Here is a 72089-nt window from a genome sequence, read left to right on the forward strand (position 1 = left end):
TCAACTATATAATGCATCTGATTCAGTTTGTTTCATATTATGATATACTTAACATGTAGATATGTATTAAGTCCTACATGCTTCAATACTTATTGTAATAATATTCTGTACGTCACAGAATGTTGTCATTATCTCCAATAATCGATAATTACATGTCAAAGTGACATACACAAACGAAAATAAAAAATGCACGTGTAAATTTGACTATTATGGCTAGTTATATCTTTGGAACCCGACCAACAGTTTTCAAGTAGACTATAATTGTGGAAATGTTTACTGCTTCGAAAGTACATTTAATACTTGTATTATTTTACATCATTATATAAATTATCTGATGTTTCCTGGAGGTCATGCAATCTAATAACATGTGATTTACTGTAATTGTTGCGTGGCATGCTGAGCACTATGACTTCAAACAAATAGCAAAAAAAAAAGAATCGAATTGTAATAGAAGGACAACGTCCTTTCGGCGCCTTTCTCTACAGCTTTGACACAGTTTTACATTTAAAGGATCAATAGAATTTAATTTGTTGCCTACGCATAAATTCCAATTATTTTGCAAATATGACATTGAAAACTTGTCATAAGCGGTTATAATGTGTAAAATTAAGCTTAAAATCAACAGCCATTAAGCCGCTTTGGCAGCGCGGCCTATCTTTTCATTACCTGGTATTTTCACATGTCCCGGGACCCAGCCTACTATGTGATGTTATTTTGAGGTAATATTATATAATAATTCTGATAATTTGCTAATTGAAATAGTGTTTGCATTGCGTAGGCTTTGTCGACCAGATAGAACATAGTAATACACCCTACAGAAGCCGGTATCTACCGTAGCAGCACCTTTTGCAACTATGGCTTCGGTCCACTCTTATCGTATTTCGAACCATGAATATAAAAGTCATAACGCACACTCCGTGATGCAAATATATTTTGCATAGAGCATTGCCACTTCCTGGTTCCCGAGTATTAAATCAAACAGAATGTCACTTGTGCTGTCAATATAACGCATATTATTGATAGAAATGATTAACATTGGGTATATTAATTCAGGGTAATTCTCTTTACGCTGGAGATTGTAGTAGAGTTGTTTCTATCCTTAAATACTTGTTATCATGTTTTAAATAGCACTATTTATTTACATTCTGTTACCTGTGGTTTTGCTTATATCTTAAACTGATAACGGCAATTAATCAAACATCATTATTACTTATTAAAGTGTCACACCACTGGTTTACTAAAATAGAATATATGCCCTGGCTGTTAGGGGCTTGTTAGACACTATATAATCTGTGATAATATGAAAGAAACTAAAGCGCTATGCTTAAAGATATCAAGGTAAGTTATTGCGGGATTCTTGTGTGTCTTTATCTTAGCCGTTAAGTTGTAAGCTGGGGTTCGGAGAACATCACAATAAACGTGGTAAACTATAAATAACTAATGAGTGCCAGGTTTGTTTTGTTTAAGTGTATAGAAGACTAATATTTTAATTATTCCGTCATCAACATAACAACGCAACGCACTTTTAATTACGTCACTCTCCCTCGTTTATCTGTTCCACATGGGTAAACACTTTCCGCCATCATGTTTGGCTAGTAATAGTTATTATAGAATGGACAGGCCTAACAATAGAGACACTACTTATTACCCGTATGCGTCCAATCTTACCTGCGGAGAGGTCAATATGTCTGGGATATAATAGGAAAAGGTAAGTCATTGACTTATTATCGTTGTATTAGATCAATATCAATAGGTAATACAAATTTCAAACACTCACTTTTAATGTGATAGTATTCACATCGATGCTTTACCTTTTAAATGTACCGTCACACTATACAGGTTTGTAAGTATATAAACCTACCAGACGCCCTTCATATTGTACGGCTAACAGGAGCCAGGCACAGGTAACATATGACTAGTGTTAACTATCTGTCCAGAGGTGGTTTGTACAGTATAATATTATGACATGTACTATATTGCGAACCTTTCATTCTTTGTGTAATTCACGCTTCGCATATATGTACATGCTTATGTCAAATGACGTATGATCCTTGCATGATTATGCAACATTAATGAGTATGCACATTTCCTACAGATTCTCCTGAATAAAGATAACATTATGGGCCTACTCAGATTGTTTTCACGGCATATCGACATTTTTAAGCCATATGTTTTTTCAAGACTTCTAAACCTCAGAGCATTTCATTTTATATATTAATATCGTATTAATATAAGATTTAACAAAGTTGTTCGACACAAACTGAATGATAAATGCCTGCTCCAGTATTAAATAACATAAAAAAATGTGAAAACAACCTATACTTATATTACTTTGTGCGAGTTCTTAACTGAAAGGACATTAACACCAATCTGTTTTGAACAATGATGTAAATATATCATAGTCGCTGTTTTCTATCTACATCCCAAATGAAAGATGATTTAATTACCGTTCTAAATGTTAAGAATGTGTTTGGCTAAACTTTGATTTAATAACAAGGCTTGATGTGTTGGAACAGTCATTTATCGTCTTCGTTATCCGCACATTAGCATAAAACGTTCATGTCACATGTTTTTTTTGTGTTCAATATTAGTAAATGACATTTCTATTAACTTCGTTGTCATGACCTAACCACATTTTATCAATGTAATATTTCAACAATGTCTTACTTAATACCCCCCCCCCCCCCCCCCCCCACACACACACACACATATATAATAGAATACATTTATGTCAGAAGCATCCATAAAAGAATGAGGATATACAGTTTACAAACGTATATATATATATATATAATGACATTCTGCTGTATGGTGCAGTGTAATTAATATTTTGCATTCTGTATTTTTTTCCAAATTGTATAGGTGCAGTGACATATTTGTGTCACCATTCCAATATGATAACATAAAATAGGATGGACACTGATCAGACATCCTTTGACATTACCTAGGCAATGTGTATATGGTACTTACAACGACACGAGAATTTTTTTTAGAAGTTAAATGAAAAATTGAAAGCTATACGCTGTAGATTAATTTAAGGATATCTGTTAGGTTACACTGTATACATAGGTTACACTGTATACATAGGTTACACTGTATACATATGTTATACTGTATACCCCGGTTACATTGTATACATAGGTTACACTGTATACATAGGTTACATTGTATACATAGGTTACACTGTATACATAGGTTATACTGTATACATAGGTTACACTGTATACATAGGTTACACTATATACATAGGTTACACTGTATACATATGTTATACTGTATACATAGGTTACACTGTATACATAGGTTACACTGTATACATAGGTTACACTGTATACATATGTTATACTGTATACATAGGTTACACTGTATTCATAGGTTACACTGTATACATAGGTTACACTGTATACATAGGTTACTCTGTATACATATGTTACACTGTATACATAGGTTACACTGTATACATAGGTTACATTGTATACATAGGTTACATTGTATACATATACGTTGTGTGTTAGAGTTATCTCCTTTCAAAATGCGTTATCAAATATGTTAACCTTCGCTTTAAAAAAAATTAAAAAATGTCATGTTCATGGCATGAAATTAATTTGGAAAGAAGATGCATTTAACAGTAACGTAGCAGATATTCTTAGAATGTGTATTATTTTAAACAGTGTCTTATTGTTAATCAGTACGTTTTTCTTAAACTGTTCCATATTCAGTAACATTATTTCATTTAAAGCAGTGTCTTATTGTTTATCAGTATCTTTTTCTTTAACTGTTCAATATTCAGTAACGTTATTCTAAAACAGTGTCCTATTTTTAACAGTTCCTTATTCTTAAACAGTTTGTTCATTATCTTATTCAATAAGCAAATATTCATCAAATATATAATCAGTTTGTAATTATTATTGAATTTTTGTTTGTTTATAAATGAGTTATTAAATTGTATTTAAATCAAAGTATATTTTTGCAACGTCATTAAACATGTTTGTTTGAATAGCAAGGCTAACATTAAAGTATTACGTATAATACTACAAGTATAATTATCTAAGATTTGCACAATGCCTAATATCTACAATCAATGTTCTATATGATATTGTAGAACCTGAAAAAGACGATGGAGGAAGATCCTCCCTTCTCCTTCGCTTTAATCTGTTCCAGCTTTTATACATTACTGTGTTAACACAGCTAGTACAGTATTGTACCCAGTATTCAATTAGGAAAATGAAAATCATCTAAAGCTACAAACCTTGCAACCGATTCATAATAAAACAATTGACTGTTTTACGTAATAAGGTGGTTGAATCTGCTGGTGGACTTTCAGACCCGAGGTTGTTTTACGTAATAAGGTGTTGTAATCTGCTGGTGGACTTTCAGACCCGAGGTTGGCTGTTGCCTTGAAGTTGGAATCTATTCAGTCAAGGTTCCGATGAAATACTAGTTTAAGAGTAAACTATCTATTATATCTAAAAGTTTTAATTTAAAACATTAGCATGTGTTTCATATCAATTTTGATATTATGTATGATATATTTTCATTATTTTGAATTTTGGTACCAATTATGATACCTAAATGAACGAAATGACCAAATAATGCAGTAGAAATTGACTTTCTATGACATTTTGCTTCAATATACTTCTATTGTACAGTTTCCTTTTACATGTACGTATATCCAGCGATGTTTGTGAAGAACACCTCTCATACCAGTTTCAGCTAGAAGAATAAACTGTAAAATCGACTCTCGAGAATTGATAGGAACTAAATCCATAATAATGGGTTAGGTACCCTCACCCCAAATTGTGCAACTTTCTGATACACATGTAGACATGAACGAATCTAAGGTGATGGGGTGGCGCAGTTAGATAGTGCAGCTGCCTTTCATCAATACAGCCCAAGTTTGACTCCCCGATCTGTCGTGAAAAGGCATGTTGGTCACCTGCCAAACCACGTTGGTTTTCTCCGTGTACAACGGTTTCCTTCCACATTAAAGCTAACTACACGTTTCCATTTGGACCAACAAGAGTGATTAATATTAAGTTTGAAAAAAAATATTTGCAAGTGTTGTAAAATAGAAAAGTTTATAATTACACTTGTAATACAAAACAAATGTATACATTGAGAGTTAGCAAAAGCACTTCTCATACCAAATATATGTGTGAGGTAGCAGACAACTTATAAAATCACAAGCATCAAGTTCAAGATAGCCTAAACCTTAAACACACAGATCTGACTGAAGATGAGTTTTTTTTGCATTTATCGGAAGTGCCGATTCGTAACCTATGGTATTCTAAACAGTATAATTTGGTAATAACTGGGATGCATAAAATCATTTGTATATCAGAAGAAGGATGTAGGTCTTTTTCAAGAGAATGATTATAAAAAGAACCATGCAATCAAAATAATGTAGGTTGTTTTGGCGACGTGATACCAAAGAACATATGTACTAAATTCCGACCCGGAACTTCTGATCCCACCAAGGTCTCGTTACGAAGCTTTCTGTCGTGACTAGACAGGTATCTATTTTGTAGCATAGATAGGAGAAACTCACTATGACTCGAAGAGGAAAATCATATGACGAATTTAAAGTCTAACTAGCGACTGGCTTGGAGTGGTTATAAATGATGCAGTAGAAAAAAGCAGTTTGGAATTAATATGTGGCATCAATTTCAGGACAAGCTGTATTTTTTACTATATAATATCGTTAATTTTTTCTCTTAAATAATTGCAATTTTCAAGGTTCCCCATTGTTAATTGTGTAAAAACGTATATAAGTGGTTCTTTCTTTACCAACGAAAACCTTTAAGATACAAATTGGTTTTTTTGTTCTTATTTTTTCTTAAAACGATATTTATTTAACTTTTTGCAAATGCATCTGGAGAAAGCTAGTCTGACCTTAAGTTGAGGGGGCTATGTTGTGTAAAAGGGGTCTGGTGCCGATCTACTTTCGGTCCTCTGTACGCCGCCCTTATACTAACGTAACCTTCCGACCTCTCTTTATGCAACCGCCTAATTGGGTGATGTTTACCTACCTGAATCTGTCCTATAGATGGGGCAGTGGGATTAAAGAGGCTCTGTTTACAAATAATCTCTTATCTACATTAGGTAAATTTTATATAAGCCATTTATTTGATCTCATGTCGACAGGTAAAGTTCATCTTAATTAAAGAGCAAAACTTCAGATAGCCTTAGATAATTAACGGTGTATTTATATATACCATGTGAACAGGTCATCAAATACGAATATTGGTCATGTTAAAAGACAAGAATCTGTTTTGATACAAATAAGTACTAATTACATTAACTGTGTTCTATGTAAATATCTATTCGGCATCTTAGGCATTAAGAGTAAGGATGTGTATCAGAAGTTAAAACATTCTTGTGATGCCATCCATTGTTATAATTGTCCATTATATAGAATATGAGTACTGTTATATGCATAACTGTCCAATATGTTACAAAAACTGTCCAATAAGATCATAAAACTGTCCAATATTTTAATATTGTACAGTTTGTTAAAAATAACGGACATGTTTTACATAATAGACAGTTTTCGGCTTATATCCTTTACGTATAAATATATACAATGTCGAATCCCTGTTGTGTTTTTCAGCATTGATATTTTTGTGATTCTTTGCATTTTTTGTTTTGGTTGAAAAGGGACTGTTTTTGGTAAAAAAATGTTCATAGTTTTCGTAAATCGTAATATGTTTTGAAATATCAATATGTAGTAGTTGTATTTGGCAAGATAGTACTCCCAACAGTGTAGACAATATAAGGTTGTCAAATTTTCGGAGCGATCTGCTTCCTTATCAACAAGAAATAGAAACATAGCATTTGAAAAAATAAAAATATTATAAAATGTAACAGAACTAATATTTAAAAACAATCATATCCTCGGCTAGCATAAAGCGAAGGCAAACATCACACTGACACCATCGTTAAGGATTATTTATATGTGATTTCTGATGTGATTTATCTGTTTTTGACAACATTATATTGCTGGAATTACTTCCTTACACCGTATACCATTTTTATTTACTGATTCGTATCTTACAAACAAATATGTGTAAGGATCCAGTATTATAAGTGATTTTACTGTAAATGTAATGTGAGAATGACAAGTTAGTAATAATAATAAAAAACACAGCTCGATCCTTATCCAGTCTCATGGTTTCATGGGTTTTCTAACCATCACTTTCCGTTTTTGAGGAGTTAAACATGATGTTTTCAATGAATTAATGGCATCTAGACGAAAATCTATGTAATGAATTAATGGCATCTAGATGAAAATCTATATAATGAATTAATGGCATCTAGACGAAAATCTATATAATGAATTAATGGCATCTAGACGGAAATCGGTAAGTGACTGAATGATGATAAACGAACATCAATGTATAGAAAACTTGACTAGTAAGGACACTAACTGAATATGTATGTGATCCAATATATATTCTTTTGTAAATCGAATGGAACGTTATGAAAATTACGTAGTGTATGTATGAACTAACTGGTATTCTCTGTATTTATTTCAAAACTATTCTTATATAATTTCTTGAAATTCCGTGCAAGTTCGAGGCTCATTAATTAATTCAGCACCTTCCCCTCCCCGTTCCAATATAAATAGCGAAATAATAGACAAGTTAACCTAAGTACGTACCCTAAACACCGACAAACAACAGCGATTTATCTTTGGTATAGATGATAACGGATCGTGTCGTTCTAGTGACGTAACATATCATTGCACCTATCAGTAACGGTGGTTTATGATAATTTATACATCTTTAGGTGGATACGTACACAGCTAATCAGTTAGTCAGACCATGGGCTATCAGCACAGGTTAAAATGTATCCGTGATTATTTTATACCAGTATCTGTTTTTAAAACAGCAACACTTCACCATACGCCTCTCTCAGTTGGGTTAAAATATTGCTGAAATACATAGATATGCACCTGTCGTTCGCTTTGTTTATTACAAAGCAGTTTGGAGTTCCAAAGCAAATTATGCTTTTGTATTTTTTAACACGATTATCTAGTTTATCTAGAAATGTTTCATGATACTAACAACTTTTGTATACTGAGGTTATTTCATAAGGTAACGGGCACTTTGCTGTTCTAGATGAGGTCATTGCACAACCTAACGGGTACCATGCTATTCTAGATGATGTTAGTTCATGAGCTAGCGGGCACCTGGCTATATTACATGAGGTTATATCATTGGCTAGCAGCGTCTTAGCTCAAGCGCCTTAATCCGAGGAAGTCGTTGTATTTTCAAGTCTAGACCATTGCTCCAACTGATTCCTATAACTCCGGCTCCAATACGGACACAGGGTTTACTTATAGTCAAGTCTGTGATGTGGTCACCTTTGTATCTTAAGTAATCAAACTGCCATTAAGGAAAATAAATATTGAATGATAAACACACAGAGGATGCTGATTTAAACAAGCGCTGTTATCATCAGTTTCTACTTTATCTAATAGTACAGTCAACCTTATGTACAGTTTACGTTAATTCGCAAGGGGAGATTATCGTGAATATTAATGACTCCGACACGTAAAACAAAGCAACCTGATAATTAAGACTAATTCTGTATTTCTTAGATTACCTGAAGTGTAGGGAGTATTGTTAGAGGTATTTGATGTTTTGATTGACTATTTTACTATACAAAACTATCCCAGAAATTTAGCTGTCTCTAGATCAAGCCATTTTGCTTTGAACGAACATGGCTGGATTATTTAGGTTCCAAAACAAGAACTAAACATGCTAGCCTGTTTGAAGTATGCCAAGATATAGGACTTTAATTAATCTTTTTGATTGTTTCTCTATCACAATATACTACTTTGTAATCGTCAATGTCACCTGTTTATTTCAAAATTTTGATGCCAGTTTATCTTGTTTTCTGTTTCAAATGGCGTCTCTTCCAAGTGCATATGTATATAAATAGATAAATTAATTTAAGAATATTTGTGAGTCAGGCGAGCGTGGCGGTTACCATTGGCCGACCGGGGAGAGGATTATGTTTTGTATAAACTCTACATATTAAGGATGTCCGGGTCGTCTGAAGATTTCTGTTGACATCCAGTTTATATAGGCATCAAAGGAAGAGGAACCCGTTCAACTCATCAATTAGGACATATTTATAACTGAAAGCTAAATTTGGAACGTCTTTGTATTATTTTACATTTCAAATCGTTAAACGTTCATGGATACTTTCAATTTCATGCCAACTTAAGATCATGACAATTTGATAAACGTATCTTATTGTCGGATTTGTTTATGATATTTTTTAAAGTACACTTACATTTCATGACCCTGCGAAAAAAGTCCTTTTGTAGCAAAGCAAAATTACGAATCAGACAAACTTAGTGTACGGAAACATCACTACGTGGTATCTATGGAGTGTCGTTTATAATTTTCCTTAATTTGTAAAATAATCCCAGACAACTTGACTATTTTTCTTTCAAATTTCATCATTTTATAATTCAAAGTTCAATAAATGCATTTTTTAAATGAGTTGTCGAACGTTATTAGATGTACACGTCGTTTTTGATTGATTATTATCCCCCTGACGCGACCGACCTCTAAATCAGCATCACCGTCCCTGTCTGAAACATGTTAATCCTGTGCAGGCTGATGATTATGTTTCTAATTCCATCTTAATTGATTTAGTTATGGTTACTTTTTACAACCCCAACACTCATCGAAGCAAAATATGGATTCGAATTTATGTTAAGCTAAGTATTTGATATTAAAAACCGACTCTTCGTTACTCGCGCTGCAGTGTGTTTGATGTCAAAACAAGTCATTAAGAGAACGTACTATTTAAGTCAGGCATTTCGTTTCCAAAGTAATAAGAACAGCATAAAGAATGATTTGACAAAAATCCTTTTAACACTTGAGTTAAAATCCGTTGAGGATAGATATCATGTCTGCACATCTAGGTGTCTAGGATATCTAGACTGCTCTTGGATTTATGTGAAAGTGTGACTCACAATAAAAACAATGAGTGACGCGAAGTTCATAATTAAATGCCGTCTTATGATGACAGTCAATACGACTTTCAAAGCCTCATTTTCAAAGAATCAGCTCCTTTAACTTCATTTTTAAAAATACATAGAAGAAAAGGGTTCGTCAGCATTACACCCACGTAATCATCATACCTGTACCGGCAATTGATTAATGATTTAATTCAAGGACGACGACCAAGCGAACCTTATATGGGCTTAACAACATGTCTGACATGGACATTTCCAGCAAAGGTGAATGATCTATACTATATCAAAGGATTTGTTTTACCTGCATGTCATCTGCTGGTGTCGAGGTAACGATAACATAATATGTTAGTGGTAGGGTTTACTTTAGAGATCTTTTTAGCTTTTAAACAAAGCATGAGCACTTGTCAATGTCTTTGGGTTCAAATGGGTATTTATGATGTCTCCTCTTCTGTTTGTTTTGTTCATTTTGTGTGACTTTGCTCCGCTTTAAATTCGTATAATAATCTCCGGTGCTGACGCCATGGAGCATTTCTCAACCGTATTTAAACATCTTGTATGTAGATGTAGAGAGGCAAATAAAGTAGTCATCTTAATGTACCACATGGCCGTATCGTCCATTAAACATCTTGTATGTAGATGTAGAGAGGCAAATAAAGTAGTCATCTTAATGTACCACATGGCCGTATCGTCCATTTAAACATCTTGTATGTAGATGTAGAGAGGCAAACAAAGTAGTCATCTTAATGTACCACATGGCCGTATCGTCCATTTAAACATCTTGTATGTAGATGTAGAGAGGCAAACAAAGTAGTCATCTTAATGTACCACATGGCCGTATCGTCCATTTAAACATCTTGTATGTAGATGTAGAGAGGCAAACAAAGTAGTCATCTTAATGTACCACATGGCCGTATCGTCCATTTAAACATCTTGTATGTAGATGTAGAGAGGCAAACAAAGTAGTCATCTTAATGTACCACATGGCCGTATCGTCCATTTAAACATCTTGTATGTAGATGTAGAGAGGCAAACAAAGTAGTCATCTTAATGTACCACATGGCCGTATCGTCCATTTAAACATCTTGTATGTAGATGTAGAGAGGCAAACAAAGTAGTCATCTTAATGTACCACATGGCCGTATCGTCCATTTAAACATCTTGTATGTAGATGTAGAGAGGCAAACAAAGTAGTCATCTTAATGTACCACATGGCCGTATCGTCCATTTAAACATCTTGTATGTAGATGTAGAGAGGCAAACAAAGTAGTCATCTTAATGTACCACATGGCCGTATCGTCCATTTAAACATCTTGTATGTAGATGTAGAGAGGCAAACAAAGTAGTCATCTAAATGTACCACATGGCCGTATCGTCCATTTAAACATCTTGTATGTAGATGTAGAGAGGCAAACAAAGTAGTCATCTTAATGTACCACATGGCCGTATCGTCCATTTAAACATCTTGTATGTAGATGTAGAGAGGCAAACAAAGTAGTCATCTTAATGTACCACATGGCCGTATCGTCCATTTAAACATCTTGTATGTAGATGTAGAGAGGCAAACAAAGTAGTCATCTTAATGTACCACATGGCCGTATCGTCCATTTAAACATCTTGTATGTAGATGTAGAGAGGCAAACAAAGTAGTCATCTTAATGTACCACATGGCCGTATCGTCCATTTAAACATCTTGTATGTAGATGTAGAGAGGCAAACAAAGTAGTCATCTTAATGTACCACATGGCCGTATCGTCCATTTAAACATCTTGTATGTAGATGTAGAGAGGCAAACAAAGTAGTCATCTTAATGTACCACATGGCCGTATCGTCCATTTAAACATCTTGTATGTAGATGTAGAGAGGCAAACAAAGTAGTCATCTTAATGTACCACATGGCCGTATCGTCCATTTAAACATCTTGTATGTAGATGTAGAGAGGCAAACAAAGTAGTCATCTTAATGTACCACATGGCCGTATCGTCCATTTAAACATCTTGTATGTAGATGTAGAGAGGCAAACAAAGTAGTCATCTTAATGTACCACATGGCCGTATCGTCCATTTAAACATCTTGTATGTAGATGTAGAGAGGCAAACAAAGTAGTCATCTTAATGTACCACATGGCCGTATCGTCCATTTAAACATCTTGTATGTAGATGTAGAGAGGCAAACAAAGTAGTCATCTTAATGTACCACATGGCCGTATCGTCCATTTAAACATCTTGTATGTAGATGTAGAGAGGCAAACAAAGTAGTCATCTTAATGTACCACATGACCGTATCGTCCATTTAAACATCTTGTATGTAGATACAGAGAGGCAAACAAAGTAGTCATCTTAATGTACCACATGGCCGTATCGTCCATTTAAACATCTTGTATGTAGATGTAGAGAGGCAAACAAAGTAGTCATCTTAATGTACCACATGGCCGTATCGTCCATTTAAACATCTTGTATGTAGATGTAGAGAGGCAAACAAAGTAGTCATCTTAATGTACCACATGGCCGTATCGTCCATTTAAACATCTTGTATGTAGATGTAGAGAGGCAAACAAAGTAGTCATCTTAATGTACCACATGGCCGTATCGTCCATTTAAACATCTTGTATGTAGATGTAGAGAGGCAAACAAAGTAGTCATCTTAATGTACCACATGGCCGTATCGTCCATTTAAACATCTTGTATGTAGATGTAGAGAGGCAAACAAAGTAGTCATCTTAATGTACCACATGGCCGTATCGTCCATTTAAACATCTTGTATGTAGATGTAGAGAGGCAAACAAAGTAGTCATCTTAATGTACCACATGGCCGTATCGTCCATTTAAACATCTTGTATGTAGATGTAGAGAGGCAAACAAAGTAGTCATCTTAATGTACCACATGGCCGTATCGTCCATTAAACATCTTGTATGTAGATGTAGAGAGGCAAACAAAGTAGTCATCTTAATGTACCACATGGCCGTATCGTCCATTTAAACATCTTGTATGTAGATGTAGAGAGGCAAACAAAGTAGTCATCTTAATGTACCACATGGCCGTATCGTCCATTTAAACATCTTGTATGTAGATGTAGAGAGGCAAACAAAGTAGTCATCTTAATGTACCACATGGCCGTATCGTCCATTTAAACATCTTGTATGTAGATGTAGAGAGGCAAACAAAGTAGTCATCTTAATGTACCACATGGCCGTATCGTCCATTTAAACATCTTGTATGTAGATGTAGAGAGGCAAACAAAGTAGTCATCTTAATGTACCACATGGCCGTATCGTCCATTTAAACATCTTGTATGTAGATGTAGAGAGGCAAACAAAGTAGTCATCTTAATGTACCACATGGCCGTATCGTCCATTAAACATCTTGTATGTAGATGTAGAGAGGCAAACAAAGTAGTCATCTTAATGTACCACATGGCCGTATCGTCCATTTAAACATCTTGTATGTAGATGTAGAGAGGCAAACAAAGTAGTCATCTTAATGTACCACATGGCCGTATCGTCCATTTAAACATCTTGTATGTAGATGTAGAGAGGCAAACAAAGTAGTCATCTTAATGTACCACATGGCCGTATCGTCCATTTAAACATCTTGTATGTAGATGTAGAGAGGCAAACAAAGTAGTCATCTTAATGTACCACATGGCCGTATCGTCCATTTAAACATCTTGTATGTAGATGTAGAGAGGCAAACAAAGTAGTCATCTTAATGTACCACATGGCCGTATCGTCCATTTAAACATCTTGTATGTAGATGTAGAGAGGCAAACAAAGTAGTCATCTTAATGTACCACATGGCCGTATCGTCCATTAAACATCTTGTATGTAGATGTAGAGAGGCAAACAAAGTAGTCATCTTAATGTACCACATGGCCGTATCGTCCATTTAAACATCTTGTATGTAGATGCAGAGAGGCAAACAAAGTAGTCATCTTAATGTACCACATGGCCGTATCGTCCATTTAAACATCTTGTATGTAGATGTAGAGAGGCAAACAAAGTAGTCATCTTAATGTACCACATGGCCGTATCGTCCATTTAAACATCTTGTATGTAGATGTAGAGAGGCAAACAAAGTAGTCATCTTAATGTACCACATGGCCGTATCGTCCATTTAAACATCTTGTATGTAGATGTAGAGAGGCAAACAAAGTAGTCATCTTAATGTACCACATGGCCGTATCGTCCATTTAAACATCTTGTATGTAGATGTAGAGAGGCAAACAAAGTAGTCATCTTAATGTACCACATGGCCGTATCGTCCATTTAAACATCTTGTATGTAGATGTAGAGAGGCAAACAAAGTAGTCATCTTAATGTACCACATGGCCGTATCGTCCATTTAAACATCTTGTATGTAGATGTAGAGAGGCAAACAAAGTAGTCATCTTAATGTACCACATGGCCGTATCGTCCATTTAAACATCTTGTATGTAGATGTAGAGAGGCAAACAAAGTAGTCATCTTAATGTACCACATGGCCGTATCGTCCATTTAAACATCTTGTATGTAGATGTAGAGAGGCAAACAAAGTAGTCATCTTAATGTACCACATGGCCGTATCGTCCATTTAAACATCTTGTATGTAGATGTAGAGAGGCAAACAAAGTAGTCATCTTAATGTACCACATGGCCGTATCGTCCATTTAAACATCTTGTATGTAGATGTAGAGAGGCAAACAAAGTAGTCATCTTAATGTACCACATGGCCGTATCGTCCATTTAAACATCTTGTATGTAGATGTAGAGAGGCAAACAAAGTAGTCATCTTAATGTACCACATGGCCGTATCGTCCATTTAAACATCTTGTATGTAGACGTAGAGAGGCAAACAAAGTAGTCATCTTAATGTACCACATGGCCGTATCGTCCATTTAAACATCTTGTATGTAGATGTAGAGAGGCAAACAAAGTAGTCATCTTAATGTACCACATGACCGTATCGTCCATTTATGAATCGGTGGTACTTAAGGTAAAACGAATGAAAAATAACATCTAAAGTGTTCCGAACCCTATGTTTAAAAAGGGTAAAGGAAAAGGAAAAGGTGCATTTGAAACCCTCGACATCGTTACACACTTTCAACCCATTACTATCACAGATTATTCATACATGTTACGTAAATCACATTACATGTCATGCTCTAATTACCGACTCCAAAGTAAGTTAAATGTTGTTTACCCCTGAACGGACTACAGTACAGATTACATTCGGTATTTACCCCTTGCTGTTTTACTGGATATGCCTTAAAACATGTCGACATTGCATATATCTTTATACATAGGTCACTTAAATCATATATTGAATTTCTCTGTGTGGAAAATGTTGAAAGATTTCACTAACAGATGATATCAACACGTGACTTAACTTATATGTTTCCCATTTGTAAACTTTTTAATTGTGAGACTTACTTAAAAGTTCCCTGACTCCGGGTAACATTCTCTTATTGGTACCGATTCAAAATTCCAATCTTACCAGTGTACTAGATACATTGTTTATTTTTGCAAAATGTACTTTATTAAGAAAAATACTATAAAGTTGAAGAGTGATATGTCATACGTATTTTGCCTCGTTTTGTGGATACTTCTGACTTTGACAAGTCACGTTTTATCATGTACCTAATGATAACGTAGGTATGAACCACTGTCCGTCCCTTAAGACTGCAAATACAAGGTTTTGTGCTAGTTCATGGCATCTGCTCAGATAAAAACAAGAGCATGTGTTTCAGAAATGGAAACACTTACAAAACAGAATCAAAAGTTTGCAAGCAAGCTGAGGAAATATCATAGCTGTATTGTCACGCGGCATCGATTGTCCCAACCTTTTATAGAACTTAAAAAAGTGATAAAAAAATATATAACTTTTTCGATGATTACAATAATTGATCTAAAACGACCTTCATATGAGGAAAGATCCCTCGAAGTGGCGTTTGTTTACTTCTGTGTCAAACTATGGAAACGTATTTACTATTTGTGTTTAATCTGTCCATCGTTTTACTAATTCCCGAAAATATTGCCGCTACGGTAAAAGAATTTCTGCGTAATAATTCATAGGAGTGTATTGCTAAACGGAAATAGGAAGTACATCCCTAGTTGAAAAGCCAATGTAGGGAGACAGTATCACAATTTCCGCATATTTTAATGTTTAATATTAAACTGATGAATATTGTATGCTTATTATTGACAGAACAGTGTGTTCTTTCAATATTAAAGTATTGCAAAGCAATCCAGGCATTAATTCAGTTGTTTTTTAATCAATGAGTCACATGTGTCCATTTTTGTGTACTTCAGGAAACCGGCTTCCTATTTCACTACTGCGAAGTTTTTCAAGAACGATAACTCTTGCATGCAATTACTATGTGTATATGGTTTTATTATAAAATGTCAATTTTTAATCGTTTATAGACAATTAATTTTACACAATTTCAGCATTTATGAAATTGATATACATTAATGCAATACTAATCTATGTTAGTATCATTTTTATTTGACATTATTTTGCAAAAAAGTGTGTGTTTCAATTTATTTTTAAAAATTCACTCCTTTTTACATAAACTTCCATTTCAAATCCTTAAAATTCTGACAACCTATATTTTTTTGTGGCAGAAAATTTTCTTTACCTCAAAGCAATATAACTACAAAATTTGAATAAATTCTACTGAGAAATGGCGACACAATCCTATTACCTTAATCGGGTTAAGAGTTTGCTAAAATTGAATTTTCCTGGAAGTACCCGATATAATAGCTAGGAAAACTATCAACATTTTATGAAGTTGTGAAAAAATCAGTCCTCTTTTGAAATCGGTTACAACAAAAAGGTTGAAACCGGATATTGACGTCGATTTTTCCATATATATATATATATATATATATATAAGATGCACGCATATTCCAAGTGACACACTCGTGTAATATTCGAGTGTCACAACACAGCACCCAGTGGCTTCTAGTTCGGGAACTACGTTGATATAAAAATCCTGACAAGGAATTGCAATAAAACAATTATCATTAGGCTTTGAAATGTTGCATATATCTCAAGCTATGGTTCCGAAACATGACGCCATCTTAAAGTAATATTTGATGTGATAACATTCACCAGGAAGAATACATCGACAGCCAACATCGCCTTACAAAATACAATATATTATCAAACAAGGTAGACGTGAAGATTTCCATAGCCTTACAAAATACAATATATTATCAAACAAGGTAGACGTGAAGATTTCCATCGCTTGCAAAATACAATATATTATCAAACAAGGAAGACGTGAAGATTTCTCAAACTGCATTAATTTTGGCACTAAACTCCGGTATACCATTCATAAAACATACCTTTCCTTTAAATTTTGTTCTTATATAATTTATTTACGCTCCCATAAAACATACTTCATTTTCTGTTGCATTTACGCTATCAGTTTCGATATTGTAAAAACAATCACGAAAAAAGAGAACATGAAATCTTGCATCCTTATAGATGATGAAAAAACAATTAATTACTTGTATGGAGCCGCTGGAAAATGTTACCGTTTTGAAAAGAAGTATAAAAATTATAACAAGGTATGATGCACACGTGAAACTCAATTCTACAAAAACAATTTAATGTTGCGTTCATTATTCTCATCTCATTCTCTTTTCCTGGTGTTGGGAATAGTTCAGACTTTCCGTGGGGTTGGGAATAGTTCAGACTTTCCCTGCGGTTGGGAATAGTTCAGACTTTCCATGCCGTTGGGAATAGTTCAGACTTTCCATGCCGTTGGGAATAGTTCAGACTTTCCATGCCGTTGGGAATAGTTCAGACTTTCCCTGGGTTTGGGAATAGTTCAGACTTTCCCTGGGGTTGAGAATAGTTCAGACTTTCCCTGGGGTTGGGAATAGTTCAGACTTTCCCTGGGGTTGGGAATAGTTCAGAAAAAGGTTCGGTGGGAAATTATCCAAATATAGGCAACGACTTTCACTTCTCGTATGCTGACGAATGATTTTCATGGACTGTTTACTGTTCGATTTGATTAAGCAAGTTTCTGGTTCCCATTGGCTAGGAGTCGGAACGTCATCATATCTGTGATCATTCAGATCATTCTTCAGCTGTTTATAATACAGATATTTTGTACTTAATAAAGTTGACTCACATTACTAGTGTAAAGAGTTGTTAACTGAAACACACTATCCTCAGATTGTAAAATGTTACAATTGATAAGTGTATTCAAACAAATGTCCATAATGTCCACCGTTCATGATCACCACACCTTCATGTTTATCGTGCCTTAGGTAATTGTTATATGTTAATCGTGCCTTAGGTAATTGTTATAATATGTTCACCGTGCCTTAGGTAATTGTTATAATATGTTTATCATGCCTTAGGTAATTGTTATAGTATGTTTATCGTGTCTTAGGTAATTGTTATAATATGTTCACCGTGCCTTAAGTAATTGTTATAATATGTTAATCGTGCCTTAGGTAATTGTTATAATATGTTGATCGTGCCTTAGGTAATTGTTATAATATGTTCACCGTGCCTTAGGTAATTGTTATAATATGTTTATCGTGCCTTAGGTAATTGTTATAATATGTTTATCGTGCCTTAGGTAATTGTTATATTATGTTCACCGTTGTTTAGGTAACAGTTAAGTTATGATCGCCATATGCCTTAAGTAAATGTTAAGATATGTTACCGTGCCCTTACGTAACTATTATACATTCACCGTGCCTAAGGTAACTGCTTAGATAAAATCTCCGTGCCTTAGATTACCGTTAAGCTATGTCCATCGTGCCTTAGATAACCCTTCAGCTATGTTCACCGTGCCTTAGATAACCGTTCAGGTATGTTCACCGTGCCTTAGGAAACTGTTGATTCATGTTTTCCGTGCCTTAGGTTCTTGTTAAGATATGTTTCCGTGCCTTAGATAACCGTTCAGCTATGTTCACCGTGCCTAAGATAACCGTTCAGCTATGTTCACCGTGCCTTAGATAACCGTTCAGTTATGTTCACCGTGCCTTAGGAAACTGTTGATTCATGTTTTCCGTACCTTAGGTTCTTGTTAAGATATGTTTCCGTGCCTTAGATAACCGTTAAGCTATGTTCACCGTGCTTTAGATAACCGTTCAGCTATGTTCAACGTGCCTTAGGAAACTGTTGATTCATGTTTTCCGTGCCTAAGGTTCTTGTTAAGATATGTTCCCGTGCCTTGGATAACCGTTCAGCTATGTTCACCGTGCCTTAGATAACCGTTCAGCTATGTTCACCGTGCCTTAGGAAACTGTTGATTCATGTTTTCCGTGCCTAAGGTTCTTGTTAAGATATGTTTCCGTGCCTTGGATAACCGTTCAGCTATGTTCACCGTGCCTTAGGAAACTGTTGAATCATGTTTTCCGTGCCTTAGGTTCTTGTTAAGATATGTTTCCGTTCCTTGGATAACCGTTCAGCTATGTTCCCCGTGCCTTAGATAACCGTTAAGCTATGTTCACCGTGCCTTAGGCAACTGTTAAGCTATGTTCGCCGTGCCTAAGGAAACTGTAGATTCATGTTTTCCGTGCCTAAGGTTCTTGTTAAGATATGTTGCCGTCCCTTGGATAACCGTTCAGCTATGTTCTCCGTGCCTTAGATAACCGTTTAGCTATTTTCACCGTGCCTTAGATAACAGTTAAGCTATGTTCACCGTGCCTTAGGCAACTGTTAAGCTATGTTCGCCGTGCCTTAGATAACCGTTCAGCGATGTTCACCGTACCTTAGATAACCGTTCAGCTATGTTCACCGTGCCTTAGGAAACTGTTGATTCATGTTTTCCGTGCCTTAGGTTCTTGTTAAGATATGTTTCCGTGCCTTAGGTAGCTGTTAAGCTATGTTCGCCGTGCCTTAGATAACCGTTAAGCTATGTTCACCGTGCCTAAGAAACTGTTGATTCATGTTTTCGTGCCTTAGGTTCTTGTTAAGATATGTTTCCGTGCCTTGAATAACCGTTAAGCTATGTTCAGCGCGCCTTAGGAAACTGTTGATTCATGTTTTCCGTGCATTAGGTTCGTGATAAGATATGTTTCCGTGCCTTAGATAACCGTTAAGCTATGTTAACAGTGCCTTAGGAAACTGTTGGACTATGTTTTCCGTGCCTTAGGTTCTTGTTAAGGTATGTTTCCGTGCCTTAGATAACCCTTCAGCTATGGTCACCGTGCCTTAGATAACCGTTAAGCTATTTTCACCATGCCTTAGGAAACTTTTGATTCATGTTTTCCGTGCCTTAGGGTATTGTTAAGATATGTTTCCGTGCCTTAGATAACCGTTTAGCGATGTTCACCGTGCCTTAGATAACCTTTTAATTATGTTCACCGTGCCTTAGATATCCGTTTAATTATGTTCACCGTGCCTTAGATAACCGTTTAATTATGTTCGCCGTTCCTTAGATAACCGTTAAGCTATGTTAACAGTGCCTTAGGAAACTGTTGGACTATGTTTTCCGTGCCTTAGGTTATTGTTAAGATATGTTTCCGGGCCTTAGATAACCGTTAAGCTATGTTCACCGTGCCTTAGGAAACTGTTGGACCATGTTTTCCGTGCCTTAGGTTATTGTTAAGATATGTTTCCGTTCCTTGGATAACCGTTCAGCGATGTTCACCGTGCCTTAGATAACCGTTCAGCGATGTTCACCGTGCCTTAGATAACCGTTTAATTATGTTCACCGTGCCTTAGATAACCGTTAAGCTATGTTCACCGTGCCTTAGGAAACTGTTAAGATGTGTTTAACGTGCCTTAGGTAAATGTTGGATATATTTATGTGCCTAAGGTTACTGTTTAGATATGTGCATCGCCCCTTAAGTAACTGTTAAGTGATGTTAACTGTGCCTTGGGTAACTATTGAGATGTGTTCACCGAGCCTCAAGTAACTTTTAAAAATTGTTTTCCGTGCCTTAGATGACTGTTAGGATACGATCAACATGCCTGAGACTGAATATTTGTTCAACATGACTTATGTTAAAATTATAATTCAATGTCTGTGCATGGTAAAAGCTTGCTTTATCATGCTTCATAAAAATGGACCCATCGTTTGTCGAAGAAAAACATGTGCAGCCGGAGAGCTTAATGATCTGAGGGGTTCCTTGTTAATATCCTACTGTTTTAATGATACATATCCAATTTTTATATGATAATTGCAAGTCAGTGAATTATTGAAAACAACAAATCAAGGGAAACCCATCTGTAATAGATAATTTTCATTGAGTACATCCGTACTTATATAAATATAACCTTTTTGTTAGACCTATTGTCACGTTTGAAAATCTTAAGGAAGTTCATCCTGATCAAATTCTGAGAATATATAAGCAATAGTTAAGTACGTAGGCAATGTTATTTCCAGCGCTATCACTACCCGGACAACCTCACATGATTGAAATACTGACCACCAAGCCGGTATACCACGCTCCCGGATGTGGCTTTCTGGTTGATTAGTGACAATTTGATACCGCTACATGTTAAATAAATAACATAGCTCTTCTTTGTCAGTCCATACATTAAAGTTGGGTATGATTGATTTATTTAACACTTAACACAATATTTTGTCCGAACAAACATTCAAAAATGAGTTTTAATTTATTTGAACAAAAGCATATTTTAGGCTTTAAAAAACTTCTAGTCACACTCATTTATGTCAGCTAGATTTTATTGGTGATGGTATGAATGAGTAATATTATAGCAAATTAACCAAAATTAATCAAATACCTTCAACACGGTTATTTAAAAGGTAATCAATACGACTTGATGTGAAGGTTTATGATGGATTTAGTTAGGAGATTAAGTTAGAAGTGAATCAAGTTTCTGTCTTTTCATTCATTTTAAAACTTTAGATAGATGTCAATATATTAGAATAATAAGGGTTTTGTTACTAAGGAATTTCATGATACGTCTGGTTTTTTTTTATTATAACTACTCCGAGGAACAGGTTATGTACAGTGTATTAGTAACTATACTAATTGTTACTACTCTGAGGAACAGGTTATGTATAGTTTATTAGTAACTATACTAATTGTTACTACTCTGAGGAACAGGTTATGTACAGTGTATTAGTAACTATACCAATTGTTACTACTCTGAGGAACAGGTTATGTACAGTGTATTAGTAAGTATACTAATTGTTACAACTCTGAGGAACAGGTTATGTACAGTGTATTAGTAACTATACTAATTGTTACTACTCTGAGGAACAGGTTACGTACAGTATATTAGTAACTATACTAATTGTTACTATTCCACGTTAATGATTGCATAATGAATACTTCCACTTGGTTAAGGTTACTCAAACATTGTGCCTCAAAGTTAGTCTATGAAGCGATCGTCAAAATGAAACATGGTCAAAACGGGTCAATATTAATATTGTATTTTAGTTAAGTAATAGACGGGTAAAATTTAGGTAAAATTTAGGTAAAATTTAGTCTGCTTATTGTAAATTGCAAAATACCAAATAATATTTGAATAAAGTTGAATGCATCAATTTTTAAAATACTCCAGCCGAAAATTTAATAACCCTTTTTATTCAAATTAATTCATTTAAACAGCGTTAATTTGAAACAAAGTAGAAAATCCTCAAGAAAATTGTAGAAGATTTTAGTTATTGATTTACATCTGGCCTTAGTTTAAAACTTAACCCTTTTATTGATTTATTACAGAAGGCTTCGTCACTAAGGAACTCTCGTTCATGTGTACGTGCATTCCCCCATGTATTCGGTTTCCATTTGTACGATATATGGGACGTTAGTTAGAGATGTCACGTGCTACCAAGGTAATGCTATTAAGTAGCATGAATCAGCTGTTAAGCAAAACACTCACGTAGGGCAATGTCTAACCAGAAAGTAAATTGGAATAAGGCTTTCATATAACTACTTACCTTTTCAACCATGTTTTATATGGATCCAATCGTTTAGTGAACTTTTCCATAGATAGAGCATCACTAATTGTAAGGATGTACGACTTGATGTGAGCGGTTAGGGTGTGAAGCTATTTGTTAAATGTTATAGCGCACTGCAGTGTGAGTACACAATAATATGACATTTGAATGACCGTTAGTGGAACAGTCGTTATAACATGATGACCTTAGCTGCAATTAAGAAAAAAACATGCAAACATTCAGATTAGAAAAAAGATGTTGTTTTGCCTCATATATTTAACACTAAAAAATCCTAAATAATCATCTGGTTGTTTTAAGGTAAAATCTGTATAATGCAAACTGATCACAAGAAAACCTCTTCACTAAGTAAGTACAATTCGTGTTATGATGATAACTTCTAAATGACAAGAAATCCATCCAGATAACAGGATGGAAGCGCGCGGGGGTCTTTATGTCTTTATTTTAGATACGACTTCACTTGCATTTTTCTTTATTTTGATTTCTTTATTTTTGTGTGCATACTCTACCATTTTGTTTTTCAGTTATTATTTGGTGGATAGTAGGATAAAGCAATGATGGGGAAGAATAATAATTGATTAGAATAATAGTTGCACCACACTTCTATCTTGTAGATAGGCACAAGAAGGAAGTCATACTATAACACGTGATATTGCACCAAAATGATTGGCCCATTACGATCGACGTACCACCTAAGTATTATATAATAGTGTTCAGATTAACTGGTATAAACCAGACTTTGAAGTGGGATTTTGTTGGTTTAATGCGTTGTTGAAACCGTTTATGAGATGACGCAGGAGTAAGGCTGAACCTGCTGTAAGCTTTTCATTTTTCACTCAATATATTTTAAAATAAAAAATAATTTACTGTTTGCATTGGGAAGATAGGTAACGCTTTAAAAATATTTTTCATTGCCGCACGTCGGTGTTTCTCCTCCATATATCTGATGAATGTTGGTGGATATGACACACCGCTGTAAAATTCTGGTATTTAATTTTTGACGTTGATTGACTTAAGCAAATACACCTTTTGTGTTAAGCTTGAAATCGACATGATGTTTGCTAAGTGCATTTTTTATAATTAAACTATTACGAATGGTGCTTATCATAGGTTGCCATGCAGGATAATGAAATTCTTACCACACATATAGAATCTTCGGGTTAGAATCTAGGCTTGTCGCCTTAGTTAGGATTTTTTTTTATCCTCTTGATTCTGTAATAAATATCATTTAAGCGAGAAAAAGAAAATCAATCTAGATAATGTATACAGCAGCCATTTTTTTCAAAGACCTGTTTTCACGAGTGGAATAGTAAGATCACCATAAACAGCCAAACGCCAATTAGAAGGGCTTAAGAATAGGGCGTCCTAATGATCGTCTTAATATGATGTTTACGTCGTTAGGGTAAATGGGATACGCATGTCTACACTATGAATAAGTATTAGGTTATATAAACCACTGATCTATATTCCAATAATTACAACAGCTGAAGTTTTCGCTTTTAATCACTAATAAATGTGAAGGCAGACTTCTGAGATAGATTTGTTAACGTACAGTCACTAAATTGAGCAGCAAAAGCTCTTTACTTACACCTCGATATTAGCTAGGTGCATATCTTACACCTCCATATTAGCTAGGTGTATATCTTACACCTCAATATTAGCTAGGTGTATATCTTACAACTCCATATAAGCTAGGTGTATATCTTACACCTCAGTATTAGCTAGGTGTATATCTTACACCTCCATATAAGCTAGGTGTATATCTTACACCTCAATATAAGCTAGGTGTATATCTTACACCTCAATATTAGCTAGGTGTATATCTTACACCTCAATATAAGCTAGGTGTATATCTTACACCTCAATATAAGCTAGGTGTATATCTTACACCTCAATATTAGCTAGGTGTATATCTTACACCTCAATATTAGCTAGGTGTATATCTTACACCTCAATATTAGCTAGGTGTATATCTTACACCTCAATATTAGCTAGGTGTATATCTTACACCTCAATATTAGCTAGGTGTATATCTTACACCTCAATATTAGCTAGGTGTATATCTTACACCTCAATATTAGCTAGGTGTATATCTTACACCTCAATATTAGCTAGGTGTATATCTTACACCTCAATATTAGCTAGGTGTATATCTTACACCTCAATATTAGCTAGGTGTATATCTTACACCTCAATATTAGCTAGGTGTATATCTTACACCTCAATATTAGCTAGGTGTATATCTTACACCTCAATATTAGCTAGGTGTATATCTTACACCTCAATATTAGCTAGGTGTATATCTTACACCTCAATATTAGCTAGGTGTATATCTTACACCTCAATATTAGCTAGGTGTATATCTTACACCTCAATATTAGCTAGGTGTATATCTTACACCTCAATATTAGCTAGGTGTATATCTTACACCTCAATATTAGCTAGGTGTATATCTTACACCTCAATATTAGCTAGGTGTATATCTTACACCTCAATATTAGCTAGGTGTATATCTTACACCTCAATATTAGCTAGGTGTATATCTTACACCTCAATATTAGCTAGGTGTATATCTTACACCTCAATATTAGCTAGGTGTATATCTTACACCTCAATATTAGCTAGGTGTATATCTTACACCTCAATATTAGCTAGGTGTATATCTTACACCTCAATATTAGCTAGGTGTATATCTTACACCTCAATATTAGCTAGGTGTATATCTTACACCTCAATATTAGCTAGGTGTATATCTTACACCTCAATATTAGCTAGGTGTATATCTTACACCTCAATATTAGCTAGGTGTATATCTTACACCTCAATATTAGCTAGGTGTATATCTTACACCTCAATATTAGCTAGGTGTATATCTTACACCTCAATATTAGCTAGGTGTATATCTTACACCTCAATATTAGCTAGGTGTATATCTTACACCTCAATATTAGCTAGGTGTATATCTTACACCTCAATATTAGCTAGGTGTATATCTTACACCTCAATATTAGCTAGGTGTATATCTTACACCTCAATATTAGCTAGGTGTATATCTTACACCTCAATATTAGCTAGGTGTATATCTTACACCTCAATATTAGCTAGGTGTATATCTTACACCTCAATATTAGCTAGGTGTATATCTTACACCTCAATATTAGCTAGGTGTATATCTTACACCTCAATATTAGCTAGGTGTATATCTTACACCTCAATATTAGCTAGGTGTATATCTTACACCTCAATATTAGCTAGGTGTATATCTTACACCTCAATATAAGCTAGGTGTATATCTTACACCTCGATATTAGCTAGGTGTATATCTTACACCTCGATATTAGCTAGGTGTATATCTTACACCTCAATATAAGCTAGGTGTATATCTTACACCTCAATATTAGCTAGGTGTATATCTTACACCTCAATATTAGCTAGGTGTATATAGGTCACTATGTATATCTCACACCTCAATATAAGCCATGACTTATATCTTACACCTCAATATAAAACATGACGTATATATTACAGCTCAATATAAGTCATGACGTATATATTACACCTCAATATAAGCCATAACGTTTATCTTACACCTAAATATAAGCCATGACGTTTATCTTACACCTCAATATAAGCCATGACGTTTATCTTACACCTCAATATAAGTCATGACGTTTATCTTACACCTCAATATAAGTCATGACGTTTATCGTAAACCTCAATATAAGTCATGACGTTTATTTTACACCTCAATATAAGTCATGGCGTTTATCTTACACCTCAATATAAGCCATAACGTTTATCTTACACCTCAATATAAGTCATGACGTTGATCTTACACCTCAATATAAGCCATCACGTTTATCTTACACCTCAATATAAAACATGACGTATATATTACAGCTCAATATAAGTCATGACGTATCTCTTACACCTCAATAAAAGCCATAACGTTTATCTTACCCCTCAATATCAGTCATGACGTATCTCTTACACCTCAATATAAGTAATGACGTATCTATTACACCTCAATATAAGCCATCACGTTTATCTTACTCCTCAATATAAGTCATGACGTTGCTCTTACACCTCAATATAAGCCATGACGTATCTCTTACTACTCAATATAAGTAATGACGTATCTCTTACACCTCAATATAAGTCATGACGTTTATCTTACACCTTAATATAAGTCATGACGTTGATCTACCATTGCCGGTATTGACACGTCAGTCGTTATGAGAATGATCTGTCATTACATTACGATGATTTGTATTCAAAGTTTGATGGTTTGTAATTAAAATACAATGATTTGTTATTAAACTACGATAATTTGTAACTTAACTACGATTATTTGCAACTAAACTACGATTATTTGTAATTAAACTACGATGATTTGTCATTAAATTACGATGGTTTGTAATAAAAATACGATGATTTGTAACTAAACTACGATTATTTGTAATAAAAATACGATGATTTGTAACTAAACTACGATGATTTGTAACTAAACTACGATGATTTGTAACTAAACTACGGTTATTTGTAACTAAACTACGATTATTTGTAACTAAACTACGATTATTTGTAATTAAACTACGATGATTTGTAACTAAACTACGATTATTTGTAATTAAACTACGATGATTTGTAACTAAACTACGATTATTTGTAACTAAACTACGATTATTTGTAATTTGACTAATTGATTGGTGACACCTATGAATGCCACATGTATGTATGCATTTACAATGTGCAGGCAATTATTGATACTAAAACCATGATTTTTTTTTAATATAATTAACAGTTTGTAGAGAGCCTGAAGTATATCCTGTTTTATTTATCTGCAAAATTGGTTTCTCTGGACTTTTGCCTGAAACCCAGTTACTAAAATATAAGTGTAAATAGCAATGTTTAGTGCTATAGTAGATCCGTGTTTTAATATAAACACCACTTTAATACGTTATCGACAAGGAAATCTAAAATATACTATGTTGGGGAGGTAACATTTCTCCGAAGTGAAAGCTAACAAAGCATCCTTTATGTAAAATCAATCGAATGTATAACTATGCACTTTCGTATGTATTGAACAAGACACCAGACAAAATGTAATAATAGGTTTGTTTGCCGATATGTTCAATTCTAGAGGTATTTATATTGTCAATATACATTAATTCAATATAAAAAGTATTTGAAAGAAAAGCGTTCAGTTTCAAAAACGAACCGAGATTACAGATAATTAAATTGTGTAGCATTACCTTTAATTCTAACGATTATTTGGATACGTTTGTCTTGACCAATGATGTTGAAGACGATTATGACCCGAATTCAACCTATGATATTTCAGCGTTGATTACAATTAGTAACCGGTTTAATTTCTCTTAGATTGGTGGTGACCTATTTACTTTCTTAAAATTTACGTGAAAGATGTGAAGAAGTGTTGTAAGGGCAACAACTGGTTCACCCGTTGGCAGTATAATGTGACCGGGCGGAATGCTGTGCTGGCATCAGATCCGCACTATCACAAGGAGGCAAGTACACCAACATACCCTGTCTCCGGCACACATACACACATGAACGATTACACAACACACATGGAGGCACGTCCTTGAATGACATTTGTTGTGAATGGTGTGTTAAACAAAATAAAACCAAACCAAACCGAACGTGACAGATAATGTAGCATGTCGGTTATGGTGTTTGGCAACACACTTTTTGTTTTGTGTTTTTTTCCTCATAAATATTTTGTGATATCTTTCATGCAGTTTTGGCGTTCACGTAATCCCCGTGTATTTGTATCTACTTGAAGTTCAGATTTAGTCCTTGTGTGTTGACGTTTTGATCATTTATCTCCGTTATCTTAAATTGATTATAATGTCTTTTGTCATAAACTTAGAAACTAGCCTACGGTCTATCCTACTGGGAAGGTGTCGCACCTGAAAGCTATTGATATAAGGTAAATGAAGGGATGGCCACACCCAGAATGATATCACTTTAGAAATATTACTCTAGATCTGTATGCAATTTAACACGGAAACGATGTAAATAGTTTGAATCTTAAGGTTGGAAGAAATGCGCGATTACTTACTATAAATCTCTTATGAAATTAAATGAAAATCTTAAATAAATAATTGAGTGACTGTGTCGTGTCAATATCACATACATAATTATGTTCTATTTTTTTTAAATTTAATTGGTTAATCCACATTCAGTGAAAATGTATTGACCTTTATTTCATGTCATTTTTATTGAATTTTAGAATTAAATGCATATCGAAATGTCGATGAACTTTGTGTAAACCTTTATCGATCAATGTCGGGTTGATTTTACGATCCATTTCCTTACACTCCAGTATCACTAAAGGGTTAATTTCACACGCCGTAGACTAAAACGTTTAGGAATTAATCCGATACGAAATCGATTCTTATTAATTTAACATTAAAATTATTTACATTTATATATTGACAGATGATAAAATTATTTCAGAAATATGTATTTTTTATTTGTTTATATATACATATATACATCAAAGGGTCGGTGACCGGTTGGGGACCGGTATTCATACTGACTACTGTAATATAGACCATTTAATATAGAAAATATGTCAAACGTAGTGTACGTTATTAAAAATGACCAAATCATAAGTTTGATACCACAGTTTCCATCAATTGAGACAAAACGATTTACAATGGAATCTGTTCGAGATATCATCCCTAAGCAATCATCTGTCTTAAGGGACCACCATTTATTTATCCGTAATGAGCAGTTTTTATTTTCTTATATTCTACTTAAAATCATCTTTGTTAATTCTTCGCTTTTAACTTTTTCATATTTGAGTCTTCCCTGGGGTAGTCTCAAAGTACTGTCAGTTCGGTCACATGCCTCTCCACCTATGTCGCAAACCTTTGTAGTGTTAAATATTGTGACTGATGGCTTAACTTGCTAAGAAAGAACAAATTCTTTACCTCCTTCTGAAAAACATAAAAGTGTATAAAGAATATACAAATGATACCAAACGCGGCTCAATAATAAGGTAACGTGCATACATGATTGTGAACGTAGAAGAACTGCGTTATTATAATATAATGTTATAATTAAAAATAAACATTATTTAACAAAAAATACACCATCTTATGTGTGGAATTAATAGAATGTAGGATAGGAGTTGCCTACACCTAGCATTGATTCATACATGTTTAAGGGACAACTAGAACGTTCATTTACTGCTAGCAGATGTCAACAACTACACTATATATGTACAGCTGAACTAAACACCAATTTGCTTATTATTGGAACTATTGAATACCATCGTAATAAAAGTGTTTTCAACATAAATTGGGTACCCCCATTGCTCTTCCATATCAACATATACGTTTACTCACAGGAGTCGTTCACCTTAATAACTGTATGAAACAGTTTAACGCTAGATCGATACGTATGTGTGTTAAAAATGTCACATCAAAAAGATGAAAAAATATAGATATTGATTTTATCTTTTGATATGCTATAAATTATTTGACATGGATTAATGTATCACATACCCTGACATACCTTTTAGTAGGCTAGGGCAGTGGCCTCGGAACTGGATGATCTACAACTGCAAAAAAAAAGGCTGACCTTGACAGTGTTTCAACTCATTTATAGGAAACTCAGATACTTCAATTATTATCTTACTTTAATGTTTTAAAAAAGATGAGTTGATGAAAGACACCAAATTAGAGTTCAATTATATCATTAAAGTTATATTTAAACATAAATAATACATTGACTTATCCACAGAAACCTAGTTTTTTTTCTAAACGTAACAGGTATAACGATACCTTAACCGGTTCATCATACTTTGATCACTGTTGAGGTATTTCTTGGATGTGGGCATCCTTTTCTGACGTTCCACGTACTATCGCCGCAGATTAAAATGCATGTTACAACTACTATATACAGATATTTTAAATAAAAATTAAAATTAAAAAAAGACAAAATACGCATATTTCAAGTCGCAAAGTATCTTACCCCTACTATAGATATCCACAATGTTATTTCAGAGATGAATTGAACCTCTATGTACCAGTACTATGAATAGTACAGATCCAATGAAACGTCATGAGTCATTGTTTTGCACAATACGCCTTTTGTCCCCTGAATACTGTTTTTGTTGTCATCCCCGCGGTGTCGCTGATATAACTTTTTTTTACATTGCTTTAATTAATCTATTATGCATTGTTTCCAAGTTTTTGTAATTGTTTATTGAAAAAATGATATTAAAGAAAGAAAAAAAAATGGGTACCAGGAATTTAGTTTTAAAACACAGACAAATTACGATGGATTTAATATGCATGCAGTAAATTAAGAAATTAACGATATGTAAGCGTTTTGAGTCTATGTATTTGGTAGCTTATTATGTACATATGGAATTTACTTAGCATCTTATTGACGTAATTATACAGTATCTATCTATTTATTATTTGTCTTTTACAGATATTTTTTACATAGTGAAATCTTGTAATCTTGTAATCTTGTCGTGTGACTTAAAAGATGAACCTAACACACACACACGTGACTACACCTATAACATTTGATAAAAGATACAATGAGCTAAAAATAACTTACACAGCATCATACAGCTGTGTCGTCTTTCAGGGACTCATCGGTGATGTAAGGGACCAAAAAGGTGGCAATCCAAATAGTTTAAACTACTGTTGAAACAGAGGGACAGGTGCGTAATACCTATTAATTGTGAATTAAAGTAAGAGAGGGGTACTGGCTAATTAGATTAGATAATATTTAAAGTGTGTTTAGTATGTACCATACCACCACTCAAACGACATAACTGTGGCCATCAAGGCTACAGCAAACCTTGAGTATGTTAATAGCACACACATTTAAACGTTGTTTACAGTGTAAGTTCTCAGGATGATAGTCACGACGAAAGTTATAAGAATACCAATCAGCATCAATCATTAATCAAACTTAATCTTCATACAGACTGTCCAACAAGGAAACGCTGAAACGAGGATGTACTCTATTTAAGGCGCTTGTAATTATATATTTACTGATATATGAAATAGGATAACATATATTTTAAAGCTAATTTCATGTTGGTCGTTTACCTGTGCCATCAATCATATTTTACTCCTATGGTTTTGGTTGGTTTAAAATCGATTTGTTTCAATTATTCGTTTTAATGCACAACTACCCTTTCATTTTGACAAATCTAGTGTCCTTGACATTGCCTGCTAAAGTACGTTAACGCATCACCTTGATCACAATTTGAAAAATCATATCAACAAGAGATTTGAGAAAAGTGTTGAATATTAAAGTGCAGTTTTGACTTTTTCTAAGTGATCCTTTTTGAATTATTGACATATCGTTATGTTTATAACAAGGACACACAGCCATCCAATCATATACGATATTTCGTAAAAATGATAGATTCGAAAGATCTTTTGAACGATACTGCTTTACAAGTATTCATTATCACTTAATAATTTATCCTGACAAAATGGCGTTAAAAGTACTTTTATATTTACACTGACTATTATTTTTGATTTTTATTTCTGTAAAAAGTTTGACATTTACCATCTGAAGTCTTAACGTGACTCAGCTACCAATACATTACAGATGTTCAATATTGAAATGAAAAACAAATTCTGACTTACTGATAGGATTTAAATTTTAATATTAAATTAGCTGTTATAGTACATCAGCTCATCAGTTTGTCATGCCTATTGAAATCGATATCTTGATTTAAATTGACCACGAAGTAACATCTTCCTGGTTTCTGTTTATAGTTACCTTTAGTTGATATGTCAAGGCCCAGTTGTACAAATAGTGATAAGCGCAAATTTTATTTTTGTGTAACTTTAAAACAAAGCTATTAACAGATTAAAACTGACAGCAAATATTTCAGAAGAGTAAACTGCATGCAAAATTACAAGCTTTTATCTTGAATATTGACCAAATTATTAGAGGTTAAAATATGTCGTTAAACAATGATTAAGCTAATCAACTTTAGAACAACTGGGCCCAGATCGATGTGAGAATGCCAACAGAAAGTTACTGATATTATACCTATGTTGTTACACTGATAAATCACCTCATATCTGACGTAAGCATATCATCACTACTGTAGTATTGCGTTTTAATTGAACACATTTTGAATCAAGAAGACTTGTAAAGTTTAGAAAATATAATGCCGACTTGACAGCTTGAGCCTATGTAGAAGGCCTACATCAGATAGCTTACATAGGTATATTATTGTATGTGCAGCACTTACGCAGTGTAAGTTTATTGAACGAACTCTGTTAACATGGAAATCGACCAATAAGGTAAATACAATTCCATAATTATAGTCAGATTGGTATATCTCCAATTTTCTGTTTTTTACGATTGCCAAAACAACTATGGATTCCTGAATAACCATAATGATGGTCATGGAGCTACACTACTGGAAATATAGATACGGTGTACATAAAGGAATCCGATAGTAATCAATCTATCACGACAACCGTTCATCTGTCCGTTTGTAAATATAACAAAGAGAAATGAGTATATAATTCAGGAAATCAGTTTTACCTTATGTTAGTATTCTCCCATAACATGCACATAGATCATTTTGCATCCGTTTTGAAAAAGTCACCCATAGACCCAAATCTTTGTAAAAGTCATTTTAATAAATCTCATCCATTCTGAATAAAATACTTATCTTTTTTAATTTCAACAAATCACTGCACAAAATTCCCCATAACGCAATATATATCAAAAGCACATTTCAATAATGTATTTGTTTTCCTAAAAACATTGTTTTCATCGTTCCTATCATTATCCGGGTTTGTTTGTACTATATGACCTAATTAGCAACACCTTCAGGTTAAAACAAAGGTGTGTTTGATCCTTATACTGATGAAACAGAAGGGGCATCTTTATCGTATCAAATCAAGAAAAGTAAATTCACGCTTTCATCAAAATGAAACGTTTTACATTTACAACCAAAAGACATTAATATGTGGTGTACATATTAGAATAATAATTTATCATAACGTTTGTTTAAAAAAATACATATTGTAAATAACAATAGTTTGGACAACTCTCTGTCGACAAAATTTACAACACTGATGCATGAATCGTTATATATATAGGGATACAGGAATATCCCTGCTGTCAATCACTAACTTATCATCACACCTTTTTATGAGAGCATGGCCTTAGTATGCGGATATTCAACATATCTATATAGCTTACCTGTTTAGTTTACCTGTATGACGAACTCCACGTCTGTATTTATTCCAGGTCAAAACCGAGTGCGTCAGGATCGTATCCGCATTGTACCTGTTAAAACAGACAACATACCTAGACAAGTTCACATTCTGTGTGGCACACTACACCGGACGAGATGCAAACGCAAAGACGACACTGCAGACTAAATATATATATTTAAAGTAGGGAACCAAACCGACACATTTGTAACGATGAATGTGTATCACTTCATTCTATTTTTTCTTCTACACGAGTGCCATTCCCATTTTGCAGGTAAGTGGTTTATTACATGTTCCTTTTCATTACATTATTTGTGTTATAGGTGTTCGTTTAACTTCCATGGAACTCATAATTACAAACTTTGTCGTTGATGGTTTTTTTAAATTTCATAATTAATTTTCTTAATATGAATGATAGTATAGTTAAACAGTTTTACAACGGTCGTTGGACTTTACGACCGTACAAACGGTCCGTGATTATAAGCATATTTCTCAACGTGATAAAACACTCCACGTGCACTAACGGTATTAACGCATGTGGCTGTATGGTCTGTAGTTTATATGTCTACCCGACTGCCGCACCTCATAGCTCCTTTATAGGGAATGATATCACTTAAATTGTATTATCATTTATCATTTATACTTTTCAATTAATAGCAGGTGTCAAGTAATCATTTTTTTACCTCAGTCATCATCAATTGTTTCTCATGTCTCATGTTCTCGGGTTAGATAGCCAAGGCAAATAGGTTAAAGCTGAAATACTGTATTACTGAAATGTGTTTTACGATCTGATCCAGATGGTGTTGAAAGGACCCTTAAAACATGGAATATACTATTTATTTACGGTGTTTTAACGTAACGTTTAGCAAACGATTGATTGTATCTATAATTTGGACTATGTTTATATTTTACAGAGAGTTCACTAGTTCAGAGGATTGATGGCTGGTACAATAATTTTGCTCATATAAACTGGGGCGGAGCAGGTAATATATGCCATATGTATATAAATATAATCTAAAACGGCAGGCTATCAGTACGTTGAAATTGTACCCGCTGTAAAATGTCAAGCATTACTTTTCAATCTGATTTTTAAATGAAAAAACACACAAACACAAATTAGCAAACGGCCATATATAAATATAACTTCCGAGTATACACATTATTATTACTTACAGAATACAAACACGTAAAAATAAAGTATCCGAGATAATAGCATGTTATTGAACTATGTCACAACTTGTATTTCATTAAGGGGAGCCCCTCATTCACAACATAACAACAGCGTATACCGACTTCACGTACAAGGTTCCCAGTAACGGTCTTCCAAGTGCCAGAGTAATCAGCAATACATTGTTTAGACAGAATATGTCTCTAGACTCCGGGGGTTCGTTCTTAAACAGATCAGCACTCTTCGCATTCTTTGGTAAGTATTAACTCTTCATGTCACTCCGTGTATTTATTATCTTAATACTAGCAACGACATGCACTGTGCCTTTTTCTGATATCGTCTGAAAGAGGGATCTAAAATTATAATATACCCTCTTGCTACTACAAATATGATACATATACGAAAAATAAAACATGGATGATATTGAGAATAATACACCTTAAAATCACATTACTTACTGTTTTTGTCAAATGTCTTATAGCATACATTCACGTTCAATCTATTTTTGTATAGATATACAAATCATAACAAGGGAACTTAACTTGAGAAACATTCAGATTTGATAAGATAATACGGAATAAATGAAAAATATCCCAAACCCTCGTTGTTGTTTATTTTAACAAAGCGTTGATTTTACAGGTCAGTTGGTAGACTTTGAACTCACGGATGTAGACGATACGACGTGTCCAGCTGAGCTCTTGTCAATCCCTGTACCAAGGTGTGACCCGGATTACGATCCACAATGTTCCGGCACTATGTCTATGCCATATGAAAGAGCAGCATATGATAAAAACAGTGGTCAGACACCTAATTCACCTCGTCAACAGGTAAAATATACTAACTGTGGGCAGACACCTAATTCACTTCTTCAACAGGTAAAATATACTAACTGTGGGCAGATCCTGGACTCTTCCCTTTGATACTAAATATTCACTTATAGAGGAGAGTCCCTTAACACTAGCCGTAAACATGTCAATTTATTTACACTGGACATACCCCTAACTCTACCCGTCAATAGTTAAGATTTATATAGAAAAGATTTTTTTTACGTTTAGATTTACTTACAGAAGTAATGAAGATTTATTTACAGACCCCTTAGCGTATCTGTCAAAAGTAAAGATTTTCTGACAATGAATAGACACTTCCGTCGAAAGGGAAGAATTACTTTCCGAGGACAGACCCTTAACTCTTCCCGTCAACCGAATCGATAAACGTGGATATACCCTATCACCATGAATGGATAAGATTTATTTATAATGGGGGTTACTCTAACTCTGTTTTATTTTACAGTTAGCACTGTAATTAAACATATATTTATATATTGATAATTGTTCAACCATAACATTCAGGTTATCCCTTAATACGATATATGTTCATATGATGTTTTAGAAAGGAAACCAAAATGTTAGTTAATATTGAAAACTGAACGGTATGGTCTGCATTTAATTTAGAGCGAACTGATTTTAAACGGTTGTTCGTGCTATTGTGTTTCGTATTTTCTGTTTGCTGAATCGGGGATATGCTATCTTCTGTATTTTTGTATTGTTAATCACATTATCGATACTTACATCAGTCGACTTTGACGTCATAATAATAATAATTGAATTATATATAACGTCCAGAATGCTTCTGCATTTAGCTTTTTTATTACAATGACATTTTCCACTTAACAGAAAACTCTCCTGAAGAGGTAAATGCATAGCGAAAATGTCTATATTAAAATATCAACTACACACAAAAAATGTTAAAATTCAATCAGTAGTCAGTTAAAACTATAACAGAACAATTGTTTTCATTGCAGTTGAACGCAGCCACCAGCTATATAGACGCCGGGTTTGTATACGGTACCAATACGGTCCGGGCTGCTTTTCTTCGTGAGGACAAAACAGCGTATCTAGCATCAGGTGACAAGTGGAGAAAATATCCGGAAATGAATGATATTGGAGTACCGTACGATGCGTATCCATCTGTATCCCATAAAATAGCTAATCCGCTTAAACTATGGAGTGAGTAATGTGATTCTTTTCATTTATATAAACATTTCCTAACACTTTGAGATATTTTTTGTGAGCAGGTCTAAAATATATACGTGTATTCTACTGATTGTCATCTGGTGAAATTTGGTCTTAATTGCTGTGAGTCATGCTCCGTTTGGAATATTGAAGTAACAGAATCAAATATACATTTTTTACCGTTAGAAAACATAGTATTTGGTACTTTGATTTTTATGCATAATTTTGAAACAAAACTACGGTAAATATTAGAACATTATAAATATTCGATGAGGGATATTTGCAATTTTGTCCGTAACAGCAATTAATCTTATAATTACATGTAAATATCTGTTCAATAATCAACATTATTTGATCTATATATGTAACATTTTAATCAAATTACGCAAACTTACCTCTTTTCAGAGTTGGGTGATAAACACGTCCATGAGAACCCTGCAGTTCTCTCCCTTGGCGTTTTATTCTATAGATGGCATAACTACCTTGCCAAAAAATTTATCCATGAAGATCAAGAAAATCTTTCACAAGCTGATCTTTTTGCTAAATCTAGAAAATGGGTTATTGCCAGTCTACAGGTAAGCTAAATCTTCCTAAATATCTTGTCGTGTCATATTTTAAAGTTAACCCAGCATTCATAGAAACGAAAATTCATGATTTACGCAATAAAACATTACCGTCAATAAAATCAAACTCATTTATTACTGGCTTAGCATTCAGATGCAGTCAGGAAAATTCCTGTAATTTAACATTTAAGTGTTGAGAAGCGTTACCCTAGTTTCGTTTGATTAAATATTTAACGGGTGATAACGACGAGAACGTGAACCCCAATACGTTCACAAACATGGAAATTGACGTTTACCTTATGTATATGAACACGTAAAGGTTGCATTATTATATGAAACTATATAAATTTGTTAGTATGTTTTCTTTCTATTTACACTGTAAGATGTACTCGTGAATGTACATTCTCCTTGTACAGTGGGATGAATGTATTAAAGGTACAAATGATCTTGCAGTAATACGTCTTTCAAAACTCATTTCACTCGTCATCTTGTGTTTTTATGTATAATTTTTCAGAATATCATTGTCTATGAATGGTTACCGAAGCTAATGAAAACGAAATTACCGCCATACCAAGGTGAATATATAGAGCATGATACATCCTAACAGATAAAAAAAACCAAAACATTTTCCCCCATAGTATAGTGTATTACGTAGAGTCAATAAAAATGCTAGCTTAATTTCTGACGTCAGATCCTATTTAATTTCAACTTAGATATAAACAAAAAGTATACACGAAGCCCATGATCAATTATAACAATTTAAAACTATATATTGGAAGACTGATTTAGTAATGATGCGCATCTATCATGTATTCTAGGCTACAAGTCGTCCACAGAACCGGGTATAACAGCGGTGTTTGATGCTTTAGCGCTTAGATATATTATGACCTTGATACCTGCTGGAATTCATCAACGGTAATTATTTAATTTACAAATGTATATATCGCCCTATATAATTTTATTTATTTACTTTTGGTTGGATTTAATCTCATCTGACCTTCATTCTTTACCTAAACTGTGTAGTGTGAATACTGTCTGTTTTGTTTTCTTTTTTTAAGTTTTAATGATTTGCTACATTAAAAAAAAAAAGGTTCAAGCATAAACAACAATATTTACTTTTCAGGTAAAGTTGTTTTATATAAATAACGCTGCAGCAGAGAAACACAAAAGACGTCTTTCATAACACAAACAGAAATTCAAGTAATACTAAACAGCGAAACGATATATATAAGAGGTCACATAACAACATGAACCATTGAGATATTTTAAAGGAAACACCTTCCTATCGTAACAATCAATAATTTGTTTTACAGGAGAGTGGGCAGCTGTGATCACATCGACTCCCATTTGGGCCCGAAAGCTCTACGACTGTGTAATACCTACTTTGAATCCCAGGTTTGTTTTTAAAACATGCTACAGTAAATACAATGCTGTTTGGAGAAAATTTGATACATTTTAATAATGGACTTGTTATTTTGTATCGTATATTTTATTGTTTTATGTATCACATGCTTTAAAAAGCATGAATGAAATAGGTTTTAAGCGTATAAAAAACCGCTCGTTGTGTATTCAATGATAAATGATATAAACGAATTGTCCAGGCCATTAAAGATATAAATGCATGCAAGAGTGTCATAAAAAACGTTGATATAAATCAATTATTGCTTTGTTTTTGAACATTATAGAACATCCTTCTTGAACGTGAGGATGGCATAGAGGAAACTTTACTCGGTCTTGCGAATCAGTTAAGCGAGCGAGAAGACATTCAAATCGTGGAAGATATCCAAAGTAAGGTTTTGCATTTTTTCTATATGATTTAACTATATTATTATTAGCAAGACTTTTTGGGGCATCTGCATTCATTTCGTAACGGACTAGTCGACTACACAGGTTAATAGATAATTTATTTTAATTATATTTTTCTCCCGTTGTTTTACATTTTGATATGGAGATATAATTTCTTTAACTAAAAGCACTGCGTTATTATGTAAACAATAATACTACATAACTTATACAGGATGTCATTTATTGCAAACAGACAAGCATACATGTATCATAGCAATATATTGTTACAGATAAATAGATATTCCACATTAACTGTTGGAAATAAATATCATTGTCACCCTGATACTTATAATTTAAAGAAATAACAATGTGCTGTTTTTTGTTCATACATAGAAAATATACGATAACATTTCTTTCTTATAGGTAAATGGTTCGGTCCCCTGCATTATTCGCGACAAGACCACGTTGCACAAACAATTATGAGAGGACGAGACTACGGTCTACCTGACTATAACACCGTCAGGAAGGAAATTGGAATGAGACAAATCACAGAATGGGGCGAAATCAATCCCGCACTAAATAGAACGAATCCCGAAGTAAATACATCCTCCTCATTGTTTTCATCCTTATTAAACGTGTATGCTATTGATTAGTTTGATATGTAGGAACCCCATTTCTCATGTGTATAAATATAAGATTGAGGGATTAAAGAGCGTATTGTTCGTTACGCTGATGGTCATATCAATAAACTATTACTTTGCTTTAAGCATCGACAAATAGAAAATTTATTTTGATATTAAAAATAATCGGGTCGTTGCTGATATATGAACATATTGAATGTGACATCAATTCGAATGATTAAAATGGTACATTCTATATAACAGGTATTCGAGTCGTTGATGAAGTTATATGGCGACGTGAATATGATCGATCCTTTCGTTGGCGGTATGTTGGAGACAACATCAGAGGGACCAGGAGAGCTATTCACAGCCATTCTTGCAGACCAGTTCACCCGGATCAGGGCTGGAGACCGTTTTTGGTTCGAAAATAAAGACTCAATGTAAGGCACTGTAATTTTGTATTTGTTCAGTGACAATGAAATACTAAAAGTCCTCTAAATGTTATTAATTTAGATAACGAGTAGAGAAGAGAATGTCGTTTCTACGGAAGCCGATAATAAAAAATATTTTATACTGAAACTTTCTTTTATTCCAATAAAATCTGTTACTGCTATGATTAACTCAATGAATTAGTAAAGGCATTGTTGATTATGTTTCTCAAAAGAAAATTCAAAACATAATCAAATGAAAGTGGGCATTATCTATGGTTGTGATCTTACAATATCATGGATATCATTATGCTCATTGTGACCACAGAAAAACTACTATAGGAATAGACGGCTATATTTCAAATATAAAATAAACCTAAAACTTGTTTTGAAGTGTATAATGTTCTGAAAAAGATTTTGCTGAAAAAGATTTTATAATCTTTATACATTCCTCTTTGTTTATTTACATATAGGCTATTCACAACTGCCGAAATAGCAGAGATAAGGAACATAACACTTCATGACGTCATCGTTAAGTCAACACAAATTGCAAAAGATGATTTACAGGAGGACGTGTTCACTGTAAATGGTACGTATCATTTTATGCTCTTTTTAAGATTTCAGGATTTAGAGTCCAGTGTTCATTTTAAGTGTTTCATGTTTTCTTTTAAAAGTATTGATATTATTGTTGATTGTTTTTTCTGAAAATACACAGATATATATTTGTATATATATGTAGCAATTAATGGAGCTACTGCTTCCTGTTTACACGGTCATATAACAATATCTACGCTTTATTTTATCTACGATGACTGTTTAGAGTGATGTGTACGTTCAACACTGATAATAACCGGTTATGGATAATTTCCCTTGCTATATTACAGCCTCCGCCTGTCCAGCTGTGTATGTAGATGTTGGTATGATGGAACCTTGTACAGGACACAAAGGATACGACTATTTTGCCGGGAGTGAAATCAGTTTTATCATCATATGGGCATGCTTTGGATTAATACCGCTAAGTAGGTGTTTTGAAGTGAGAAATAAATACGAAAGTATATATGAAAGTGACATCCATCCCCCTGTTTTTATAAATGTATCCTATCACAATCTAGTTTTGCCCCCTATCCTTGTTTTGAATTTGATTGTTGGACATTCTACTTTCTGAATGACGGTGGGATATGTGTATAGTATGTATATACATGTGTATGTAAAGTTATTTTTACAAGTTAGCTCACACACATCTTTTGTAAGAAGGACATTGCTATTATTAGGCTATTAATTAATGAACTGTGTTATACATGACATATAAGTATATACATGTGTATGTAAAGTTATTTTGACAAGTTAGCTCACACATATTTTTTGTAAGAAGGACATTGCTATTATTAGGCTATTAATCAATGAACTGATTTATACATGACATATAAGTATATACATGTGTACGTTTTCCAATAATTTGATTATATTGATATGAAACGTGTACCTTTGGTAATGTCAGGTTAGAACCGACATCAGCATAAACAGGATATAAAGTAAACAGTAAAGTGTTGTATCTTTTAAGTATGCGTACTGTCGGCCTATATTGCCGCAAGATGTCGAACCTGGAGACACAATAAACATGTAAGACGCCAACAGATGAACAGGCAGGCGACTAACAGAGACGCGGAGTCTCGCTCAAAAGGTAGGCCATATTGTGTATTCATTTTCGCATGTGAATCACAATCCGGATTGATGCAATATTAATTTACCAAGTTGTATGCAATTTAGTAAGAATATAAGCGTACGGAATGCGATAATTTGTATGAATAGAATGTGTATTAACATATCGTATTTATTTACATATTAACTTATTGAATTGTCTTTTTGTGTTTATTAAGTTACTTGTTATCAATAAAATTCCTAAAGGGATATTACTCGCAGAAAAGAATTTTATTGATAATAAGTAACTTTTTTTTAATGTTTTTTTGTTTAAAAATACTATTTTACAAAGAAAAAAAAGCATATTGACCTACTTTAAATATACAACCGTGACTCTGATCATTCGACTAATTCCTGAGTCGAAGGAGTACATTCTATCTAATACCATATTAAACTCCTATTTGTATATATTGTCTCAGAATCTACTATGATATGGTGTTGTACTAACGTATTCTATATCTGTTAGAGTTGCAGTCGTTTAACGCCTTGGAATGGCTAGGGGAAAAGGTGTCCACACGTCCAGTGGTTATCATCCTTAAGCCAAAATGCACAGTAGAGTTGACCAGCAATCGTGGCACTCGACTTCGGACTCTAGGTCTCTGCCATTCATCTGATATGGAAATCTACAATAGTACAAACAAGGGGAGGACAACTCTGATGATCAAAGTTCCAAAGGAGTATGATATGGTAAAATCGCTTTACTGTGCTGTATTTCAGCTGATATTTAAAGACAATAAAAAGACATATGCATGTTTTTTATCACTATTTTGAAAGTACTTGAAAACGTCGCTAGATATACACTTTATAAATTAAAAACAGTGCAATAAACATCTACGTACTATTTTGCATGTACTCGTAGGACTATTATAATTGAAAGATCAATACATGTATATTTAACAGGCTATTGTTGATAAAGATAACGCAATGTTTGTTCCTTTCATGAATATAAATTAGTGCGAAATGTCTTTTAAAAGAATTAGTATTCGCAAAAATGATATATCTGGTTGCATATATTAAATGTCCATCAACTACCATAAGGACAATTTGAGGTTATATGCTTACATTTGTATCTCGTACCATTTTCAGTGTTTGCAATTCCCATCCTATGCACAGCGTGATTTGTTTGAGAATGCTCTCTGCTCCTTGTTGGAGAAAAACAGTCGACAAGCCATCATTCACGAGGTCAAATTAAAGCTTATCCACAACAATACCTTCACACAAATCAAGAGGAACGCAGTATTGGAGAAATTCTTCAAAACTGTTTTCTCAGAGGTGATTGCTCTAATTATACATATAAAATTGTTATCAAACTTAAATCACATGATATGGAAAATTTATACAAAGTGCCAACAGCAAAGGATTAATTCAATGCAAGAGGGCATTTAATTGATCAATAATATTTAATTGAAATTTTGGTTTCGATTCGTTTTTCTTTGTAACTTACATCATCCTTATCATGATGAAGAGAAAGAATAAGATATATTTACATTTCAATGATGGAATAACCTTTGACATAAATTAATAATATTGCACTCTATATTACATTTGGGTAGAAAATATAGAAAACATCCTTCCTCCTTTTAACCATTATTAGGCTTTCCAAATGGATTATGACCCAGACTTAGAAGACAGTGAAGGCGAGTCTACCCAAACGACAGCAGAAATATTGGAAATTGAACTATCAAAGGTATACTTCAAAAAACATTCTTTAAACTTTACTGTGGATTTCTCAAAAGTACTTTACTTAGGTCTTTTGGAGATTTTTCCTGTACGGCGATTCAAGACAGTGCATATGTCTAATGAAGTTAAAACTAAGGACTGACCTCAACAATCGTGCAATTGTCAATTCAACCCTGCATAATCTCTCCTGTACTAATAAGTGTTTCTAAGACGTAACGCGATTAACAAAAATCGACACGGCTTTATAATATAACGAAACACACAATTTAAAACACAGACACAAATACTAGTATCACATATTTAAAGATGGGTAGGCTGGGTGTCTGTATAGGAATTAGTATGCTAAGGAACTCATTTATTTGTTTATTATGTCAGAAACACTGTAATAGAGTGTGATAGAAGTAAGGGACATCATTCCTTCATTAATGTGTTGTGTTCATAATTTTTTCATACCGTCAATTCTTCTATAACTATCCTTATGACATATAGAATCGATGAAGCCAGAACTTCCTATTTAAAAGATACAGTTATACACAACAATCACTTTCATTACATCACCTCTAAATACCCTTTTATTTGAGACAACTTATTTTTATATTTCTTTATTTTTCACCAGGAAGAATTTGCGCACGCCTTAGGTATCAAACCAAAGTCGGACTTTGTTGAGAACATGTTCAGTCTATTGGACTCTGACAGAAACGGGTACATTTCCTACAGGAATTTCCTTACTGCAGTAGTTCTTTTTTCAAAAGGTAGGCGGAATTTATATGGTATACATATTAAGTGTAATTATTTCAAATTAACAAGCCATAATGCAACGTCTGTTTGATTTATCTCTAGCAAATAAAAATAAGAGTGATTACTATCATATAAGTTGGGACCCACAATCAATTATACTGTCTCACCATTCAGAAATTACTTTTGGGGGATGCACTGGCTTTTCCCTTAACCAAAATGTCCTGAAATCCAGCTGTTTGAATGGAGATTACTGAGAAAATTTAGTCTGCAATACATCTATTCTATTCTCTATGTGATATTAGGACTTTTAAAAATCTATTAATCTAACATGTTCAAATCTCAAACGGACATTTTTTAACGGAAATTTTAGAACTTATTCACTGTGAGGGTTTGAAATTTTCATGTTGTTTATAATTAAACGTCTATTTTATTTATCTATATATCAACAATTCATTGTAACCGTATTCAATCCAAATTACCATTGAAGAAGATCTTGATATGTGTCTCCTACATTTTGTTTTAATTATGTTGTCATTATGTTACATTTCTCAAGTAGCTTTCTCAACAATACTTGCAGGGTAACACGAATATCTTCGAATTGTCCTTTTAACGAGATAAACAAGTTATATTGTTTTTTTGGAGAATAAATACTACCTTACTGAGATTCAAATCTCTGAAAGAGATTCATAAACAAACCTGTACAATATACTGTTAATGGATGACAATTTAGAGTTATGCTAATTAAACATCATAAAAGGAACACCATTTTAATATCAGTATGGTGTATGTCAGGAAGTGAATACACTATGTAATAATGAGTTAAAGTGTAGCTTATTAAGTACACACTTATTACAGGTTCCTGTCAAGACAAGTTACAACTGGTATTCCGCATGTTTGACACTGATTCTGCGGGTTCTTTGGACAAATCTGGGCTCATCAAAATGTTTAAGTAAGTGTTAATCGTCATTAACATAAATTTACATTTTGTATGTTTTGACGTATTGACGAAAGTGACATTTGTAGTTGTGTAACACAGGTGACCTCATCACATTGTGTATTGATACAATGTCAAACATTCATCTTAAAGATGAAATAAGTTAAAATATATTTAATGTGTATTATTAAAAAAAATTGGAAAATTTCAAATTCTTTTTTGTTTTGACGACATGCTGTTGCTACGACATAAACGCAAAATACAATGTAGAAATTAATGAGTTATATATAGACACTTTAGTCCGTTTTAGTGTTACCAAAATATTGTATTATCCGAAACCATATGAAGTTATGATATCCGACTGCATAATAATCATGTGTTATTGATACTTGACATACTACAAAATGTCTCTAAAACGTTCGTGTTGATATATAAAAGCTTTACAAGCTTTACAGCTACTGTTTCCTTACAATAAATGGTTCCAATGTCTTATTATTAAGCTCGGTGTTAGAAATGGCAAACAGCAACTTGGGGAAGGAGGAAGTCATCAGCTTGGTGGAATCTATGTGCAGTCAGAACGGCTTACAAGAGCAAACTAGTTTTAACTTCGACGACTTCTGTCAAATTCTCTCTCCTCAGATGGATAAAATCTGGAATGGAGGACTGGAATGGAGAGGTACATTTATTTATATGGCATTGTTTAGGTTTCCCATGGCGTCACTGTGTTGTTTAGGGCAATATTTGAGCCAATACAACTCTATAAAACCCCAGAGAAGGATATACCAATTGACTATAATACTCTATATGATGCAAGGACCAAATTGTAATGTTGTTTTCAGTTCCACAATTATATGGATGTGAGTTTATGTGGATCACAATAAAACCTTTACCATTTAATGTGTATACTGAATTATAACTGTTTGTTTTTATAAATACACAGTATGCCATTTGTGCACCCATCAGATTTAAATAATCTGGGAATATGTTATTGCAATTGTTCGACGTAGGGCGGAAAAATTGTTACCCGACCCCACAGGATCGACGTAAAAGGTATGTTATACACGTTTCTAGGAGAAATCTCATCTGTATAAATGTCTACTTCTTTCTGTTGAAATACATGTATTTGTTTCACTGTAAAAGAAAACCATGTGATTGATTTTACTTGGAAATGTCACATATTTGATCGAAAAGGAAATATATGTTTGTTTGCAATAAGTTTGTAAAATAACAAATTGGTACATCTAATAATAATGCATTTCTTAAATGGTATATATATCCCAATATTATTGGTACAGTACGTTTACTGATTCAATGAACATGATGTTTAAATATATTCTTAACATAATGAATATAATTGTTTGTGTCGCACACTTTATCAATTTTGACAAGTATATAATTGAATATATACATAAATAAAACTGTACTAGGCTTCTGCTCTTAAGTTTCGTTTACTGATTAGAAAGTGAGATATTTCGAGCATATGTGCAATGGTCATTTCTAGCACGGACACAAGAAGGAAGTCTTCCATTCCTTTGGACACCCGCCGGAAGAGCAGTGCTAGTATTGATGAGGTGTTGACAAAGACCCCCAGCAGTAACTCACTAATGGCCAACATCCCGACAGAACTCCGCACGCGCTTCGAGGCCACCAGGGAAAAGTACCATCCGCTCAAGGCTAAGATCAAGAATCTGAAACATTTTATAGAAAACAACAGACAGAATATTTTCTTCCTTGTATTGTTTTATGGTATATGCTGGGGACTATTTGCTGAACGATTCTATTGTAAGTAGTTCTTGAAGTGACGGTTTCATTGAGTTGGAAAATTACTTAAGATCGTTTTGATAAATTGTGATACGTGTGATTATTTAGCCTCAGCAGAAAAGGGGGGTATTGAATTATTTCAACTTTAAATATTCATTTAGTCCGATTGTTCGATTGACCAATCAGAGCGGTCACTGAGCCGTCTGTAAAATTAAAATTCGCCATATCTGTTCAGATTGAATTGATGCGATAGAACAAAATGAATGTTTTGTTGTATTGTTCCATTACAGTCTTAGTCATACACTTCTTGAACATTTTATCACGTTTGCTGGAGAAATAAATAAAAAGCATAAACCAAAAACATGATTCAATCCTACAGAAAAAAATGCTATCTCCCTTGCTCATGATAAACGACAATCCAAATCAGGCTTTGTGCAGTACTGTGAAAATTGGGTCAAACCTTGTTTGCATCATGTTAAAACAGATACAAAGTTCATTTTCAATCAGATATTTTCCATTTACCTTTTCAGACTACACTGTTGAGCGGGAGCACAGTGGACTGAGAGCTTTGATGAGTTATGGAATCAGCGTTACCAGAGGAGCAGCGGCCGGAATGTCCTTCACATTTTCGCTGTTGCTGTTGACAATGTGCCGAAACATGATCACATGGTTACGCGGCACATTCCTAAATTTGTATGTTCCATTTGATTCACACGTAGCATTCCACAAAGTCGTGGCATGGACAGCACTGTTCTTCACGGGTGAGTTTGATGAATGATTTACAGTGTATGTTTGTTCTCTAGCCTTGTTTCTATGTAGTCAGCATACTATGACCGTCATTCGGGTAGCTAATTATCTAAAGAACAGTTGTGTGAGACATAAAAGGGTGACGTGTGTTCATTTACTTTCCGCCTAGAAACTGTTCAGTTGTAATTTCTTGAAACACAAGTAAACTTGTCACATTACTAATAACTGTGTTGGTTCTGATATTTGAAAAATTCTATTTTTCTGTCAATTCCTTTCAATCAGTATTGTTCAAATCGATACAATTTCTGTAAAATAACACAAAAGTTTCGAGCTGTGTTTCATTGTATAATGGAGGAAGATCATTTATCTTTTTTGAGATTACTTTTCTTATTCATTTTTTTTTTTTTGTCAAAGGGATAATTTCCATCGAATTATATATAATAATACAATAATTATATGTAGTATTATGCTTCCTTCCACATTATTTTCTTGAATTGTGCTGAATGTATTTCCCCAGGATTTTTTTTTAAAGATTTAGAATGGTATCAATTAATGAAGTCGTGTATACTTGTCAAACGCCTAGTCAATCACTGATATTTAATCAAGTTTAAATTACAGATTTATTTTGCAAAGGAGATTGATATCTCAGTAACATAGCATATATCCTTGACAATAATACTGTGTTTTTTACAGGACTGCACGTCTTGGGCTATAGTTTCAATTTCTACCAACTCGCCACACAGCCAACCGGACATCTGTGTATCTTCGACTCCATCGTCCTTAGGTAGGGGAGATAACTGATATATGGAAGGTTTTATCTAACAAGCATCACTACTTTGGTTTTCATGATAGTTAACTTTCCTTTTATTAAGAGTAACATCATAGGCTCCCCTGGTTCTGGAATTAACATGCCACAGTTTATGTATCAAAATTGTTTGGGCATATCTTTCCTGTTGATTAATTAAATAATTAGCGATGGTTTTCTATCAGAGTATTCAAGCCGCACTTGAAAATTAAAGATGACGTAGTAATAAAATGCTTTTTTTGACTGGAAAACAAATCTCATCGCTGTGTCTTTGATTATAAGATTTTTTATTGGTTTATAAATTCTTAAAGAACAGCTTTCCTATTAATTATCTCCGACTTTAACAGACCTCGTGTTGTGACACTATGGCATTTTTTTCTGTTTGGTTTTTCCCAAATAAGCGATTTTTGGTGTGTGATTATCGATTATTTTTCCCCTTACAGAGCCGATTCACAAGTAGGATTCGTGTTCTGGTTGTTCGGAAATATGACAGGTAAGTTATAATGCTGAGATATACATAAAATACCATGTTTGTGTTTAGACACTCTCACTAGAATAAAAGTCTTGCATGTTTGGGAAGAAACTTTCTGATGTATTCCAAAGCATATTCTATGAAGTGACCACCAGAAAAATCCGGGCATTTCTTTTGTGTCTTCTGAAGATCATAACCCTTGGAATGTTTATCTTTTCTTTACTTTTTCACCTTTTTTCTTTTTCGTTTTCTCATCAACAAAACCTCATAATTGTATAATAGATGAGTTCAGAGGTCCTTGCACAAGACAAATTGACTAACATATAATGCCCTGTCGTTACCTGTAACAGGACAATGTGATATTGTTGTTGGTGGTGTATCATTAAGGTATGTCGCTCAATAAAGAAAAACATTTGATGTTCTTGAGTCCATTAATAAGTTTTCATAGGATATTCTATAAATTGAATTTAAAATAGACAATAGCAAAAGACAGAAATAAACTATAATTAAACTAGATAACGACTTTGGCCTATGTGATATATTAGAAATATTTGAGTTTGACTTCTAATAAAAACTAACTAACATTTTATGTGTTTTTCCGTGTAGGTTTTACCGGAGTTTTGTTAGTCATCCTCATCTGTATTATATACGTGTTCGCGACCCAGACAGCTAGACAATTGATCTTTAACGGATTTTGGTTGACTCACAAGTTAATCGCCGTTCTCTATATCCTCACTATCATTCATGGCGCCTCCCTCATCGTCCAGAAACCTTTCTTCTATGTATACTTCATCGTTCCTGCCATCTTGTTTACGATTGACAAGGTTGTCAGTCTGAGTCGGAAGAAAACGGAGATAACTGTGATGAATGCCGAAAAGCTAGATTCAGGTCAGTTCAAGTATAGTAAACACTGTACTAAAACACAGGAAAAATATCATTTAGTGCAATACATGTATAGATTAAAATATTATTTAGTGCAATACATGTATAGATTAAAAAATATTATTTTTCTCGTCAGAGATTCTGCATAACATGCTTAGTTCCAAAAGAATTATATCAAAGCCAAATACATGTTTAAACAAGTGAAAAGAAAAAGAGAGGAACCCTAGGATCAGTGCTTGGGCCTCATATTTTCAATGAAATATAGAAACTAGCACAATAGAGTTAAAAATACATAATCAATATGAATGGGTAATGCTCCAGTAGCTTCCACATAATAATAATGATCCACTTTTGCTGTTTCATAATAACAATAAATGTAAGTATATAATGAATGGGTAATATACATCCTTACCAGATATTACCTACCTGGAATTCAAGCGTCCATCGAAGTTTGAGTATAAATCTGGACAGTGGGTGAAAATTGCGTGTCTGTCGCAAGGCCGGAACGAGTATCATCCCTTTACACTGACGTCGGCCCCACACGAGGACACTCTCTCCTTACATATAAGGGCATTAGGGCCCTGGACGTGGAACATACGACAGACTTTCGACCCAGAGAATCTCAAAGACGGTCCATATCCGAAGGTAAAACACATGGGATATATATATATCCTATTTCATCTCGAATGACTAAATCAATATTGCTTCTGCGTGTAATGAGGTATCTCTTATATATTATATTTGTAATATCGCGATTTTTCCTCAATATATAGATAAAAAAAGTCGTTTTATTATTAATTTTACTAAAATTGCCATTATCTTAAATACATAATGTATTAATCATTTTTCATGTATTTAAATTTTATTTATTTATTTATGGTATATCTTGTATCTAAAGTACATTTTATATCTACAGAAGTTTTTGTAAGCATAGTACATTACACGTTTACAGTGTTTACTGGTTAATAGAATTTACGGTTTTATAGTACGGCATCTATATAGGTTACACTATTTATAATTCATTATGTGTTTAAAGTACGTCATATAGTTTATCTTTGTATCCATATTAAAATATGCAAGCCCATTAAATGAGATTATAATTTGTGTTAGTGTCTGCTAAGATTAAAGGTTCTAATTGTTAAAATTACAGAACGCTTTTTATTGATTGAACATTTGATTCAATCAATCAAGGTAGCACATTTTTTGTTGCGATTTTGATTGAAACTAAGATCAATCAACCTTTCAACCGAACAACTAATGAATCAATTATCAAATAACTAATCATTCAATCGAGCGGTCCGATATGTATTTTTGTTTCAGCTTTACCTGGACGGACCGTACGGGGCCGGCCAACAGGACTGGTACCAGTATGACGTGTCTGTACTGGTGGGGGCCGGGATAGGTGTGACACCATATGCCTCCATCCTCAAAGACTTTGTACACATGGCAATGATGAAGAATACCTACAGGATGAAATGCCAGAAGGTAGGTTATAAACTGTGAAACCAGAATTCCTCAGACACAGAAATTTCGGAATAATTGTACACCTGTCCGGATCGTTGGACTGAACATTAATTAAGTTCCCCTCTACATGTCTTTTAACGACAAGTCATGTTCAATATCATTTTTCCAATGACGGATTAATTCCATGCATGTTAACTCGGATATATTCAATTGTTCATTTATCTGAAAGTGACATGTCCTCCCCCTGACAGTTAATTACCATGTATGGTTATATTTTATTAATCGTACAGCCTGATTGTCGCCAAACTTTTACATATTTCTAACATCTTCGACTTGGCTGCGTTTTACTATATGGGTGATACATTTAGATTGTGCTGACTATCACCTTCTGTATCACAGCTGTACTTCGTTTGGGTGACTGCCAGTCAGCGACATTTTGAATGGCTCCTCGACATCATTCGGGAGGTGGAGGCTTTTGACAAGAAAGGCATCGTTTCCATTGATATCTTTATTACCAAGTTCTTCCAGAACTTTGATCTCCGGACGTCTATGCTGGTAAGGTCAATTTTATAACTTTCAGGATACATATTGACTTCTCTTAACATAACATGTGTAATGTGGAAATAATTGTATCCAGGCATTACATCTTTATTCATAGAGATTTAAACTGTCTCTGTTAAATCCGAAAACCTTTTTCTTATGATGAAAGATATAGGTCCCGAAAGCATTTAACTCGAAGATATGTCAGTATAGTATGCGTTTCCTTGAACTGTTTCTGTTGCGACCAGAGCACTGTCCTTATCACTGGTGTACATGTAGGCCCATCGACGCTAATCTAAAGTAAAGTAATTTTTAACACGATGCAGTATTGCCATACATTAATAAATGATGTAAAAGTTTATAAAGATATGTGCAATGTGTTTAAGGATAACATACGTATGATTAATTTACAGTACATTTGCGAGGAACATTTTCAAAAGTTGTCCGGAGGCTGCAGCGTGTTCACCGGACTAAAGGCCAACACCCATTTTGGACGACCAAAGTTAAACGAGATGTTCGAAGCTGTACAAAAGGCTCACCCTATGGTAAGTCAATCTTTTCTTGGGTTTTTGAAATGCATCTAGGAATTGGGATGGGGATGAAAGTTTAGAACGGATCTATTCTCTATTAAGTAGTGTTAAGTTTTCTGAAAGAAAATATTTAGAAATTCGAATTTGAAACAAGTTATTGCCAAAGTCGGTAACTGTATCAGCGCCTGTCGCATGATTTTGTTAAAGTAGGAGTGTCATTGTTTATGTGATATTTCAATGGAAGTTTTATAGCTTGAAGCTGATATTTTTCAATTTCAATAAATTTTATTGTCAAAGGACAAATGGATTGGGCAGCAGGCATAGCCTATTTAAGCCCTTTCCAAACATAGTAACAGACAGTGGTACAAGCATAGACATAGAACACATACAAACACATATAAACAAGTTGGTATTATCAAATTAATAATCAAATTAGGGGAAACAACTACTAATACTCATTTTTATTATAATTGAATCTAATGGTTTGAATTCTAACCTTTTATTTTGATATTGAAAAGACATAAAATATATACCGGTATATACATATTATGAAGAGAAAAGAAAAATAGTTTGTTGATGGAGCTGCATGTATAAACATTTGATGGGATTAAATTACCGCACCCAACAGATACAGGCCAAAAAGTCCATTGTATCACACAAGGCCATCCACTGATGAGTTTGGAAATTCAATCCCACCAAATAGTTTAATTTATGCATATTAAACACAGGTTAGATATATAATTAACATGTTGTAAAGCTTTATATTCTTATTTATGTAGTTGTTTCCCAATATTTTTTAATAAAATAGTATAACTGGTCTTCTGAACCCCAGCCCCCCTCACTAACAATATTTAAAAATAAACAATGAAGACAAATAGGAAATATTAATATTAATATTCATGTACCATTTCTGGAAATCAGAAGAATTACATTGAGAAAAAATAAAATGTAAATAAATAAAGTGTAAATAAATAAAATGTAAAATTTCATTCAAAATTGAAGTTAAATGTCCTGAATCTTCTAGAACTTAAAATGTAATTGGATATAGATAGGAGAATATGTTTATTTTCATTTTCATCACATCTCTCACAACCATTTAGCATGACATCTAATGATAAATGGTTGTGAGTTTCATGGAATATATTCTGAAAAAGTAGAATACGATCTTCAGTGTATTTGATACAATCATGGAAGTAATGAGATGCTGTTTCAAATCTAGAACCACAAGAACATGCAGAGGACTCAGTAAGATAATCTTTCTGACGGTCATTATTTAGGTTACTGGCCTCATTTCTCAACTGACAGAGAATAATATTAGTTTCCCTATTTCCTAAAAACTTAAAGACATCAGTTGTTCTTGTGTTTGAATTTGGAATAGGTGTTATTAACTTTTTGAACTGATAGGCGGAACGAATATTTTGAAGGTCTGAAGCGATATTATTTATTTCATTAAACATGGATGGAAAAAAGCTATTAGAATAGTTAACAGTTCGACAAAGAGGAGGATCAAATATTCTAACTGATCTAAGGGGATATCTAGCTAGTGTGGGATCATGATAATGTGACTCAGTGATTTCTTTCAGATAATATGGAGTTTCATTATTCATAATCTTGTACATCAGCATCATTTTATGTTGTTTTCTCCTACTTTCAAGAGGAACCCAGCCTAATTCTTTGTACAAGATATTGTGGGGGGTGCCTCTACGCAGTCCTGTAATTATTCTTGCAGCCTCTAGCTGGACTGACTCTAAGAGATTTTTTAGATTTTGAGAACAATTATCCCAAACAACATCTGCATATTCTAGTATAGGTCTAATATATGATGTATACATTGTGGTTAATGACTGTCTGTCTAGTTTATGTTTCATCATCCTTAAAATATTAATTCTTTTGTATGCTTTTTGGTAAATATCATAAATGTGGTCATTCCACTTAGCATCATCACTGAATGTCAAGCCAAGATGTTTATGTGTTCGGCTGACAGTAACAGGTTCATCATAAAAATATACATTTGGGTGAAGCTGATATCGATCATATTGATTGATACATTGAGTTTTGTGTTGTTCCAGGTCCGGAAAGTGGGTGTGTTTAGTTGTGGACCCCCAGGAGTGACGAAGAGTGTGGAACAGGGCTGTATTGAGGCAAGCAACGGTACCAAGGCACAGTTTGAACACCACTTCGAGAACTTTTAAAATACACGACTTTCAAAGGATATGTTACACTTACGACTAAAAATGTATTTCAATGACTTCTTAAACAATTAGAACTGTAAGCAACAGTCCTGTGTCATTCCTCGTTTTTGTGGACTGTGTTTAGTATCTATAGTATACGACATTCTGCAGAGACCCCACTGCAAAACAAAACTATCCAGTCTGCAATACTAGTATGCACTTCACGTAACAGTGCTTACTATGACAACATATGCGGACATTATTGTTTGAAAAGTATTTCGTCTTTTATTCGAAATATTTTCATCAACCTAGAAGAGGACGTTGTGGTGAACAATAACTGATAAATTGATAATTGTGTGACCTGCACGGGTCAAATTATTTGCTATTCAATAAGATACTAAATATTATTATAATAAGGGGTTTGATATATTTGGTATTGGTTTGGTAATGATTGTTTAAATGGCACGATATTTTTATCTAGAACGATGATAATGTGAGGATGTGGATGTTTGTGTGTACTTTGTATGTATGTGTTTGTTGTAACTATAAAATGATGAGAAAATGTCCTCCTACCTTTCGTGCCTACACTATAAACAGAGTAGAAAACTATATTTAGTCTTAAGGTTACATGTATCACTGTCTCAGACTGTAAGTAATTATTGGAAACAGTTCTTCCGACATGACCATGACTACATGGATTCGAACCATAGACTTCAAATTGTGGACTATCATTCCAACCGATCCAGCTACCGGGTCAACGGGATTGATCTAGCACAAGTGTGTTGAGTTTTATTCAAAACGAAAATAAGGGGATTGGTTACCGAGTATAAAAAACAGTGCACTGGGACAGTGGTCCTTAACACTACTAATGGTAGTAAATTAGCACGAACGTGGACGGAAAATATGTGAACTTGACACTTTAATGTGCGTGTCGGGGAGGTAACGTGTGCTTGCTTCTTGGCGTTTAACAGGGCTTTGATATCACGTAGATTTAAGCCACAAATCGAAATTAACTTGATTTTTCCCTTGAGGAAAGATATCAACAGCGAATCTTGTGATTTTGACAAAATGCTTAATAGTTACTTTATTTACAAGAGTAGTACCATGAAGTTATAAAAAAATCTTCTTAAATCTATTTATGTGTTTTAAAGCCCATATCGTTGAAGCAAATAAACACTATCCTGAATAAGGAATTGTGTAGAATGATTGGTCTACTTGATCAAAAAGATTTGTAATATTTATTCTATTATTATAATCAGATTGTTTTGTATCAACTAACTACCATGTCTTTCTATATTGAGTTGTGAACAGGGCGTCAGGGAAATGTCGACAAGGCTTTTCAAAAGAAGCTTACGAAATTCCAGCTTCCAGTGTGGAGCATGTGTATTTTTAAAACGAAACTGCAACAATACAATGTACGTTAAGTTGACAATACCACTAATTATAACTGAACGAACTGACATATTTAACACAACACAGCAATATAAAGTTATGAAACTGTAGGTTGAGATTATAAATGTGGACGTTCGTAATTTGTTACATTAGTTAACTTCTCAGCTTGTATATTAAATCCTAGTTTGTTTAATTGTATGTTTGTTAACCAATATATATCGTACCTAATGGTAATTCACTTGGGATCCTTTATATCATAGGAATTATTCATACTTCGGGATTTTCCATCATCGGATTAGTCAAAGTCCCATAACTCTAGGGATTAGGCGAAAGAATTAACGATCTTTGCAAAATTTATATATGAAATTGGAAATTATTTCAAATTGTTTTCGTCTGTTTTTAAGAAAATATGATCCATAAAGCGATGCTAGATGAATTCGTTCATTCCTAAGTATGACGTCATAAAAATGTTTATGTAACGTTATTTGATTGTTGTCACATGATGCATGATATAGGAATCGCGAGATGCAAGACATATTTATCCTCTCCTTCATCTCTAGGTATTGAAGAAAATAAATTGTGGAACCACGATAAACTCGGAACAATTTCATTTCCGCTAACATCCAGATAGTTTTCAGGATAGTTGGACTCCAGATTTATCATCCAGATAGTTTTCGGGATAGTTGGACTCCAGATTTATCATCCAGATAGTTTTCGGTATAGTTGGACTCCAGATTTATCATCCAGATAGTTTCCGGGATAGTTGGACTCCAGATTTATCATCCAGATAGTTTCCGGGATAGTTGGACTCCAGATTTATCATCCAGCTAGTTTCCGGGATAGTTGGACTCCAGCCTTCAGGGGATTTACGCACCTGTCCTCCTTTTCAACAGTAGCTTATACAATTTAGATTTCCAGTGTTTGGCCCCAGGCATCACCGATGAGTCCTAGAAGGACGAAACAGCTGTATGGTGCAATGTTTCACTTTTGGCATGCTGAATTTATAACCTCAAGGTGCAGTCGCGTATGTGTCTATGTTATGTTCGTCTTTAACTATTAACATCGTTAATGATGTCATATTATTATTGCAAGATACATATGTTAATGTTATGTTTGAGAATGAATGTTTTCTTATTGTAAAACAGTGGTGTTAACGTGATAATGTTATAAGGTTGTGTTAGTGTTACTATTGTTGCTAGACTTCGCCTAACTAGATCATTGATATTCAGAGGTGTTAGTAATGATGTCTGACACCACGCGTTTTGTGGTCAGTACTGTAAAACTAATATCTTATATAATGTAGACTATAGAAAAAAGTAAAATGAAAAATACAAAGAAATTAGAGTGTTTTTTCTTTGCGTACTGTGAATTATTTAATTTCCGTGAAATATTAGTTGAAACACATTGAATTTTTTTCTTGTAAAGAAAGTTATATAATTTGAATTCGTGTGAAATCTTTTTATCAACATATACATGAATGCAAATCTGCGATATTATTCGATATATTCAAGAAAATGAATCCTGCTAAAGTGATTGATAGTATACTAATTAATACTTTGACAAATTCCGTGTTTGTTCACACAATATGAACTGGGAAAACGCTAAAGCATAAAGGAGGTAATGGGAATACAGAAAGACAACAAAAGAAAACAATAGAAAACTGCGAACAAATGAGACACAAAAACAAAACCAGAAAATGATATTATTCAATTATAGCCTTTGGCTGAGGTCGATACCTGGATTTATCAACCCGAGAAAAGATATATTGACGAGGACGCAGTCCGAGGTCGATATTTAATATTTAATATGATATTATTCAATTATAGCCTTTGGCTGAGGTCGATACCTGGATTTATCAACCCGAGAAAAGATATATTGACGAGGACGCAGTCCGAGGTCGATATTTTTTTCTCGGGTCGATAAATCTAGGTATTTCCCGAAGTTAAAGGCTACAATTGTTTTATTATTTTACAAAACAGAAATGTAAGCAATCTGAGAAAAACACAACAAAAATGCTTCGGAAGTGGGACGGTGCATTGTTTGGAGACACGTCATAATTCTTTTTTTTGGAAACACCCAGTCCTTTAACAAAAATCACGCAATATCGGTTTTACGATGGACACGTGATGCACTCCTGGCCAATCACTTGTCGGGAATAATATGAAAAATAATAAAAACTTATATGACTCATCAAAATACGGCAGGCGACACATCAGAACAAACATAGAAAGCAACATTAGTCAATGACATCACATCACAAAATTGAGACAGCGTGGCATATGAAGACACTAAAGATATCATGGTATGAAAAGAGAAAATATGGAAATGCGAAAACAAAAGAGAGAAACTAAAAGAATATAAGGTACAACATGGACTGAGGAAATAGCATAAAAACAGAGCCAACGTCAACCAAGGAGGCCCAAACTTAAAGGAGGATAACATGGATTATTACACCTCTACTTTATTTACTCTATACAAAAGTAATTGGTTAAATCGAATATATCCCCACTTTTGCCTGAGTGTTTAAGTCCTGTGTGTTAGTCTGGAAACTAAAACACACCTACACTCGGCTGTTTCCGCCGAGCCAATCAGGCGAGAGGTGGGAGGAGCTTGTTACCGAAATCGGCAGTGACGCGCGAGGTGGGCGCTTTCCTGCCGAACTCGGAAGCATTTGGCTCCATTGCCATCAAAAGGCAAAGTAGTTGGGACGTGAAGCTAAACAGCTTATGGTTTACAAATATTTTCTAACAAACAAACATAGAAAGCAACATTAGTCAATGACATCACATCACAAAATTGAGACAGCGTGGCATATGAAGACACTAAAGATATCATGGTATGAAAAGAGAAAATATGGTGGGAGGCTTATGGTTTACAAATATTTTCTAGCTAAAACTATCTCTCCAGTGTGTATCGGTATAATAAAACGGTTAAAGTAAGGGATTGAGGCATATAGCAAGTTTCTGGTGTCCCTTGACCATGCCTATTTCCCGAGGCGAAGCCTGGGGAAATAGGCATGGTTTTCGCCTCGGGAAATAGGCATGGTCAAGGGACACCAGAAACTTGCTATACCCCTCAACCCTATACTTTAACTGTATACTAACGAGACAAAAAAGGAGAATAACATGGACTAACGAGACAAAAAAAGGAGGGTAACATGGACTAAGGAGACAAAAAAAGGAGGGAAACATGGACTAACGAGACAAAAAAGGAGGGTAACATGGACCAACGAGACAAAAAAGGAGGGTAACATGGACTAAGGAGACAAAAAAAGGAGGGTAACATGGACTAACGAGACAAAAAAAGAAGGGTAACATGGACTAACGAGACAAAAAAAGGAGAGTAAAATGGACTAACCAGACAAAAAAAGGGAGGGTAACGTGGACTAACGGGACAAAAAAGGAGGGTAACATGGACTAACGGGACAAAAAAGGAGGGGAACATGGACTAACGAGACAAACAAAGGAGGGAAGCATGGACTAACGGGACAAAAAAAGGAGAGTAACATGGACTCAGGAGACAAAAAAGGAGGGTAACATGGACTAACGAGACAAAAAAAGGAGGGTAACATGGACTAACGGGACAAAAAAGGAGGGTAACATGGACTAACGAGACAAACAAAGGAGGGTAGCATGGACTAACGGGACAAAAAAAGGAGAGTAACATGGACTCAGGAGACAAAAAAGGAGGGTAACATGGACTAACGAGACAAAAAAATGAGATAACATGGACTAAGAAACACCAAAACAACAAGAAGAAACCATGGACAGTGGAAAAATTAAAACAACGAGGAAATAACATGGACTAAGAAAACCCAAAACAACGAGGAGATAACATGGACTTAAAAACACCAAAAACAACAAGAAGAAACCATGGACTAAGGAAAAATCAAAACAACGAGGAGATAACATGGACTAAGAAAACCCAAAACATCGAGGAGATAACATTGACTAAGAAAAATCAAAACAACGAAGGGATAACATGGACTTAAAAACACCAAAACAACGAGTAGATAACATGGACTAAGAAAACCCAAAACAACGAGGAAATAACATGGACCAAGAAAACCCAAAACATCGAAGAGATTACATGGACTAAGAAAAATCAAAACAACGAGGAAATAATATGGACTAAGAAAAACCAAAACAAGGAGGAGATAACATTGACTAAGAAAAATCAAAACAACGAGGGGATAACATGGAATTAAAAACACCAAAACAACGAGGAGATAACATGGACTAAGAAAACCCAAAACAACGAGGAAATAACATTGACTAAGAAAACCCAAACCATCGAAGAGATAACATGGACTAAGAACAATCAAAACAACGAGGAAATGATATGGACTAAGAAAAACCAAAACAAGGAGGAGATAACATGGACTAAGAAACACCAAAACAACGGTGAGATTTTTACAACAATTATGAAACAAGTTATTTCAACTTATATTAATCACTCTTGTTGGCTCGGATGTTAGCGCGTCTTATGGGGCCTTATTGTGGGAGGAAACCGGAGTACCCGGAAAAACCCCACGTGGTCGGGCAGGTGACCCGCTACCTTTTCAAGTCCGATTGGGGAATCGAACCCCGGCCTCCTTGGTGAAAAGGCAAGTGCGCTCTACACTGCACCACCCGACCACCCGCCTTGAATGGACAATGTACTTAATAATTTACAGTTTAAATTGTAAAATAATTTAAAAGCTTTCTACATAGAGTACATTTGTTAATGGTCGTTGTTATTCTCTGTTAAACGTTTAGCATTCAGGGCAACAACTGGTCAACCCACAGGTACTAGCCTCGTCTGTCAATACACATATGATATAAACAGACGAGGCTTGTACCTGTGGTTAACCCATTGTCAGTATAATGTAACCGCTGTATGCTGTGTTCCTTCGATATGGTATTTCAGTAAGTTAACACTAAAATATATAAATTCAGCATCAGATCCGCGCTATCGCAGGGAGGCAAATACACCAACATACCGTCTCCAGCACACAATAAAACCAAACAAAGAAAATTGTACTTATCCACTGTAATACAATAGAAGCACACAAATAAGAGATTCACAATTGTGGGTTCATATGAGATCTTTCCTTTGACGAGAAAGCATTACACATGATGATTTTTGGCTTAATTATAATTCCAAACTGCCTCATACTATCTGTATAATATATTATATTTCTTTAGTACATAAGATGTGTTATATCCTTTCTTAAATATCTTATTAATAAATATAAAGCTAGTATTCCATATGTTTTATCGTTTAGAAATATACAACGAGAAAATACGTTCATCATAAGCCTAAATCGACTTCAAAATTTCAAGGTGCTGTAAAAGTATTCGGTTGTTCTAGGTTAGGTTTTTGTATATACATCACATTCATCGGATTTTTTGGGAACAAATTGACATCTTTTCAACCGGATGAATATATAAAATATGATATATAAAACACGTTTTAATGAGAAACGGTACGAAGATATATATAGAACTCGTATGAAAATAATTTGAAGAAAAACTTGTCTTAAAAATTTGTAGATACTATAAATAATTAATATCGCTTTCCTGCATGATTTTATTTCTAAAAATGTAAACGATTTCTTCTAAAATAGTTTCGCCTCACTGCTCGGTGAATGTTAGTAGATTAGTACAACCACCCTTTTGAGCTAAGATAGCAGGAGTTAGTTCCCCTGGTATTGACAAAAACACGTTTTCGCCCCAGGGACTTATACATTCTCATTTAATTGTACTATTTTATCAGGTAGGTTCCATATAACGCAAGTTTGGCTAAGTGTCATAAAACTGTAATATTTAGTTTTATTTTATGAAATTGATTCATATTAATTGGAATAGGTATAATTAATAACTTGGAACCAAATGTGTTCCTACCCTAGGCTATTGAAACGTCAGTTACTTTTAGAACACATATATTTATAACACACTTATCGCTCAGGAAAAATACTGTGATAGAAACACAGGGATACGAAGAAATAAAATATATTATAAATGTGAAATGGTTTTCAGAGACCAAAACTTCTTCTGAAGAACGGACAGGCCTAGAGCCATGATATTTGGAGACCGACAAAGTTTCAGACCGAAAATGACCTTGACCCACTTTCAAGGTCACAGGGGTCAAATGTGTCAAACAGTTCAAACGACTTCTTCTGAAGAACTGAAAGGTATAGAACCTTCATATTTAGCTGGTTGTCTATTGGATAGAGTCTGACAAAGTTTGAGAATGAAAATGACCTTGACCTACTTTCAAGGTCACAGGGGTCAAATGTGTCAAACACTTCAAACGACTTCTTCTGAAGAACTGAAAGGTATAGAACCTTCATATTTGGCTGGTTGCCTATGGGATAGAGCCTGACCAAGTTTTAGAATGAAAATGACCTTGACTTTCTTTCAAGGTCACAGAGGTCAAATGTGTCACACACTTCAAACGACTTCTTCTGAAGAACTGAAAGATATAGAATCTGAATATTTGGCTGGTGGCTTCCTGGATAGAGCCCGACAAAGTTTGAGAATGAAAATGACCTTGACCTACTTTCAAGGTCACAGGGGGAAATATGTCAAACAACTTCTGAAGAAGAACCAAAAAGCATAGTTTATATAATAATATTTGGTTGGTAGTTTCAACAGATGGAGCCGACGAAGTTTGCCTAAATATTCAGGTGAGCGATACAGGCCTTCTGGGCCTCTTGTTTAATTGACACTATAATAGTGTATATTCTGTCAACTTTTATTCTTTGCTATATTAGCATTGTATGTATATTCCACTTCATAGTGTTTTAATCCCAACTCCTAAGTAATTCTTGTGTGATATACAAGTATTCATTCACTAGATATAGTAACTATGTCTTTTATTCACTTATTCTGAATACTACTTATCTGTGATCACATTTAATGCTTTTCATATATTAACACTATTTTTATATATTTATTGTTCCAAAAGGGTCCTATCCCGGGGTCCTTTGTAGGTAGGGGACTCCCAATCACTTAGAAGCCTGGGATATGGATACTTTCTTTTTCTGTGATTATTGTTACTGCTTTTATCCTTTTACTTGTAATATAATATGTTATTGTTATTTTACATATGTTTGTCGCAATAATGAATAGCTCTCAAGAGCTAATGTTCCTTGTTTACCTGTATGCGACGTTAAATAAAGTTTCTTGTATCTTGTATCTTGTACAATAGTTCTTGTGTGTTCACACAATGGCTAGCTTTAATTGGTTTATGACCGAGTGTACATTATGTAACTATATATATATATATATATATATGTAGTTAATTTAGAGCTGTACAGTTTCTTTAGTTTGGTTTGATATGCGTCATCTCTCTCTATATATATCTCCTAATCGCACAGCCACTCATCCAACCCTGGAAATGTATTCGATATCGATGTTTCTTCCAGTATTATATACCGATTCAGAGGTCACATACATTGTATGTGCCCGTACATGTAAAAGCAAACAACTTAACAATAAACAATTAATAGGTAAAACCGTCATCGATTTTTAAACGTTAGTATATTGTGGGTTTGTTTCATAATCCTGGGTCCAGTTTATTAAGGAATATGTATTAACATGTCATTAAAAGATTTTAAATATGTAAGGTTATATCTAACGTTAATAAGGTGTCAAAATATCGGTGTCATAACAGAACCACTTGCATGATAAAATTTCCATAAGCGATCACGTGATTTCTCATTCGCCGTGACGTCACATGCTGGAACAACATCTGTATCGGAATGACTTGACGTGTTGTTTTTATTCCTGGAGAAAAAGCATGGCAACAAAAATGAAGACTTTAAAAAACGTAACAAGGACTAAAAAAATTCTGGATCTGTATTCGCAGTATACTCCCAGGCCAGTGTCCATGAAATTATTTCTCGATTTCGGTAAGTAAGAAGGTTGTTGTTTACGTCCGTAATCGTGCTTGCGTGACTTGGCTCCTATCCGCAATGGAAACCCAGCCGCACACTGCATACTCAGCTGATCAACATTATTACACAGAGGAATATAACGTTTTGTTGCATAGTGCATTATCGTTGGTCTTATGAAACACACATAGGATATTTGTAAGTTATCTTCAAATATCAATAAACAGTGGATTTCTAAGGTGTGTTTGATTTGTTTTCCATTGGAGGTGTGTCAGTTATGCACCAATGAAAACATCCGTGATGAAAAACTTTAACAACAAAAACATCACCTGCTCAGATATTTTCTTATCCGTCCTAATGTTGATTATCTCACGATAGATATTACATAAAATAGAATTATGTACATGTTAACGATTAAAATATGCTGGTATCGCCTTTTTCCCCATGATTTGGTTTTGAGGGGGGTCAATTATTTATTGGGTATTTTATTGTGTGAACACACGGAAAAACACATTCGGTACAAAGGTTAAAATCTCGATTAGCAAAAGATACGGATATTACTTGTTTTGGTGTTTTCAGATCAAAGTTGTTACACATAGTTTTCTACATGGACATAACAACTCCAGATTCGTTTATTCAAGTTGGAATGATAGTTGAAGGTGAACTTGTCTGACGTGACAAACTAACCAGTGCCTGACAGGAAAACAACATCTCTGATGAATGCCATCATACACATTATCCATATTAGGCCTACAGTACTGGTTGAGAATTGGTCGGCAACCAGTATCCTCTGAAAAGCCCGAAATTCATATAAACTCAACCTCTCTCCGAAATGCGTTTAACATTAAGATTTTTTATGGCCAACAAAAAGGCTTTTGACAGATATGCGTCGTTTAGTCCATCACCAGTTTCGTTGAAAGATTTGTTGGAATTTGGTAAGTAGAATCTACTCCAGTGTATGCATGCAATGCCATTACAATACCAAAACTAAAACAACGTTACTGGGCAGTGTTGGGAAGGTGGTTATGTGTGACGTTTAGTTCTGATTCATGTCCCATCTAACATGTTGTTTAATTTACGCTCACAGAATAACCTGTTAGCCCTTAAAACCACACCCCTACTTTTACTTTTACCTACACTGATACTGAACTAAATTCACATGCATGTGCCCTCACAAGAACATGTTAAACAGTAATATTATATTATATTATTTTGCCATATAACGTTATATTCTAGTTAATATATATATATAATAAGATGAGGTATAGTGAAAGATAGTGCCGTTGCTGGGGCTCTAACCTGCAACCCTTGAATCTTCAGCCTTCAACTTCAATTAGAGTACTCATCAAAATCATCGCAGACATTTACTGATGAGGAAACTATTTACATGCACATTGTGAAATGGCAGTGTCCAAAATTTAAAAATGGTTAATTATATAAACCATAACATATTTATACTGTTCAGGTCACTGCTGGAATCTAGTAGGTAGGGTGTGTGGACCAGGGTTGGAGGGTCTGGATGTATGTTTTGAATGCCTCCAATGATGGTGATAGTACAACTGATTCAGGTAAAAGGTTCTTGCAGATTGGCGAAAGAATGAGTGTCGATAAACGTTATTTCGGCAATGGTATGGTACAAACTTCAAGCAGTGACTGTTTCTAGTTCCTCGTACTACTGCCAGAGGAGGTTGATATGCTGTTGGGACTGCTATAAATTGGTTGACTATACTTTGTGCATGAGTGTTGTGTCGGTCCAAACACGTCTTTGTTCTAAGGTGTTCCATTTCAGTTCATGTAACATAGATGTTACGCTGTCAGGTTTTTCTGGTTTGTTGTTAAAGAATCTTGCTGCGGTGCGTTGCACTTGCTCTATCTTAAGATCCGTTTTTGTTGTGTTTTCTGTTGTGGATTCCATTTTGGTGTTGCATACTCTAGCTTTGGTCTTACTAAGCTCTGATATGCTCTCTCCTTGACCTTTGGTGGCCAATGTTGAAGGTTACGCTTTAGGAATCCCAATACACTGGAGGCTTTCTTGCAGATGTTATCAATGTGTAGGTTGTACTTCAAGTTATCACCGAGTTCAACGCCTAGATATGGATGGTGATCTACTATCTCAAGTGGCTTCCCTTTCATGATGTAATTGAAGGCTCTCTTTCTTGTTGAAATTCCAAACTGCATGATGGCGCATTTCTTAACGTAAAACTCCATTTGCCAGTTGTTGCTCCAGTCTACTAGCGTGTTCAGGTCCTTCTGCAGTTGTTCATGGTCTTGTTGGTAAAGTACGGGTGTGTAGATGACTCGGTTGTCTGCGAATAATCTGATTGAAGAAGTGATGTTGTCTGCAATGTCGTTAATGAAGATAAGGAATAGTGTCCGCCCAAGCACAGTTCCCTGAGGGACCTCAGATGTTACGTATACTGGTGTTGTGCAAGATGTTGCATTGTCGACTACTACTTGTTGTTGCAGTCTTTCAAGAAGTTGTTAACCATCTCTGCATTGTTCCCTGTATCCCATAGTATTGAAGTTTCTTTGACAAACGTGTGTGTGGAACTTTGTCGAAGGCTTCAGGGTCCTATCTTGACGCGTTGGTAATGTGTTGACTTGATCCAGCCCATAGCAGTTCAGTATATCGATACTAGTTTATCACAGTGTGACTTATCTCTGATGCTCTACTGCTGAGCTAAACGGAAATTCCATACAGTTGCCGCTTGAAGCCAATCAATGCACAATTTTCTTTTACATGTATTTATGTTTGAGGATTTATTTATGTTTGAGGATTTAAATGATTTTTCAAACCCACCTGTTCAATGTGTTTATAATTGGCCATTGTATAAATATTGTTTGCAATGTTGTAATTAACACTGTTACATCAGATTCACATTGGCCTGCATGGACCATGCAATTAAATTAAGATACATTTATTGATTTCAATAGAAATGTTTCCCAATATGAGAGAAATCAGTCATGCAGTTTCACATGATTGACCAACTAAAAAAATGTAGTTATGATTGTGATCAATATGATTCAATTTAAAAAAACAAATTTGAGTCTTCCACATGCACTGATACTATTGAATCAGACTTAAGGATTGCAAGTCGTCCTTTAATCAGTCAGTATGTCACTTTTCTGGGCCACGTCTAATTAATTATTCTCGTCACTAACATCTGTAAAATTTCGTATTCCATTACCTTTTGGGGTGATGGATTAGATATCTTGCACAATTATATACAGAGTTATAGCCATTTGTTCACTGAATTACTTTGTTTGTGCTTATCTCATTTACACATCCTGTGATCTTCAGTAACAATTTTATAATGAGGGGCTGGGGCTGGCCTGCACTGAAGATGTGGGTGCCTGTAACTAGATGCCATGCTATCTGACCACACTTTCAGGTCCAAAGATAGTTTCAGAATCCAAAAGACTAAATTTCTAAGATCAATGTCACTGTTTCTAAAAATAGACCATGGAGGTATTATATGGTAAGGTATATGGTGGTGCCCTTACTGACCTGTCCGGTTTATTTTATGCAGGTTTCATCAGAAATACTTCATGCATGTAAAAGTTGTACAGATATACTTTATGTCCAGTTCATCTGGGATTTGAGACAAGGGTTAGTTAATCCCTAACAACTTGACATTCAAAATTGTCGATTTATTATATCCATGGGGAGATTACACATGTTCGGGGATGTAATATATCTTTTTTAAATGGCATCTTTTGAGTTATTTTATCAGATCATAGAAAAAAGGAATAGTTTAGCAAAATCTCTGGATGAAAATGCACAATTTTAGGGTCCAAACTCTCCTTAGTTGGCAAGTATGGACATTTGTTATTTGTCTTTTGTCTTTTGGATGTTTTTTTTATTTTATTTTAAGAAAGTTATATATGTACAATTAAAAATCATTTTGGCTTCAAAAATTGAATGGAATTGATATTTACCATTTTGACATAGGGAGGTAGATCAAGAGTTCAGTTCTATATTTGCTCCAGTTTTACAACTTATGTCAATTACAGATAATAAGACAAAGACACTCACACTAACACAAGGAAACACTCACACTAACTCGCAAAAATCCTCCTCGTCATCATCATCATCAAAGACACTTACACTAACTCACAAAAAGAGTACAGAAATCTAATTGGTGAAATGTGTTGAGAATCAATGCAAAAAACATGTACAAATGTCATACGTACATTATCACAGCTTATAAATGTAAACAAAAACATTTATATAATGTTGGTGGAGAAATTCATGTTATGTTGTTATTGTATATGTGCATGTGTTGTACCAAAACAAACTGGTTCTGCAGGAGAGATAAAACATCCCAGAGCTCTAAATTTTTACTATTTTTAGAACCATTGACGTCATTATGTACTGGTAAAGTTACTGAAGAGAAAATGTGTGTAGCTATATCCTAGCCAGCAATACTTGCAGCTCTACCTTAATTTTAATTGAAATCCCATATTTCAGCATTGGAGATTTTATCGTTTTCAGCTGCTGCCAATAAATAGCCTGGATGCTGTGTATAATTAGAAGATACAAAAAAATACAAAGATGTGTTGCAATTCTTTCATGTACAAAATCTGCTAACAATTTGCAACAATGCTTGCTGCTTATAATTTACATAATGTATACATATATATTTACATTTGCCCCCGCGCCGTCCCATTACAACAGTGTTAGAGGGCAAGTGTAATTATATAGGCTATAATTACAACTGCTCGACTATAATTACAACTGCCAGCTGTTTCAGGTGTAGGATATATGTAAACAAACAAAATGGCCGCCTGAAATGTATTTTGAGGCAGGGCAAATGGTTTTTGTAGGAATATGTCTTAAAAAAGAAAAATATGTAAATATAAAAAATACCTGGTTGTCTGGATGTAATTATTGTTGATATAATTACAAGTGGCCTCTGGCAAATCTAGCGGGTTTTATGGGATTTGCCAGAGGCCACTTGTAATTATATCAACAATAATTACATACAGACAACCAGTTATTGTTTAAATATACCTATTTGATATTTTGCAAATGTCAAAATAAAAAATAAAAAATCCTTCACACATAGTCTAACAATGCAAGTACCAAAGTTTTAAGTATCCTTTTCGTTGGGTAACACGTACATTTCATGAAGGCCAGCTATTTTAAAATAACAGAATTATTATTAGTCAGAATCAATTCAATTTGTTGATATTTAACTAAGATTGTACAAAAATGTTGATTCAAATATTTATTTATATTATAAAATCAATTTATTACATTTTTGGCCAGCGTTATATCAGAAATTATCAATTTGATGAAACTTCAGGCTTGAGTATAGTAAAGACATACAAAATGTTAGTGAAGATTTTACTTAAATTCAATTTCAGTGTTGGTCAATCAGAGCAGGCTATTTTCTAATGGTTGCATTTGTAACAGGAGAGGACATAGCCAGACTGGGATTGCAACCCAGGACCTCCAAACTTTAGACAGGTGCTCTGACCAATTGAGCTATCTTATTGCCAGCAGTTGACCCAGACCATTTCTGCTATATTCCTTCTTCCTTTTAGTCTTTGCCTCTGAAGACAATACTATATATATATATAACTGAGGTTTAGGTAGCCCCTTGCCAAGCAGATATATTATACACCCAGTACTTGAAATAAGGGTAATTGGTAGCAGCTACATGTAGGTCACATGCAACATTGTAACAGGACAGGACAAAATGTAAGGACAGACTGGAATTCAAACCAGAGGCCTCAGAACTCAAGACAGACACTCTTTCCACCTGAACAGCCTGGTTGCCAATGATCGGCCTTGTCCAGTTCTTCTACGTATATACACATTCAATGTGGAAGATGCTGATTTTTCTGTTCATATGCAGAAGAATCAATGGTAGAATAAGTGGTTATTTCTGATATCTTTTCTACATTAGTAATATGTAATTTACATTCACAAAAGTATTTTCTTAGTCACACAATACCATTTCATGTGACATCTTACCAGATTATGACAGAAAACGGTAGAGCTATGTTGAATAGCCTTTTCAAAATGGTGTGCTGGCTTACACAACAGATGTATGTAGACTAAAGGCTGCTAAACTGCTCTTTGACCATGAGTCCACTCGGTTTGGACCTGGAGTGCACTCCATTGTAGGACTCAAAGTTAAATTTGGTAGTGTACCAGGAATGCATGCCAAGTCTACCTGAAGTCCATATATCTTTTTAAATGGCAGTTCAACTGAGCAAAATGTATAGAGGTTTGCTCAAACATGTGTTTTAAGTTGCTGTTAATTTTTAAAAAAAACCTAGCATAAATGTATATGCTTTTGGAAACTTTTTCCGTTCACTTACAACTTAATGTCAGTATAGTTATGATAATTGCAGAATCTTTACAAAAAAAATAGACAACCAAAAATGTCTTCTTATATAATTAGTGTAAAAATGGAATGGGTCCTAATCCCAATTTGAACCCTGGACTTCCAATTGTTATACTGTCGCTTTTACAAACTTGGCTACCTGGTCAATGGTAGTACTAGTACTCTAGTACTCGAGCCCATTTGTGCTTAGCTATCTGGAAAAAAGTAAGGGGAGGTTACTCTATGTACAAAAACCTACAGTGGGATTCTCTACAAGTTTTTGCCTGCATTGCGAAAGGAACCGTAATAACAAAAAATATTTGGAATGTGTTATATGATGATAATAATAGTATTGCATGGTTGGTTATTAACTTGCTTACTGCAGCTTTAAAGGGGCATCACGGTGAAGTAACTTTTTTTTGTGTCTTTTTATCAAATACTACATAAACAATAACTAGCGCATGCGCATAGCACACCATTTCTTTGTAAACAAAATGACTGGCCGTGTGAAGTAAGTGAAAGAAAAGTGTTGTACCGTGTCAGCTACGAAGCGAAAAGTTGCCAAATGATCAAAAGATAGCGCAAGGAGTACGTTAGGGATTCATTATTGCAGGTGGGAAGTATTCAAAGGAGAAAATAACTGCCCTAGCAGTTAGTACGGTGCATGTATTCTTCCGGGGAATCGACGTTGTAAAAATGACGCATGCTGCCGATAACTACGGCTTCTGTTTCGGACAAAAAAGAAATGATTAAAGAAAAGTTGTCTCAACATAAAAAAGGGTCCATTTACAAGAATGCTTTAATCTATGTAAAGTATTGAAAAAATATAATTATTCTAAGTGTACACGTAGTGGTTTTGCCATACAGTTTATTGTGTGTGATGGCTAATATGACTTACTAAGTGTTAGCGTATTGGAGACAGTGAAAGTGGGAAAGAGAGTATACATGAATTTATATGCATGGTCTAGAAAACAAATTTGGTCAAAGACATTGAGTTGTACAATATCATAAAAGAATTCACAAACGTTTTTCTTTTTTATACGCGTGTAGTTTGTCATTGCATATATGAACTTTATGAAAACATTTGAAAAGGGATATTCGTCTCGTGAATATTCCATGGTTGAGGGAAGGTGTTTAGCCCCGTACCATCTGTACCGGTCATATTCCGGTAATAAATTCAATATATATTTATATACATCTACTTTATGTTTATGCCTATTGTCATTGTTGACATTTAATTGTAAATGTATGACAGGAGAAGGCTGTGATAAATTGTAAAAACTTGTGCTCCATTCCTTTTTCAATTTTAGTGGGAACAAATATGTTTAAAGCTAAATAAATTTAAATTCTGAATATTGG

At 34.3% G+C, this 72089-nt stretch overlaps 2 protein-coding genes across 3 annotated transcripts in view; both read left to right on the plus strand.

The window, feature by feature from the left end:
• Window positions 1-1579: 1579 nt before the first annotated feature.
• On the plus strand, window positions 1580-57846 carry LOC110456222 (dual oxidase-like). Its single transcript, XM_021506820.1, has 33 exons — window positions 1580-1708; window positions 34158-34397; window positions 35038-35106; window positions 35376-35546; window positions 35931-36118; window positions 37093-37297; window positions 37709-37878; window positions 38381-38441; window positions 38685-38781; window positions 39180-39261; window positions 39552-39654; window positions 40075-40247; window positions 40536-40711; window positions 41173-41288; window positions 41584-41718; window positions 42261-42380; window positions 42864-43084; window positions 43484-43669; window positions 43992-44084; window positions 44694-44829; window positions 45671-45764; window positions 46250-46425; window positions 46757-46799; window positions 47251-47531; window positions 48041-48271; window positions 48951-49041; window positions 49506-49555; window positions 50141-50422; window positions 50832-51061; window positions 51737-51901; window positions 52280-52435; window positions 52834-52965; window positions 55020-57846. The coding sequence occupies exons 2-33, from the start codon at window positions 34337-34339 to the stop codon at window positions 55140-55142; spliced, it is 4617 nt and encodes a 1538-aa protein (XP_021362495.1). The 5' UTR covers window positions 1580-1708; window positions 34158-34336; the 3' UTR covers window positions 55143-57846.
• A 6378-nt stretch (window positions 57847-64224) lies between these two features.
• LOC110456227 (pyruvate dehydrogenase (acetyl-transferring) kinase isozyme 3, mitochondrial-like) overlaps window positions 64225-72089 on the plus strand; it is a 38292-nt gene continuing 30427 nt past the window's right edge. The window contains exon 1 of one of the 2 annotated variants that reach the window (XM_021506829.1): window positions 64225-64410. In XM_021506829.1, the coding sequence (XP_021362504.1) occupies window positions 64236-64410 (175 nt within the window). In that variant the 5' untranslated portion in view covers window positions 64225-64235. Of the gene's footprint in view, window positions 64411-64892; window positions 65328-72089 lie in introns of those variants that run through there. The other variant, XM_021506830.1, reaches the window with a different exon arrangement.

The sequence above is a fragment of the Mizuhopecten yessoensis genome, unplaced genomic scaffold (genome assembly GCF_002113885.1).
Source record: "Mizuhopecten yessoensis strain PY_sf001 unplaced genomic scaffold, ASM211388v2 scaffold8573, whole genome shotgun sequence".
Lineage (NCBI taxonomy): Eukaryota > Metazoa > Mollusca > Bivalvia > Pectinida > Pectinidae > Mizuhopecten > Mizuhopecten yessoensis.

What these genes read in the sequence shown, in the direction of transcription:
- LOC110456222 (XM_021506820.1), top strand. Translation starts at nt 34,337, where the DNA reads ATGAATGTGTATCACTTCATTCTATTTTTTCTTCTACACGAGTGCCAT. An exon ending in CTTTGGATTAATACCGCTAA is followed by an intron (nt 41,719 to 42,260) that starts GTAGGTGTTTTG and finishes GTATCTTTTAAG; the next exon opens with TATGCGTACTGTCGGCCTAT. An exon ending in GGGCTCATCAAAATGTTTAA is followed by an intron (nt 45,765 to 46,249) that starts GTAAGTGTTAAT and finishes CTTATTATTAAG; the next exon opens with CTCGGTGTTAGAAATGGCAA.